General features: G+C 34.8%; 3 protein-coding genes across 18 annotated transcripts; 1 reads left to right on the top strand and 2 right to left on the bottom strand.

Moving 5' to 3' along the window:
- The first annotated feature begins 25,632 nt into the window (after positions 1 to 25,632).
- Positions 25,633 to 34,344, top strand: LOC113719279 (2-dehydro-3-deoxyphosphooctonate aldolase 1). Of its 16 annotated transcripts, none has more exons than XM_027244469.2 (18): positions 25,641 to 25,806; positions 26,211 to 26,250; positions 26,450 to 26,548; positions 26,656 to 26,703; positions 29,166 to 29,208; positions 29,329 to 29,426; positions 29,660 to 29,756; positions 30,041 to 30,106; positions 30,875 to 30,934; positions 31,056 to 31,130; positions 31,274 to 31,358; positions 31,660 to 31,751; positions 31,910 to 31,954; positions 32,325 to 32,423; positions 32,621 to 32,668; positions 32,813 to 32,860; positions 33,267 to 33,346; positions 33,881 to 34,344. In XM_027244469.2, the coding sequence occupies exons 5-17, from the start codon at positions 29,173 to 29,175 to the stop codon at positions 33,321 to 33,323; spliced, it is 906 nt and encodes a 301-aa protein (XP_027100270.1). In that variant the 5' UTR covers positions 25,641 to 25,806; positions 26,211 to 26,250; positions 26,450 to 26,548; positions 26,656 to 26,703; positions 29,166 to 29,172; the 3' UTR covers positions 33,324 to 33,346; positions 33,881 to 34,344. The 16 variants fall into 16 exon arrangements, with proteins under 16 accessions (XP_071928823.1, XP_071928825.1, XP_027100275.1 ...); XM_072072723.1 differs by having other exon boundaries at positions 26,642 to 26,703; XM_027244478.2 differs by lacking the exon at positions 26,211 to 26,250 and having other exon boundaries at positions 26,489 to 26,548; positions 26,659 to 26,703.
- Positions 34,345 to 44,612: 10,268 nt separating this feature from the next.
- LOC113717826 (ATP-dependent Clp protease proteolytic subunit 2, mitochondrial) lies at positions 44,613 to 47,685 on the bottom strand. The gene is made up of 2 exons (XM_027242639.2): positions 47,215 to 47,685; positions 44,613 to 45,272 (listed from the first exon to the last, which is right to left on the bottom strand). The coding sequence occupies exons 1-2, from the start codon at positions 47,546 to 47,548 to the stop codon at positions 44,872 to 44,874; spliced, it is 735 nt and encodes a 244-aa protein (XP_027098440.1). The 5' UTR covers positions 47,549 to 47,685; the 3' UTR covers positions 44,613 to 44,871.
- An 11,465-nt stretch (positions 47,686 to 59,150) lies between these two features.
- Positions 59,151 to 59,552, bottom strand: LOC140021296 (uncharacterized). Its single transcript, XM_072072061.1, has one exon. The coding sequence runs from the start codon at positions 59,550 to 59,552 to the stop codon at positions 59,151 to 59,153; it is 402 nt and encodes a 133-aa protein (XP_071928162.1).
- Positions 59,553 to 72,089: the final 12,537 nt, after the last annotated feature.

Raw genomic sequence — 72,089 nt, 5'->3', positions numbered from 1 at the left:
CCCGCGACTTAACGAATTAGCGAACCAAGGAATTTGGTAGAACGGCGCCACAAACAAGTGCGATTCTTGTTTGATAAGCTAATTGAAATCTCTTAGGAAACTTCTAAGATGTTCAAGGGGTGCTTGCAAGAAGCCAAGAGAAATACTCTCAATATTTTTAAGAAGCAAAAATTGTCTATTGTTGTTGGTTTGAAGCTTATTTATAGCTTCTTACAACTCAAATCCTTATGAAGCTAGAACTTATGGTCGGCCCTACAATGGCCCATTACGGGCGAACTAATTAAGCAAATATGGCCGAAAATAATAACTAAAAAATGAGACAAACTAACGACTAAAATTGGCAAGGACTTCATGACTTAAGTCGCTTGCTTTATTCTACTAGCTTTTAAAACGAAAAACTAATTAACTTAAAACTTACGAGGCTTGATTCATCTAGTGACTCGAAATGCTTTGTGTCACGGGTCGTGATCCTCTAGTTGGAGTAAAGTTATGTACTCCGAGTCTCCTTCAAAACTCAAGTTACCTTCCTTAGCCTCTTGGATTGTGCATACCAAGATATTCAATTGCTCTTTCATCTGTTTGCCACGAGCTCTAGTGATTGGTTCGGATGGTATCATCACGTCCTTAGTAGTAGCTCAGATGACCGCATCATTTTTGAAATACTAGGGGTGAGCAAATAGTGCAAATACGATAATTCGATTAGTTGAATTCGGTTATTTCGGTTAGTAGACTTGTAGATATCTAACCCACTTTGACTTTTGAATTGGGGATACCTGAATTCATTTCACCTCCAAATTTGAATTCGAACAGGGTAATGAATTCGGGTTAACCATTTTCAATTAAAAAAGTGATTAATTTAAGCCAAAATGCAACTCAAGTTATAAACTTATAATTTACAATGATAAGTAATATTAGTTGCAAACTTACAAATTACAATGATTAATGATAAGTGATGTTAGTTGCAAACTTATCATTTATAATGATTAATGATAAGTTACTAAGTTACAAACTTATAACTTAGTTCAAATCAATATGCAACTTACTTATTATTATATAATTGTATACACTTAATTACTTATTCATTTATAATTTACAAATTATGTAATGCATTACATTATAGTTTTAATGTTTAATTTGCAAACAACTTGATTGCTTTCAATGGTAAAAGTCAATACACTAATATAATGACATGTAATTCATATGCATTCGCTTAGACTGCTTAGTTATCTACCCTTAATCAAGATTAGTGATTAGAGAATATAAATTCGCATATTATATATGTAATATAATTTTAGAGTATGCTAATACTTGCAAGTTACAAGTTACACATTCAAATATTCAATAATTCAAACATAAATGATATGCCAAACTGCCAATGTCTAAATTCTAATTACTAATTATGTTTAATATTTAGTACTATACTTGTACTTATTATCTAATTCTAATCATGTATAAAAAGGATAAGTATTATAGTTATGTAATGTTTTATATTTATATTATTATAGTCATATAACAAATACTAAAATAGTATATTGTACATCATTATATTATTATTATTATTATTATTATTATTATTATTATTATCATCATCATCATCATCATCATTATCATCATAAGTTCATAATAATACTATATACTAACTATCATTAATAGCCTTCACCTATATAACATAATAATATATTAATGGTATATTGCCTTTACCTATATAATATATAATTTTATGAACTAATTTGGTATTCGAATACGGTAATTGTGAGAACCCTGAAAATGTATATATAAATATCAGTGCATATTTCATTTTGCATTTGTAATTCCTTAATAAATTTTAGCATTAAATCTAATTGTTTTTAAATAAGTGCGTAGAAATAAATTTTGTGTGCAAAATAAAATAAATGTGCTAAACTATTCAATTTCTTAGTTTTGTTATGCTAAAATTAATACTTCGAAGGTAAAATTATTTCATTGATTTGACAATTAATTTCTTTAAATCCCAATAGCTAAACTTAAATCGTTAATAACGATTAAATGTTAATAGAAACTTTCACGTTAAGACAAAGTCGATAAATTTTAGATAAAAATAATACAAGTATACTAAATACGCGTGGGACGTAGATATACGATAATTGAAGCCTTGCAAGATTAGTGTATTATTAGGAGCTTAATTTATATTCGGGATAAATTTTGGAGTTAAGATAGAATTAAGGAACTCAAGTGGATATTAGGAAGAGGTGTGAAAAGACTAAAATGCCCTCCATACAATCTCAAAATTCCCATGCAATACAAACACATTTTCGGACCGCATGATTAACCACCACCCTATCCGGCCAATGCACTCTCTTCTCCAATTCCACACTCAAACTCTCTCATGCACTCAACCTTCCCCATCCGCAAGCCATTTCCTCTACTTCCTCAAAACCGCAACTCCATTCCACCATTTCACCTCAGACCAACAACGGACCATCTCATTTCCTTACCTCGAGAGTATCGACCAAGAGTGGGAGTGAGAGAGACCAGCTTCATTCGAGAGCAAAGGGGAAACTGCGAGCTGCACACATCCTCCATTTCTGGCCGTGAGCTAAGAGGAAGAGAGGGAGAGATATCGTGGGAGTTCCATCCATTCCTGCACCATCAACCAGCTGCAAGTCAGCTTCAATCTCCACCAGACGCAACCACTGAAAATCCAAACCAACCTCCAGTTACGAGTGAGCCGAGAGCCGAGAGGGAGAACAGAATTTTTTTTCAGAATTCTTGTGCGTAAGCTAAGCCTGCTATTGAGGTAAATTTCGGATCTAGAACACTTGATTAGAGGTTGTTTGAGCTAATTAAGAGCATGCATGTTGACCTTAGACCATCGGATGCTGAATTCAGAAAAACAGAAATCTGATGTGCGCAAGTTGGGTCTGCCGGGACTTGAATCGGAAATGCAGACCTTAATCTGCTATATTGCGATAATCTGAGCACATAAATGTAATTAGCTACGTGAAAATATGATGATTAAGCTAGTTATGACCTTGCATGTGGATTTTGTGCATTCGGATGATGAATTAAGGAGCATAAGAAATTCTGTTTTGATGAAATGGAACTTCCGTGAGCTTAATTTGGAAATGTAGTTCCTAATCTTCTACATTGTGATGATCTGAGTTGATACCCATGTTTATCTAGCTAACAACATGATGATTGAGGCTTGCATGAGGCTAACTAGCTCGGCTAACCAAGAAAATAAAATGAAAACAGAAAAATTGTTTCATGCATGATCATCCGAGACTAGTTGATATAATTTCTGGATTTTAGCGATGTTTGTAGTGTTAAATGAATCCGATGTTGAACTAGAAATGCTAATCAAGTGGTTAAGTAGTTGCCTGTTGAATTCGAGTCCCTAAAATACTGATTTAGCCAAGGAAAAAGCTGGATTAAGAACATACAATTGCTGGAAAGTTTTTGTGAACTGCCGTGAGTTTGAACCTGGAAATTTTGAAGATTATAACAGTTGTTTAAATTTAATTTCGAGCTGGAAATGTTAACTGTCTAGCCATGTAATTGCATGATGAAGTTAAGAGTTTCATAGCATGTCTTAGCCAAGGAAATATTGGATTTATGGACATTGAAGTGCTGGAAATATTAATGACCGAGAGGTTGAGCAGAAATTCTTCATTTGATTTCTGGAATTTTCCCTTGGAATGTAATGGTTTAGAAATGCATGAGAGATGCGTATTTTAAGCAGTGTAAGTTGTTTAGCTATGAAACATTTGATATTTAGGAGGATTTAATCAAAAATGTTGAAATGGAATTCGTGATAGTTTGGAATGACAATTGCTGGAAAACGTTCAAGTTATCCTTGTTTGTGAACAATAAAAGTTTGGTAGAAATGTTGGCTATGTTACTATAAGAAATGATTGTTGGATGCTAAGGGTTAATGCTTGATGAAACTCTTGGCTATTTGAGTAAATTCTACGTGCATTACGGTTTTGATAAAATTATTTGCTGAGATTTTTCTTGACTATCGAAACAAGAAAAGAAAAATATTTTGAACTCTTAGAGTCATTTGGGACTCAAGCTGGATATAGTTCTCTTTTGTCTTGAATGGAGTTGTGATTTAAATTGAGTATTTGATGTCAAGAGCTAATGATTGATGAAGCTCTTGGCCATTTGAATGATTTTATATAAGCGTTAAAGTGTGATGAAATTAACTGCTAGAATTGCTTGGAGGCCTTATATTTATTTTGATTAAGTTGAAATGTGATATGGGCTTGCCAAAACCAAGTGCTAATGATTGACGAAGCCTTGGTCATTCATTTTATTATTGATCAGAAATGAATTTATTGAAACCTAGGGCTAATGATTGACGAAGCCCTAGTGATTTGCTATTGAAAAGTGATTTTTATTTGTTGGCCAATCTAGGTTGTAATGTGACTTCGAAATAGAATCGAACATGTGAAAGTCGATTCGACCCTGTGAACTCGAGCAATTTTGATCAAGCTAATCAAAAATATTTTTACTCTAGTATTAATCGATAAACTTCAGTAATTAGTAGTTTGCCCTAAATTTTTGCCAACCGACAACTTTCCTTTAGCTTAAACTAGCCTTGATAGTTATAGAAAATAACTTTTCTAGCTTTTAAAACCCTAAGTCTTGTTTCATTTCCTTTTCTTTCTTTAAGACCTGTTACTTGCTAGTTTTCTAGAGGAAATTCCCAAAATACGAGATTTTAGCGATTTTAACTAAACGTGCAGAAAACTTGTTCGGCAAGAAACACTATTTCACGTAAATTAGTTCTAGTAACACTTTTACAAGAAAAGTAATATTAAGGAAACTTTACAAAGTATTTTACTAGTTTTAATACTACAAGGTTTATTGACTTATTCCAAGAAAATAAAGTAGCTACACTACGAATAATTTTTCCTACGTAACCCTAGAACTAGTATAACCAACTTATAGTTTTACAAATTGGTATTTTAGGGTTTAGCGAGGACGCAGACTTTGACTCCCAGCTTGATCAGTAACTTCACCCTTGGTGAGTGTCCCTGCCTGTTCTATGTCTACTTGATTAAAGTGCTTTCTTGACTTGAAATGTGATACTTGCAAAACTAGTTTTTCTGATCCATCGAAGTGGGCAGTGTGTACTTTATCGCACTAGTTCTTTCGAGTGGTGACTTGCTTGAAATACTTTCGTGAAATATCTGGCTTGCACTTGCTAAGCATTGAGTAGGGGAATGTACCACACCTGAGGGTGGGAGGGCCTCTTATCCTATCTAAAGTGCTAAAACCTTGGAATACTTGCTAAGTACTGAGTAGGGGAATGTACCACACCTGAGGGTGGGAGGGCCTCTTATCCTATCTCAAGTACTAAATCACCAGGCAGGGGAATGTACCACACCTTAAGGGTGGGAGGGCCTCTTATCCTGACCTGGTAACCATGTGTTGTGACGTCGTTGGGTGAATCTCTCGACCAATTTTCTGAGGGTATACGCAAGTATACTGCTCCCAATTTCCTGAGGGTATACGCAAGTATACTGCTCCAATTTCCTAAGGGTATATCTCGAGTATACTGCTTCCTTAGTTGGCGTTCGGGCCCGGGACATGGGTAAGAACGGTGACGGGTTAGGATTAAAAATAAGAGGATCTACATGGACTATAAGTAGTGAGAGTTGACGGAGGGTCAACTACGATGAATGATGATCAAGCGAGGAAAATGGCTCCTGAGAGCCCCTGTATCCTACCTTGTGCTGTTATTCGCTTTCCTATTTGTTTACGTTAATCGAATTCAATACTTGCTATTTGTTTATTTGATTGCATGTTTTGGGGTACCACTGAGCTTTAGCTCACCCCACGTTTATTTGTTTTCCTTGACAGGTTCTGGAAATTTAAAGCTTTGGAACTTATCCATGTTTCGTTTTGAGATGTATTTGAATACTATGACTACTTGTATGGGCTGTAATGTGTTTAATTTGGATAATGTACTTTTTATTTTGGATTGCCACTTGAAGCTGGAAGATGGGTAAAACTTAAATTGGATGCTTGGCTTGATTATTGTATTTTGTTGTATGAATATTTTAATTAGTCGGGACGGTACGATTCTATTCCGCAGTTCGTAGCGCGTGAGATTTTTAGGAGCCGTCGATTGGCTATTTTAAATTATTGTTATCTCTGAAGTTAATGTGGTTTTAGTGACGGCCTACTTCGGAGGAATTGTTTTGTAATAGATTAGGTTATTTTTCGAAAGGATTTGGGTTAGAATGCTTGCGTGAGTCCTGGCGAGAGTTGGGCAGACGGCCCGCCAACCCTTTGGTTCGCCTTAGGGGGAAGTGGGGTCGCCACAGTAATATAATACCCTATTTCATTTTATCAAATTTGAATTTGAAATCAATTATTACCAAATTGAAAATCTTATGAATTCAGTGAATTTAGTAAATACCACTTTTGTACCAAATATCCAATTTCAAATTATCAAATTGAATTTGAAATCAGGTACGAATTTGGCACGTACCAAATTTACTCACTCCTACCAAATACAATGCTACAATAACACATTGTCAAAAATGTTTTTAAGAACACCTAATTCATACAAATCCCAAATACAACTAATAAAAAATAAAATAAAATAATTTATCACATCTATCTTCTTCCACACATCACACATACAGTCACGTAATTTTTAATCATTCAATTGGAATGGTTTAATTCAAACTATTTTTATCCTTCTAAAGTACTCACTCAAAACTGGTCTAACAATTCTCAAAGAAATCTGATTATGTGTATAAGATGTAAAATATAGCATAGAAGTTTAGTGTATGATGAATCTGATTATATGTATAAGATGTAAAATATAGCATAGAAGTTTTGTGAGGACTCGAAAATTCTATTATTCTTAAAATCCCTAATTTTGGCTAAATTAATTATTTATTTGGATTTTTGCCACGAATAATATTTTCTAGCCTTATTAGACCTAAGTACAGGGTTTTATAGTTTCATTATATCTTTGAAGTGTCTCGTTTCAAAAAATTATTTTCTTATAAGCTTGTTTAGTGAAAAGTGAAAACGTGTCTAAACACTTTAGCCAATTAGGAGTGCAATAAGCTCAAAAATTTAAGACATATACAATGGTCCTAAAATAGGCAATTTTAGGTTTAAAAACTCAAGTGATAGTTGGTAGTACGATTGTTATAAGAATTTCTCGAAAGTTTCATTTTATCGCGCCTAAATTGGAAATACGTGTTTTCACGTGCGCGCTTAATTGAGGGACCTTGGACCATTATTTTGGGACAATTAAGAATGAATAATATTTATATGAATATAACTGCCCTAGAGGTTTAGTGCACTAGTGCAACAAACTTAAGAGAAATCGAACACAAAACGCGCGCGTAGGCGCACTAGTTGCAATTGATTTTTACGTACTTAAAATATTAGACGGCAAGCTTCATTTGTACGCAAAGAAATCAGACCAACATTTCATTTCTTCTAGCTGCCATGGACAGATAGCAGACAACCAAGGGACAACCGAAAGCTCTTCAACATTTCCTCTACAAAAACCATTCAAATCACCACCAAATCTTCTCAAAATTTAGCACCACTTAGCCTAAGCCTTGGAGTTCACATCTAGCTAAAAAGGGGAGGATTTTCACGGCTCACTTAGGAGAAAGGAAGGACCGAATCTCTGACTTAGACATCAACTAAGAGTAAGTCTTAATCTAGCCTTCTAACTTTGATTTTTGGAAGTTCTAGTATATCTTTTAGCTCTTGATTTCTTATGGGTTGTTGTGGATGTTGAAAAATTGGAAAAGTAGGCTCTATGAATTCCCACTCTTGGGTTGCTGCTAATTTTGTTCTTGATGATGTTTATAATGTGGAATTAGTGTTTAAATAAGTGGTTTGTTGATGGAAAATTGATAGAAACTCACGTTAGGCGCAAAGGCCAAATCTGACCATTTTGCCCCTGCTCTGTTCGGCCACTTTAATGCAGAAATTAGGAGATTAAATGGCTTGATTGTGTTGTTTACATGTTGTAGTAGTTGTGTAAAAATTTTCGTTGAAAAATGTTGAGTTTTGGTTGATCAAAAGAATTTATTTCCCAAAGCTAGTAATCTGGAAAACGGTTTCCGTCGTAACCAAACCAGTGTTTGTATTTCGTCCATAACTCCGTACTCCGACGTCGAAATCAAGTTCCGTTAGCGGCATTTGAAACTAGACGTTCCCATATTTCCAACGGTATATAATGCACATTCTGGTTCCATGTGTGTGAACCGCACCACTCTTCTGAATTCAGCTGCCCTGTTTCTCCGTTCTGCCGAAATGATTTGATGATGCTGTAACTTTAGGCTTAATTTCGAGCCAGTTGCATGCTGAAACTTAGAACGATTTCTTCTGTGAAATTTTAGCCCTATGAATGTATTTTCCAACACTATCAACCATTCCCAATTCCGAGCTAAATTGAGTGATTTATGATCAAAATACGGTGACTGCCTTGTTCTTGAAAACCTTAGATTTGGACAGATTAGATGTGAGACTTGTTGTGGCCTTACCAAATGAATTTCTTGGTGCTAAACACCTACCAAATGTACCATGTATACTCCTTAGACTTTTCTTGCACAAATGAACCATGTTTGGAGGTTTTTCCTTAGCCGAATGCTTGGAAACGGAGAGAAAGAGAGCTAAAGGCAGTTTGGCCTTAGTAATTTCAAATTTTGGTTGATTGGTTAACCACCTTCCCGAAGGTATTTTTCCACGAAATTTGATAGAGAGATACCCTTCATATAGGAGTATTATACTACAAAATTTGGTATCAATCCAAGTCCGTTTCGACACTTAACTAAAGGTCCAAAGTCGGAACCAAATCTGGAAATTTGTTAACAGTCTTGAAATTTACCCAACTTTGAGCTACCATATCTTGGTGCTCGAAACTCCGATTCTCGATCCGCTTGTTCTGCCTAAACCTTACTTGCACCTCTAATTGAGCTATAAATTTCAAGGGCTGGTTTGCAACGAGTGAATTCTGCCGAATTTTCAAAATTAGCGAAAAACCAACCCCGGCTCAATCCTGGGTGATTTGGAACAGTACCTTCAAGCTCATTTTTGAGCACTTTCCACTTCGATTCATGGAAAAGTGTCTTCTAGGAACTTGTAGTACTTTTTAAGAGGTTTCCAACGGTATAAAGTTTTCCAATTCTCGACTTATGCCGAGTGAGTTACGATTTTTCAAAGATTCATAACAAAACTGAAATTTTCCAACTTCCAAGGAAATAAGTTTTTCAAGAACTCTTTATTCTTTTGATATTATCTAAACGTTTTATCCCCGATTTCCTAGATAAAGACTTAAATACTTTTGAATGTTATCAAACCTCTCTCGAACCTCGATTTACGAGTAATTGAGATTCATTTTCACGGAATCCCCTAGATTAATACTAGTGAACGAATTATTCCTCGATATTTGGGATTTGGATGATAATTCACTATTATTTGCTCAGGCGCACACGAGGACTTTCAAGAGGATCCCACGGTGGACGCTTGAACTTTCCTTGACCTTACTTACACCTAATACTTGGTGAGTGTCAGGTGTATGTAAACTTGTTACATGTTTAATTGTTATTAATGATTGGAAATCTTGAAAGTGGAGTCGAGTGTGTACTTTACCACACTCGTTCTCATTAGAAATGAAATATTAATGGTTGAAATGTATTGAATGAATGATTGAAATGCATTGAATGAATGATTGAAATGTATTGAATGAATGAATGAAATGTAATGGTATGCTATAGTTGCCTACGTCGTTGGAGTGAATCTCCTCGACACACAAGTGCACATGGGGACGCCCAAATCTCATTGACCGACCTTGGACTCGAGCCGGCATGGGCTTTGTCGGGAATCTTGGCGAGCCATGAGATATATAAGTTTGACCTAGTGAGAGGTCTTGCTTGGCATACTCGAGTAGTATCGCCACAAACAAATGACAGGCGGGCCCGATACAGGGGTATGTAAGGTGAAAGAGGACAGGTTAAGTGGAGTTCTACGGACTAAACCTACCCGATTGACGGAGTGTCAATTCGTGGAGGTTATTGAATGTGCAAGTGGAATATAGCTCCTGAGGGCTCCAGTATCCTTGAATTATTTCTGGTTATATTTCCAGTAAATTGTTAATTACTAAAATATGATTGCTTGACTTATAAATTGAGATTGTTATTTGAGCAATGTGCTTGTATGTGTGTTCTTGGCCTCACGAGCGTTTTTGCTCACCCTGTAGATTTGTTTTCCTTAACAGGATTGAACTTGGCGAGGTATCGAAGAAACCTTGCTGCTACACTTTTATTTAGGGTTTCTATTACTTTTGACTTTGTCTTGGCTTTTGGGTTGTATTTTGGAATCCGAATGTAACTTTTAGAGTATGATGGTTGTTGAACACCCGATGTGCGGGTTGGATATCGGATGACTTTTATTAAACTTGAACGCTTCCGCATTTATTGTATCTAAGTTATTGACTCGTGTGGTGTGGTCCGGCAATAAGTTTAAATGGATTTGCTTGAGTCCTGGCGAGAGTTAGGCAGGCGTCCCGCGGATACCCTTTGGTTCGCCTTAGGGAGAAGTGGGGGCGTCACAGTTGGTATCAGAGCGCTAGGTTAGCGCTAGGTTAGAGATCTATATGGGAGACATATTGGATACTCTACCCTTAAAACCTGAGACCGGATAATTTAGTTATACCTAAATAGGTATTTGGGGCATACTAGAGCTTAGGGTAGGCATGCATAAACGACATCCGAATTAGATAGTGATTTAAATTTCTAACCCGAAAGGTGCTATTATTTTGCAGGGATGAAAAACGGAAATGGAGTTCCGGCAGCTAATGGGAATGGCCATGCGAATGGTCATGTAGTGCCTCTTAGGCCTATCTACTACCGAGTTTTAAGTGGGGGAGCTCGTGCACGCTACTCGCCTGCTACTCGATACCCCCGATGTGCTTGTAGCGTCACCTTTGCTTACCCGAACTACCTCGTGCTTGCTCTAGACGACGAGCGTCGTCAACTAGTGGATCTTAATAGGGATCTTCAAGCAGAGGTGGACGAGATTAGACAGATGGTTAGCGCTCAGGGTGAGCGGATTGCTGAGCTCGAGGAGGTGATCGAGGGTGAAGTGGCCATGTCTACTGTGGTCCGTGATGAGCTTCAGGGTACTAGGGCTCAGCTTACTAGGTTGAGGGAGGAGATCCGTAGTAGGGCTTCCGATATCGTAGCTGATGCCACTAGGTTAGTGGAGGATGCGATGGAGGTAGCTCCTAATCCTGAGGAGGAGGATCCTGAGGAGGAGATTCCTCCTGATAGTCCTACTGTGGACTAGGTCAAGGCATTTTGACCACTCTCTGACTCTTTTGACTAGTATAGCTAGTTTTAGCAGGGGTGATGCTAAGTGCTGAGTCCATTGTATTTTGCATGACTGTGTGGCCTATTTTTGGAAGCACTTGCTTTACTTTAGTCTTTTGTGACTAAAAGTACTCTTGTGGCACCTGTGTGCTATATTTTAGTGACTACCCCATGACTTGCTAATTGTATGAACTTGATATGTTAATGAATGTAAATTATTTTTAATTCCAATGTTTTCTTGATTTGTTCCTACTCTTTACTTTGCATCGCATAATTTATTTATTTCTTGCACTAGGCACGTCTAGGTTATGGAATGACTAAGAGGTGGTCGAGGCCGTGGTCGAGGTCGTGGGCGAGGGACTAGACAGGCCCAACCTCAAAGGGGTGACCAGGGATCGGCAACTGCACCGATCCAAGGTCAGGAAAATATTAATGGATACAATGTAATCTTAGGGATGGAGTGGTTAGCCCGTTATAATGCTCAGCTAAACTGTAGGACGAAGGTTGTGGAGTTGTGTATTCAAGGAGAAGCAACCCTGAAATTGGATGTAAGGGGTAAATTAGCTGCGTCTGCACTTATTTCAGGAATTCGGGCTAGAAAGTTGTTAAGTAAAGGAGCTCAAGGATATTTGGCTTTTCTTATTAACACCCCTAGTGATAAGGTGAATTTGGAGGACATGCCTGTAGTGAAAGATTTTTCTGATATTTTTCCTGAAGAATTGGAGTCCCTACCCCCGGATCGGGAAAATAGCCTTTAAGATCGATGTAACTCCGGGAGTAGCCCCTATTTCTAGGACGCCATATCGAATGGCCCCAGCCGAATTGAAGGAGTTGAAATTGCAATTACAAGATTTGCTAGAAAGGGGTTTTATGAAAGAGAGTGATTCTCCGTGGGGAGCCCCAATTTTGTTTGTTAAGAAAAAAGACGGGAGTTTGAGGCTATGTATAGACTATAGAGGATTGAATAATGTTACAACTAAGAATAAATATCCGCTGCCCCACATTGATGAGTTGTTTGACCAATTACAAGGGGCTGTAGTATTCTCTAAATTGGATTTGAGACAGGGTTATTATCAGTTGAGGATTTTGGAGAAGGACATACCCAAGACTGCTTTTAACTCGAGATATGGGCATTTGAATTTGCCGTGATGCCATTTGGGTTAACGAATGCTCCTGTTGCTTTTATGGATTTAATGCATAGGGTCTTTAAACCTTATCTAGACCAATCTGTGGTGGTCTTTATTGATGACATATTGGTGTATTCTAAGAATGTGAAAGACCATGAGAAACACTTGAGGGTTGTTTTGCAGACCTTAAGGGAGCACCAATTGTATGCTAAGTTTAGCAAGTGTGAGTTTTGGTTAAAAGAAGTGACTTTCTTGGGACACATAATTTCTAAGGATGGGATTAAAGTGGATCCAGGTAAAGTTGAAGCCGTTTCGAAATGGAAACGATCGGAAAATCCTACCGATGTTCGGAGTTTTATTGGTTTAGCAGGGTATTACTGGAGATTCATTCAGGATTTTTCGAAAATCGCTGGACCATGACTGAATTGACCAAGAAAAATGGGAGGTTTATATGGAGTCCTAAGTGTGAGGAAAGTTTTCAGGAATTGAAAAGAAGGTTAACAAGGGCACCTATGTTAGCTTTGCCAAACGGAAAGGATAGTTTTGTGGTTTACACGGACGCCTCTAAGGAAGGTTTGGGATGTGTTTTGATGCAAAATGATAAAGTGATAGCATATGCCTCTAGGAAATTGAAACCGCATGAAGGGAATTACCCAACTCATGATTTGGAGTTAGCGGCCGTGGTCTTTGCTTTGAAGAAATGGAGACATTATTTGTATGGAGTAACATTTGAGGTTTTTACAGACCACAAAAGTCTTAAGTACTTATTTTCACAGAAGGAACTGAATTTGAGGCAACGTAGATGGATGGAATTTCTGGAAGACTATAACTGTACGATTAAGTACCATCCAGGGAAAGCTAATGTAGTGGCCGATGCTTTGAGCCGTCAAGTGCAAATGGTTGGATTGATGATTAAGGAGTTTCAATTATTGGAAGAAGTGAGCTACTGGAATCCTCGATTGGAACCAAGGAAGGTAATTTTGGGGAATATTATAGTAACTTCCACTTTATTGGAACGTATTAGGGAATTTCAAGAAAAGGACACGGAAGTGCAAAAATGGACGGAAAAGGTTAAAATGAGAGAAAAGACTGATTTTAATCTGGGGTCAGATGCAATATTGAGATTTCGGAATCGGGTAGTTGTGCCAAAGAATGAAGGGCTTAGAAAGGAAATCTTAGAAGAGGCACACCGATCAAAGTTTACGGTACATCCAGGAGGAAATAAAATGTACCAAAACTTAAAGAGTCTGTATTGGTGGGAGAACATGAAGAGGGAAATTGCCCAATTTGTCCAAATATGTTTAATTTGTCAACAGGTTAAAGCCGAACATCAGAAACCATCAGGACTTTTGCAACCTCTAGAAATATCTGAGTGGAAATGGGAGAATATCACTATGAATTTTGTATCGGAATTACCAAGGACACAGAGAGGCCATGATGCGATTTGGGTAATAGTGGATAGATTGACTAAGTCGGCCCATTTTCTGCCGATTAACATGAAGTACCCGTTGGAGAAGTTGGCCAGGTTGTATTTGGATGAGATCATTAGGTTGCATGGCATACCTGTGAGTATCGTGTCCGACAGGGATCCGAGATTTGTTTCGAAATTCTGGCAAAAGATGCAAGAGGTATTGGGGACTAAGTTGAACTTTAGTACCACTTATCATCCCCAGACTGATGGACAGTCGGAGAGGACAATTCAAACACTTGAGGACATGTTAAGGACTCGTGTTCTGGACTTTGGAGAAAATTGGAGTAAGTTTTTGACTTTAGTGGAATTTGCCTACAACAATAGTTTCCACTCTTCTATTCAGATGGCCCCGTATGAGGCACTTTATGGTCGGAAATGTAGGTCTCCAATTTGTTGGTACGAAATAGGTGAACGGAAAATCCTAGATCCGACCACAGTATCTTGGATTGAGGAAGCTAATGAAAAGGTAAAGTTGGTACGCCAGAGAATTCAGGCTGCCCAGAGCCGCCAAAAGAATTATGCCGATAATCGAAGAAAGGATTTGGAGTTTACTGTTGGAGATTTGGTATTTCTCAAGATTACACCTTTGAAAGCAAACTTGATGTCCGGGAAAGGAAAGAAATTACAGCAAAGATTTGTAGGGCCTTACAAGATTATCCAACGTGTGGGGAGTGTAGCCTATAAATTGGAATTACCGCTGAGTTTATCTCGAATCCATAATGTATTTCATGTATCTATGCTTAAGAAGTATCATCCGGACCCATCACATGTCTTACAACCAGAGAATATTGAGATGGATGAGACCTTAACTTATGAAGAGAAACCGGTTAAGCTTCTGGATAGGAAGGTGAAGGAATTGAGAAATAAACAGATACCATTAGTAAAGGTCCTCTGGAAGAACCATGGGTTGGAGGAAGCAACTTGGGAGGTCGAAAAAGCAATTCGAGAAAAGTATCCAGACCTATTCGTCAATCAAGGTAAATTTCGAGGACGAAATTTCTTAAGGGGGAGAGGATGTGAGGACTCGAAAATTCTATTATTCTTAAAATCCCTAATTTTGGCTAAATTAATTATTTATTTGGATTTTTGCCACGAATAATATTTTCTAGACTTATTAGACCTAAGTACAGGGTTTTATAGTTTCGTTATATCTTTGAAGTGTCTCGTTTCAAAAAATTATTTTCTTATAAGCTTGTTCAGTGAAAAGTGAAAACGTGTCTAAACACTTTAGCCAATTGGGAGAGCAATAAGCTCAAAAATTTAAGACATATACAATGGTCCTAAAATAGGCAATTTTAGGTTTAAAAACTCAAGTGATAGTTGGTAGTACGATTGTTATAAGAATTTCTCGAAAGTTTCATTTTATCGCGCCTAAATTGGAAATACGTGTTTTCACGTGCGCGCTTAATTGAGGGACCTTAGACCATTATTTTGGGACAATTAAGAAAGAATAATATTTATATGAATATAAGTGCCCTAGAGATTTAGTGCACTAGTGCAACAAACTTAAGAGAAATCGAACACAAAACGCGCGCGTAGACGCACTAGTTGCAATTGATTTTTACGTACTTAAAATATTAGACGGCAAGCTTCATTTGTACGCAAAGGAATCAGACCAACATTTCATTTCTTCTAGCTGCCATAGACGGATAGCAGACAGCCAAGGGACAACCGAAAGCTCTTCAACATTTCCTCTACAAAAACCATTCAAATCACCACCAAATCTTCTCAAAATTTAGCACCACTTAGCCTAAGCCTTGGAGTTCACATCTAGCTAAAAAGGGGAGGATTTTCACGGCTCACTTAGGAGCAAGGAAGGACCGAATCTCTGACTTAGACATCAACTAAGAGTAAGTCTTAATCTAGCCTTCTAACTTTGATTTTTGGAAGTTCTAGTATATCTTTTAGCTCTTGATTTCTTATGGGTTGTTGTGGATGTTGGAAAATTGGAAAAGTGGGCTCTATGAATTCCCACTCTTGGGTTGCTGCTGATTTTGTTCTTGATGATGTTTATAATGTGGAATTAGTGTTTAAATCAGTGGTTTGTTGATGGAAAATTGATAGAAACTCACGTTAGGCGCAAAGGCCAAATCTGACCATTTTGCCCCTGCTCTGTTCGGCCATTTTAATGCAGAAATTAGGAGATTTAATGGCTTGATTGTGTTGTTTACATGTTGTAGTAGTTGTGTAAAAATTTTCGTTGAAAAATGTTGAGTTTTGGTTGATCAAAAGAATTTATTTCCCAAAGCTAGTAATCTGGAAAACGGTTTCCGTCGTAACCAGACCAGTGTTCGTATTTCGTCCATAACTCCGTACTCCGACGTCGAAATCAAGTTCCGTTAGCGGCATTTGAAACTAGACGTTCCCATCTTTCCAACGGTATATAATGCACATTCTGGTTCCATGTGTGTGAACCGCACCACTCTTCTGAATTCAGCTGCCCTGTTTCTCCGTTCTGCCGAAATGATTTGATGATGCTGTAATTGTAGGCTTAATTTCGAGCCAGTTGCATGCTGAAATTTAAAACGTTTCTTCTGTGAAATTTTAGCCCTATGAATGTATTTTCCAACACTATCAACCATTCCCAATTCCGAGCTAAATTGAGTGATTTATGATCAAAATACGGTGACTGCCTTGTTCTTGAAAACCTTAGATTTGGACAGATTAGATGTGAGACTTGTTGTGGCCTTACCAAATGAATTTCTTGGTGCTAAACACCTATCAAATGTACCATGTATACTCCTTAGACTTTTCTTGCACAAATGAACCATGTTTGGAGGTTTTTCCTTAGCCGAATGCTTGGAAACGGAGAGAAAGAGAGCTAAAGGCAGTTTGGCCTTAGTAATTTCAAACTTTGGTTGATTGGTTAACCACCTTCCCGAAGGTATTTTTCCACGAAATTTGATAGAGAGATACCCTTCATATAGGAGTATTATACTACAAAATTTGGTATCAATCCAAGTCCGTTTCGACACTTAACTAAAGGTCCAAAGTCGGAACCAAATTTGGAAATTTGTTAACAGTCTTGAAATTTACCCAACTTTGAGCTACCATATCTTGGTGCTCGAAACTCCGATTCTCGATCCGCTTGTTCTGCCTAAACCTTACTTGCACCTCTAATTGAGCTATAAATTTCAAGGGCTGGTTTGCAACGAGTGAATTCTGCCAAATTTTCAAAATTAGCGAAAAACCAACCCCGGCTCAATCCTGGGTGATTTGGAACAGTACCTTCAAGCTCATTTTTGAGCACTTTCCACTTCGATTCATGGAAAAGTGTCTTCTAGGAACTTGTAGTACTTTTTAAGAGGTTTCCAATGGTATAAAGTTTTCCAATTCTCGACTTATGCCGAGTGAGTTACGATTTTTCAAAGATTCATAACAAAACTGAAAATTTTCAACTTTCAAGGAAATAAGTTTTTCAAGAACTCTTTATTCTTTTGATATTATCTAAACGTTTTATCCCCGATTTCCTAGATAAAGACTTAAATACTTTTGAATGTTATCAAACCCCTCTCGAACCTCGATTTACTAGTAATTGAGGTTCATTTTCACGGAATCCCCTAAACTAATACTAGTGAACGAATTATTCCTCGATATTTGGGATTTGGATGATAATTCACTATTATTTGCTCAGGCGCACACGAGGACCTTCAAGAGGATCCCACGGTGGACGCTTGAACTTTCCTTGACCTTACTTACACCTAATATTTGGTGAGTGTCAGGTGTATGTAAACTTGTTACATGTTTAATTGTTATTAATGATTGGAAATCTTGAAAGTGGAGTCGAGTGTGTACTTTACCACACTCGTTCTCATTAGAAATGAAATATTAATGGTTGAAATGTATTGAATGAATGATTGAAATGCATTGAATGAATGAATGAAATGTATTGAATGAATGAATGAAATGTAATGGTATGCTATAGTTGCCTACGTCGTTGGAGTGAATCTCCTCGACACATAAGTGCACATGGGAACGCCCAAATCTCATTGACCGACCTTGGACTCGAGCCGGCATGGGCTTGGTCGGGAATCTTGGCGAGCCATGAGATATATAAGCTTGACCTAGTGAGAGGTCTTGCTTGGCATACTCGAGTAGTATCGCCACAAACAAATGACAGGCGGGCCCGATACAGGGGTATGTAAGGTGAAAGGGGACAGGTTAAGTGGAGTTCTACGGACTAAACCTACCCGATTGACGGAGTGTCAATTCGTGGAGGTTATTGAATGTGCAAGTGGAATATAGCTCCTGAGGGCTCCAGTATCCTTGAATTGTTTCTGGTTATATTTCCAGTAAATTGTTAATTACTAAAATATGATTGCTTGACTTATAAATTGAGATTGTTATTTGAGCAATGTGCTTGTATGTGTGTTCTTGGCCTCACGAGCGTTTTTGCTCACCCTGTAGATTTGTTTTCCTTAACAGGATTGAACTTGGCGAGGTATCGAAGAAACCTTCCTGCTACACTTTTGTTTAGGGTTTCTATTACTTTTGACTTTGTCTTGGCTTTTGGGTTGTATTTTGGAATCCGAATGTAACTTTTGGAGTATGATGGTTGTTGAACACCCGATGTGCGGGTTGGATATCGAATGATTTTTATTAAACTTGAACGCTTCCGCATTTATTGTATCTAAGTTATTGACTCGTATGGTGTGGTCCGGCAATAAGTTTAAATGGATTTGCTTGAGTCCTGGCGAGAGTTAGGCAGGCGTCCCGCGGATACCCTTTGGTTCGCCTTAGGGAGAAGTGGGGGCGTCACAAGTTTAGTGTATGAAGAATTGTTAGAGGAATTGTTATACCGGCTTCGGTTGAGTACTTTAGAAGGATAAAAATAGTTTGAATTAGACCAATCCAATTTGAATGATTAAAAATCACGTGACTGTAAAGAAGATAGATGTGATAAATTATTTTATTTATTTTTTATTAGTTGTATTTGAGATTTGTATGAATTAGGTGTTTTTGAAAATATTTTTGACAATATGTTATTGTAGCATTATATTTGGTAGGGGTGAGTAAATTTGGTATGTGCCAAATTCGTACCCGATTTCAATTTCAATTTGATAATTTGAAATTGGATATTTGGTACAAAAGTGGTATTTACCAAATTCACTGAATTCATAAGATTTTCAATTTGGAAAGCATGAATAGTGTGATAAAAAGGTATGTGAGCTACAAAAATAAATTTTACGAATTTTTTAATCATTTTGAGAGATTACTTGATGATTGTATATATAAAAAACTTAAAGTTGATTTTAGAGCATATACAAGTACTCCGGTAGTACCATTTGATGTTGATATTTTGAAACAAGCAACTAGTGCTTACACTTCTGAAATATTCAAGTGGTTTAAAATTGAGAGGGCTAAATTCCATGATTGTGATATAACCCATGGTGAGGTTGGAACAATAACAGAGTATAAGATCACTCATAAAGGTCGAAAGTATCACTATATAGTTAGATTTGATTCAGCAGGAGATCAGATATCATGTAGATGCAAAAAATATGAATTCTCTGGGATTCTGTGCTCTCATTCTTTGAAAGTTCTTTATGTAAGAAATATCATGAAAATCCCTAATCAATACATACTGAAAAGTGGACTAATACAATAAAAGCAAGGTATGTTAGAGAGACGATGATTCTTATAACACCAATAATGATTCAGATCCAAAAGTTCTTTTTACTAGGCAGTATAGAGATTTGTGTTGACTGTATACTCAATTGGTTACTAAAGCTGCATAGACAAAAGAAACCTATAACATTGCTAAAAATAGTCTGTCGAAAATGTTGGACTTGGTTGATGCAAGGTTACATAAAAAAGGAGTCGAATAATGGGATTTCAAATATAAAAGAAGTTTCTAAACCCACACATGCTACGAGTGATTCAAGTGGCATCAAGATTAAGGGTATTAATAGAAAGGTGAAAATTGCTTCAGGTAAGAGGTTAAGGAGTAACTTAGAAAAGGCAACCAACCGAATGAAAACAAATAAAAGATCTCCACATAGTATAACTATGAAGCCACCGGTGTCAACACATGATGAGGTTTTGGTTTTTTATCATTTTATTAATTTCTTAATACAAATTTTTTCATATTATGGTTCTAATATTTATTTTTTGTTTTCATTCGCTTGTCGGAGATGTTGTGCATGTATTATTCACTAAGTATGGTATACAGTATCATGGGCTACAAGATGTAATAGTTTGACATGTATTTGTATCGACTAACAGTTGAATACTTGGACTAAATAATCTGTTCTTCTAATAATTTTGTTTTGATTGAATAGTAAAAGCAACAAAATTATAGTATACATAAAGGATGTTGATGTTGTTAACCGGCAACTTTTTGGAGTTGTATAATCTTCAAAGTTTTTTTCATTTTTTTTTGCATTATCAAGTGGGATTATGTATTTATTTTTATATACAAAATATGTCAATTTTGAGGTATTTATAGTCGTTCCATTTTTTCTTAGACAAATGCAAGTAAAATGATCATGACTAACTATTTGCAATCTCAACAAAACTATGAAACAATGTCATTCTATCCCAGTAAGCAGGACAAAGGCTTTGTAATCTCAACAAATGACTTTGGTACAACCATGACATGTTATTTTGGTAATTTTTTGCTGACTTATGCATGTAAAATTAGTTTATAACTTTATGACAAACTTTTTTTTTTGTACTCTAAGTTGGTGTTATGAAGTGTGAAAATTCATTGATACTTTTTATTTTTGTAATTGATAGTTGGTGAATTTGGATTTCAATCAGTAGAATTATGACCAACTATATACACTTTCAGCTCCTTGAATATGGCTAACTCACTCCAGGTAAATTATTGGATTGATCATCATGACTGATATTTCATCTAAAAGAGTTATGTATAGTTAAGTTGTGTTCACTCGATTAATTTTTTGTTTAATTTTTTGTTGATACAATTGTAACCACAGGCACAAGAATTACACCATTTTGGAGGTCTAAAGATAAATCAATTAGACTTTATTAGCAACTCTTGTGATATAGTACAAAAAGTTGGAGTTGATTTCAATAATACATGTGGTTGTCCAATTCCCTGCATTGGTGACATTTCTTACAAGTGTTCAGCAGCATAAAAGACATGAAGATTCGAGATAGAGTTGTTGATGATTCCAAGAATTAATGCATAATCTTGTATCTAGAATACTAAGTTCAACTAAATTTTGTATTAATTCTTATAAAAATTGACATTGAACACCTTTGTTACCATTTGAGAATTGAATAAGCCATTTGATAATTATTGACCTTGTGTATACAAGAATCACATTCAAAGTGGCTAACTGCATAACATTTATATAAAAAAAAAATTAAAATGGAGGCTTAATTTCAAACGAGTTTCCAAGTATTGGAATAGTTTTAGTAGGTTGTATTATGTACAACTTTGAGTGCAATGTGGATTTTAGAAGGGGAGTCACAAATTCTAGCATCAATTAGAGAACATTTCTTTTCTTACATGTGAACACGAAATCAAATTCATGAAAATGGCTATTGGTACAAACTAAGGTCATATTCGAAAATTCAATTGTATATATTACAACAAAATGTCACAAAATGTCATCCTCTCTTTTCAATGGCATCCTCTGGTTCATCCTATTATATTGTTTGGTTATACAATTCACATTTTCAATCACAAATTCAAGGACAAGGTTCAGTTACAGCTCTTCTTTGCCTGTCGTTGAAAAGAAAAAGTGCTTAAGGGGAACAACATTAGGATGGTCAAGCATTTGCACAATTTGCAACTCCTTGTAGCTCTTGTCCGGAAACACCTTCTTGATAGCAACAATTTCTTTCGTTTCTCTACATTTTGCCTGTGAGAAATTAATTACAACCAAGAAAAACATCCAAAAAAATGAGCGAAAAATGTAGCAAATGATGCACTAAGAAAGCAATGTAGTAGCACCTACTTGGAACACAACACCAAAAGAACCAGTACCAGTTACATGTTCTACAATGTAACTCATGACCTGTCAATCATGGTAACATTACATACTGTAAAAGCCAGTCAAGGCACCTCCTTGACTATAATTTTCCTTCTTTTGTTTCCCCCCTTGTTTTTGGATGACGTTAAAGGGGTTGCTACTTCTAGGATAATTGTAACAACTTAACTCTATATTTCATATTTTAATTCTGTTGAATCTTTATTTACTCAAAAAAAAACAAGTAAAAGGAAGTAGTACTCATGATATGAACACTATCATCACCATATATGAACTTCTAGCCTCATTGCAAGCATCTCCCTTCCGAGCCAGTCTAATGAACTAGATGATTCTTTGAAGCCATTAGCACTTTTAGAATTTCCAACTCCCCCGTATCAAAGGCCAGCAGACGCCATATACCGCTACATTAAGTATCAAATAACTTAATATTTGCTACTCCCCACATAGTTCTTCATAATTTGGTACTCAGTCCAATGTAAGAACCTCTCCACCTAGCACTATAAGAAACTCCCTTCAGTGAAATTAGTCAAACACTAAGTCTCATTAAACTCAAAAAGAATGCAAACCAATTAGAGTTTACCAACTGACTAGCTACCAATATAGAAATCCTACTTGCGTGAAATTACAGCAGTTCCAACTGATCTAACAAGACAGAAATGTGGAATAGTAAAATAATGAGAAAAATATCACTGCTGAAATGACTATCTTCCTTTTCACAATAAGCAAGTATATAATACAATTTAAAGTTTTATAACGCCAAAAAATGAGGTGAATATAAACTACTAATATTCAGAAATTCAATAGCAATTTTGTTTGCAAACCCAGCAGCTTTTACCAATCAAAGATACTCTTCTTTTTGGGGGGGGGGGGACAGGGACTCGAATTAAGCAACTTGCACAGCATAAAATTAAAATTGCATACATCTTTCAAAATTTACATTAGGCCTTTGAATTCAAACTGTTTAGTTTAACAATGAACATGCACTTTTCCTAAAATGAAGTATCACAAAGAAAATCATGACCCATAATTTTTTTTCCTCTTTTTGGGTTTCCATGTGATTTGTGCAGTAGGAGAAAATAGAAATGCTTTATAGGAATAGGGTTCATGCTAATAGTAGTTTACACACAAAAAAAAAAACCAAGACTCAAGATTATAACACTACCCAAAAGAAAAAAAAAGTTAAAGAAATTTCTAACTCAGATCCAATTACGCCATATGGTAACAAAATTAGTAACTAAGTATCATTAACGTAACAATCGAGAATAAACAAAAGGAAAATGGACAATTATAAGTATTCTTAACAAAAATTCAACATAACTGTAAAGATAATATAATGGAAGAAATGGCGAAAAAGGAGAACGGATAACAGTAGTAACAACAAAAAAAGCACTTCCAAACCAACTTCACGTCATAACTTAAAAAATTGGATACTTGGCATGATTTTAAGGGTGGCATTGAGTTGTCATTGAAAAAGTGGTACTGAGGATCTCATCTCACCATCACCCCTTCCCCTCTCCCTCCTCCTGTCTCCTCTCTCCTCCATTCTCCCTCTCCCTCCACTCCTCTCCTTCCCCTCTTTCCCTCTCATACCGCAGCCTCTCCTCCCCTTCTCCATTGCTTATTCTTCACCTTTTCCCCAAGTTAATATCAAATCTGATGAGGTGGTTCGCTATCCTAGACCCCTGACACAAAGTTGCATGGAGCTAAAGAATGCAATGCAATGGTCAAGAATTAGATAATTTTTTTTTGGGTCAAGAGCAATTAAGAATCCCATGATTGGGAACAAATTGGGCTACTAAAACAGATTCTAGCAATGATAAGGTGACTAAGGGGTGAATCGAACATGACTGGACCTTGAGATTTGAATCGAGTATTAATATTTTAACATGAGTGTGTTCTTTTCATGCTTTAGAGGAGTTGATTTTGTAGTTAATGTGCTAAATATGTTAGTTCTTGTTCACAGCAGTGGAATCAAGTATGCACCAATTGGTTTCCGTTTTATTTGAAACAATTTGTGTCTAGTTAGATAATAAGAGAGGCTGGATTTGACAACTGAAATTAGAGAAGGGGGGAGGGAGGAAGCGTAGGGGGATGGGTACAGTGGCAGTGGAGAAGGGTGGTGGATGATGGTGGGTGGTGAATTTTTTTTAATTTTAAACAATATCCCATTAAAATTTTAAATTAAAAAATACCTCAAAATACATCCTCAAAAACACCCCTAAGGACACCCTTAAAAACACTCCCAAAAACACCCTAAAAAAACACTCTTAAAAACATCTAACCATCTATAATAAAAATTTTTACATAAGTCTCTACAGTAAAATTTTTGAAAAATACCCCAAAAATATACCTAACCATCTACAATAAAAATTTTCACATATACAGTAAACGTTTTGAAAAATGCCCCAAAAAACATTTAATCTATACAGAGCCACTAAAGAAATATTGAAGGGAAATTTTTGAGAATGTTTTGTTTGGAGCTTTGGAGAATATACCGCTTGACCTACAAGTGGACCTTTTGGAATGGGTCTAATGCATTCAAGTAGGTGTAATGCATCGAAGTGGTATATTTATTTGAATATATTAAGGAAAAATATCTGAGGGGGCAAAAGTCATTGTCAAGTAGAACTTAATACGCATGTTAGATGTATTAAAAAAAAAAGAATTAATCTGAGTGTATACACTTTCATGATATATGACACATAATTCAAATTTGAATTTAAAATCTAAATTTTATATATGTGTCGTGCATCCAACCGTGATAATATCTACACTGTCAGTGTATAAAAGATTTACTTTAAAAAATTTAAATTATAATTGCTCCAAAAGAGAATATAGACGAGGTAGATCCTACACACTTATCGATTTTCTCTTGCCATGCATAAGGGTTTGCGATAATTTTAGAAACCTCCCTTGAGGTTTTTAACAATTTCATTCATCTCTTTCAAGATTTTAAAAATTACACATACCTCCCTTGTTATTTGAAATAATAATACTGTCCTTAAATATTTTAATGAAATTCTTGTTTTGTATGCTTATATTTAGAATGACTTTTAAAATTATTTTTCATTATTTTTCCTTTTTATTCCTTTTTTTTTTTACCGATAAAACTAGAGAACTACCACTATTACCTTTAGTTTCTATTATAGCCAAATCTCGAACTATTCATTTTTTTATGAGTTAACTTTATATGCAATCCAATGTTATTGCAGATCTTTGTTTTCTATTTTTTGCTATTAAAATTGACAATAAATAAAAAATGGTCCAAAACCACTACTAAATTATGATAAACCCACTACTCAAAAAATTCATAAATTCTAAATGAATTATTTTAACATTTTTTTCTATCTTATAAATCTAAATCTATAATAAAATACCATCAAAAGTATCCTATCATAGTAATAAAATTATTATTATAGTTGTTTATCAAATAGTAGATATGGACATAAAAAATTTGATACATTTTTCTTATAATTATACTAGATAATCTTATAATTGTACAAGGAATTAACTTAAAACTCATTACACAAGGGCATTTTGGGTATTCATTTAAAATTTTGATCAAATCAATATTATTTTAAGACTTTGTTACTAAAGCTATCAAATTAAGGAAGGTAGATGTAATTTTTCAAACCTAAGGGTGCTCAATGAAATTGTCACAAACCTCAAGGAAGGTTTCTAAAATTATCCCTAAGGGTTTTCAAGATCGGGTAGCAGAGGCTTGCTTATCGATTTTTTGGGGTTTCCAACTAAAACCCTGCCATAAGTTAACGACGTCGTATACTGAATTATTTCCACTCTCCCAAATTCTCACTCTTCCAATCACTCACTCTTAAATTCACTTTCCTCCAAATCCACGGGCTTTCCTCTCCAAATCCATCAATGTACCTTCCGATTACGAGGTAATTGGTGCAAAATTTTCTTCTTTTGTTTGAATTTGGTTTCCTTCTTATTGGTTTTTTAGGAATTTTTGTTTAATATCAGTGATTGGGAACCTTATTTTCGTTTTGTTTGATTAAGGTTGTTGAATGGAACATTGGTTTTTGGTGCCACATTATTTGTGTGTGTGTGTGTGTGTGTGTGTCTATATATATATATATATAAATATTTTGAAAGAGGCCCAAGAACTGTTCTAGATCACAGATATTCCATGATCTCCCATGATCAAAGTTACAATTATATGGTGATAAATGATAATTGATTTTTTCAGTGTTTGTGTATAATTTGCCTCAATAACTTTAGTCCAGATTAGTTGTTCCATGGTTAAGAGACTGTGTTGTAAAAGCTGCTTTCTGGTCTTTTCTAGCTAGGTGGGTGCAGATCAAGAAATCCTCTCTTAATCAAGAGTAATCTACTTGAAAATGTTCAAGTTATTTTTACTATTTTTCTTATCAAGTTGAATTTCCATGGCTGATTTGAAGTAGGCAAAGCACATGAAAGAGGATCTGATAAATATCAGTGTGCTTACTACAATTCAAGAAAGTAGAAACTAGTTAATCATTTTCTTTTTTTGTAGCTAAGTTAACATATTTAAATGTGATGTAGATCAACTGGATGATTTACATGATATAAATTTCACCTTAGATAATTCAACGGCATCCTCTGCTCCGAGCTCGCTGTTCAAGTCTCATCCAATTCAACAAGGTTGATTTTCATCTCAATTAGTATTTCTTTCGATCAATTGCAGTTGATAGTTTGCGTTTGGATGCTGGTTTTGTTTTTGAACTTTCGTGCTAGTTTTGTGCTGCTAGAAGTCAAAGACTGAAGCTCTTCAAACTCACCCGAAGAACAAATTTTCAGTTAAGTTAAATATAAGATACTAATCATTTTCCTTTTTAGAGTGAATATTTATATGCATTGTGCACTTTTATGGTTATAAGTTCAGTTTTGGGTGAAGTGTTATGGGTTGTCAATGGTTTTGGCTATGATTTTGATATGCTTTCTACTTACAAATTGATTTTCATGGGGAAATTATTTCTTAGACAAAGTGTTTGATATATAGATAGAGGTTTAACTGGTGTCCATATAAATAGAACAAACAGTTAATTATAAAGCATTTATATGTAAGTCTTCTACGCACACTTTGCGACAATTTTTGGCCTAGCTTTAATTTGAATTGAACAAAGAAAGATAGTTCTTTGCATGCATATAAGGTATTTGTGAAAAAGCCTGAAAAGAAAATTTAATACGAAAGCCTGATGGGATGACAACTCCTTCATGTCTATTGATATCACTTAAGAAGTGTCAAAAGTTCTGACAGCCATACATTCCTTTTTTTCCTACAGCCATACATTCCTTTTTTTCCTAAACTTTCTCTTTTAGTTTCCCATTGGTCGTTGTTTGCAATTTTTGTTCTTTGTTTATTGGGTTGATTTCCAAAAATGAAGGAGCAGTGAATTTGTGTACCCTTTCAATTACACCAAACATGTTCGCCTAGCAAGATTTTTGGTTCTCACATATTTTCAAAATTTCCAGCAGGTATTCTATGAATTTTATCCTTTTGATTTTTTGTTGTTGTATACTTTATGTATAGTATGAAATATGTTGAAAAGTTTGTCGACTTAATTTTTAAGTTGTCTGCATCAGTTTCACCAGCCCTTAAGTCATTATTACTTCAAGAAAATGAATATGCTCACTTGAGCATTTTCTGATGTCCAGAATTCCATTAATTATAATTTTGTTTCAAGCACGGATGCATCTTGCATGGTTGAGTTTATACATGTCAGACCATGTCAGACCTCCTCATAAGTTATTAAATAAGAGGATCTTTATGGCTTTAAATTTGTCCCTCATTTTTTTCAGCATTGCTTCTGTTTCGCCTAAACCTTGTGGAATCTGTTATACAGTAAATTCCATAATTTTGTATCTGTTAGTGCTTCCTTATTGTCTTTTGCAAATTTATTACTTGATGTCCATAAATTTTGCTTGGCATCCGTACAATGGCTGTTGGTTAGTTCTGCTTGAATGACGTAAAGTTTTCCCATCGGTCTTCTTGATAGTGGAGTTTTGATGGTTTCCTTTGATTCTGTTGATGTCATTTGTTCATTTGACTAGATTTTTGGTGGGTTCTTTTCAAAATTGTGAACTATCATTTCATTAGTTGCTAGAGTTGAATTTTATGCTCGGCATGATTCACCAATTCCTCATCTTACTTGACAACAACCAAAAAAATAAAATAAAGGGACTTTTATTGATCAAATCCTTGCTGATGTTAGGAATTCATGATAATGGAGGATTAATATATATTACGAGATCGATATTGTAGAATTTTGTTCTTTTGTTTTATCAAGAAACTGAATTGCATTCTGTTCCAGCTTTTCAGTGCATGCTTGAGTTTGCTCTTTTTGCACTGTATGTAAGTAACCTTATGCATGATACTGATGAATCCATCAATATATTGTTCCCATTGCTGAGTTATTTTTTGTTAATTGCAAGTTTGGTGTTTGTCTAGTTGTTTAAATATTATAATTTATGATCTGGGGATAGATATAGATTGAACAATGAAGGGATAGAAACTTGCTGTTTGGTGGATTTTTTTAAGCTTCCTGTCTGTTTTGTGGGTGGTATGAATAGTATGAGCAACATGAACACGTTGTTAAGGAGATTACCAAATGGGAGTGAAATAATTTTTGAAGTGAGGAATATTGTGGAAGTACTTGGTATGTTAAACATATACCACTGGTGATTCTATTTTGAAGTTATCTATTATCTGTGTAAGTTAAAAGCCATTTCGTGTGTTCTGGTATTTCTATGAAGGATTGATCATATGTATGAAAATAGCAAAAACTGTTGAAGATAATTACTACTGATTTTACAGTGTGATGTTATGGCCTTAAATTTTTCTTCAACAGTAGGCAATGGTAATGAGCTGATACTTGAAATTTGAAGCACCACTGCAACTGTTGTAACTTTTGTTGTAAGCATACTGATATACCAAATATGTTGCATAATGGAAAAATATTACACCTTGGTAGTCTTTAGATGTAAATTTTCAAGTTTGTATATGTTCTTTCATGGATGTACTTTCATGATTGCGAAATATCTTGAATAATTAAAGATTTGAGTATTGATTTTGTTCTCTTATAAAAGAAACAATAGAATGATTTGAATATTTCCCTTCATCAATGCTGCATTAAATTAAACATTAGCTGTCTGTGGTTTTGATTACATTGATGCCATTACAAATACCAATGACACATCTGGGCAATCTCATAGCAATGCGTGAGGCCCCAGTTAACTAGTCTCTTGGTTAATTTTGCAGAGAAGAGATGGGTTCAACAAATGCCCTATTCAACCAGCTCAAGGTCCTAAATTTATGAGTCCCGTCGTCTTGTTTGCCTTTCCTATTTTTCTGTCCTATCCCTTTGTTTTAAATGTAGCACTTATGGATTGGAACTGCTGTCAAATAATTTTATCAAAACCAGACAGCAGAACCCTTCTTTGTTATAGCAGGTCCCAATGTGATTGAATCAGAGCAGCACATTCTCTATATGGCCAAGCACATCAAGGCCATCACTTCGAGGTGCTCTCACAAGTTTTGCTTTCAATGAGAGACACTTGTTCTACTTTTATATGATAATCATGAGATCCGTTGTCTGCTGTCCAGTGTGCACTCAATAAATGCAACTGCTTTTTGTACTTTTCATTTGCTTGTCACCTGTAGGATTCCAATTTAAGAAATATTCTTTACTTTGCTGTCCACTCTATATATCTGCTGCTGTTTCTTTGTGTTCTTAATTTACTTGTCATCTGTAGACTTGGGTTGCCATTGGTGTTCAAGTCTAGCTTCGACAAAGCTAACCGGACTTCCTCTAAATCATTTCGTGGCCCTGGCTTGACTGAAGGCTTGAAGGTATTCATATCTAGGCCTCTTTTTGGTGCTTTATGGTATTCAACATCTATTTGACTAATTTCTGAAGACTATACTCAGATAAACAGGAAGAGAGGAATTTGAAGAAAGAAGTTTTTTTTTTTCATCATTCTTTAGTTAACTATTACGTCACAAATTTTCACAGTTTTCCTTTAGTACCCCTTTTCTGTGATTGACTTTTGCTTCACATATGTGCGAGTTGAATTTTTGACAATGAGGTTTCATTCTAGCTAATTCCTGAAGCTCTCATTTTCATTTTCTGATAGATACTTGAAAAAGTCAAAGTTGAATATGACATTCCCGTAATCACTGATGTTCACGAAACAATACAGGTAAGTTTATTATTTTTCCTCACCAGAATTCTACTGCATTCTGTGCATTTCCTGAATCCTTCTCCTGTTTTTATTTTGAATTATGCTGTGGCAGACTTCTAAGGTGTAGCGTCTCTTGTATGCAGATACCCTGCTGCACATGCTATGTTATTTGCCATGAACTTTAACCTCACCTAATTTGATAGTTAATCATCTAAAAATTCTCACATGTACATTTATGTGGTTTACATCTAAGTTAATCGTGTTAATTACCCAGCCAAGAAGACATATTTAAACCATGACACCTAATTTTTTGAGGCAAATATGGGTCCTTTGCACTCAATTATATTTAGTTACTGATGTTGACTTCTAAGTTCCAAGTCTTCTTTTTACGCTTTCTTGGATAAATGAACATGGATGAGTAGGTAGCTTGAACTTTGCATTCCACAGGTATCATTTGCTTTCTGTTGGAGAAATCATGTGATTACCACTTAAATGTCTTTTCCCTTCCATGCCATGTAAAGGTTTAGGCCTTGTTTGTACAGCAATTTTCTAAAGAAAAATTGCTACGTTTTCCGTGAACATATTTTCCAATCACCTTTTTACCTCACATATATCAAGTCACTACAGTAATTTTTCTACCAAAAATTCAGAAAATTGCAATCCAAACAAGGCCTTAGTTTTCCTGTTTGTCTTTTTACTGAATCATCAAATGCCAATCAACATATCTAGTGTACAAAGTTGTGGTGAAATGAAAACACTGACAGTCTGTAATACTTGTTTTGCCAGTGTGAAGCAGTTGGAAGGGTTGCCGACATAATTCAGATACCTGCTTTCCTCTGTCGACAGGTAAGATTGATCCCATAGCTAATTTTGCACGATGATGATTTTACATCTCATGGTAAAAGAGATAGTAACATGCAACTTAAAAGGTAAAATTGATAATTTCAATTGGCTCTTTGACTGACAGACAGATCTGCTAGTTGCAGCTGCTCAGACTGGGAAGATAATTAATATTAAGAAGGGCCAATTTTGTGCACCTTCTGTAAGTGGCAAGTTTTTTTGTCTTTCTGCTCTTCTTTTATGTCCTTCAACCATGCATACATGCATACATACCCAGATATTTTAAGTCCACGTGTACATGCATACATTCCCAGATAAGAAACTGACAATCAAGCATCTGGCCAGGTCATGGTGAATTCTGCTGAAAAGGTTAGGCTGGCAGGAAATCCAAATGTTATGGTCTGTGAGAGAGGAACGATGTTTGGCTATAGTAAGTCGTTTTCAGTTTCTTGCCCAATTGTTTGTCCATAACCTGGCATTTCCCTGTTACTGACTGCTACTGAAATATTACCTTGATATATCCAAGTAAAGAAAGCTTAGCTTATTAGACCATCTAACTCTATTTAATTTGGATACCATTGTTTGAAGGATAGGTGCGAACTATGTTATATTGGACAATCAGAGAGATTTTTTGAGTTTCTGAAAGTTTTACTTGTGTACTTTTTAAAGTTGATTTGATTCTGGAATTTCATGAATAAAAGTTGTTTCTATGTTTCCTGAAATTCAAACAGTGTATTGTGTTGTATTTGTCTGCTGTACTTCAGATGATTTGGTTGTTGATCCACGCAACCTGGAATGGATGAGGGAAGCCAATTGTCCAGTGGTAAGATATGCATTCCTTCTCATGCATACAAGCTGTTACTTAACATGTTCTAGCAAATAGAGCATTTGCTTTACCAACTTTGGGTCATATAATGCTGCTTTCAGTATTATATCATTTTCTGAAGGCTACTTTTGTTGTCAATTGGTTACCATCTACAGGTGGCTGACATAACACATTCATTACAACAACCTGCAGGAAAAAAGGTTTGGATTACTTTATGACGTATAGATTGATGCTAGAGTAACATTTATGTTTGATTCAAATAAACTCTGTGGCTTGTTCAGCCGAAAGAAAGATATACCTAGTTGTTAACTTCAGAATTTGGAGGAAAAGGGGTATTCTATTGGCCGGCAGATTAGAAAATGATAAACAACAAACTATTTGTTTAAAAGAATGATACTCCATGACGGATAGAGATAGCTGAAACTGATAAATGATACTTTAATTATCAAAATAGTTGTAAGCAAGGTAATGTACAAACAAAGATCTGAAGATAATGCTAATGTTTTGAATTTTGTTTACAAATAATTGACTTATTACCATAATAAAATACATTTATTCATTTTTAAACAGCTGGAAGGAGGTGGCGTTGCCAGTGGTGGTCTCCGTGAATTAATACCTTGCATTGCCAGGACAGCAGTTGCTGTTGGCGTGGATGGCATCTTTATGGAGGTATAAAAAGGAATTGGTGATTGACAAAGAGTATTTCTCGTTGATGTCTAGAATTCTTTGGATTAAATAGATTTGCTTGGAAAATTTTGAATTGGTGATGCTTTTGACCTTGGTTAATATGACTATTTCTCAGTCAGCTTGTTGACTTTTGAACTCTATTGTTTACTCTTAACTAGCTTGGTTTTCTCGGTTATTAGGTGCATAATGACCCCTTAAGTGCTCCAGTTGATGGCCCAACGCAATGGGTAAGTTTTCTGCCCACTGCCCAAATTTCTCGGTCTCTGAGAACGTGTCCTATTTTGTAGTGCTTCCCTATAAAAGTGTTACAAGTTCACTAAGCTAATCAAATTTACCTTTATTTCGACTTGTTCCCCCTGTCTTGTGGATAGCCTCTTCGCCATTTTGAGGAACTGTTAGAAGAGCTTGTGTCAATTGCTGTAAGTTACCTGTCCCTGAACCACTGCATAGTGATGAAAGATGCATATCATTTTCTGATTTCCAGCCCTTCGGTTATTTTTATTGGATAGTTGGACATTGAGTGAATGCAATGTCTTGCCATTGAACCTATAGCTCCAGGATGCTGTGAATGATTAACCTATTTATTTATGACTATCCATTTGTTGGCTTTGAGACTATTGTCTTAGATATGCGCTCTTGCATATTTAAAGATACTCCAAATATGCCTGTGTTTAGACTGGTGGCTCAGCATTTTGGGCTATTGGCCCTTTTGACTCAGCATCACATTTTGTTCAGTTGCTTGCAATGTTACAACTCCATAGTTATAATGGTCCTTTTTCCCTTTTTTGTTTTTCTTTCAACTGATTTAAAATTATGGTTTTGCAGAAGGTTAGCAAGGGGAAGCAACAGTTTAGAATTGATCTCTCTCCATTTCAAGATTAGAGAGGTTTCTGAAATTTCTCTATGTAAGTATGCAATCTAGTACCACCAACGCATTTCCTCTTCTCTTTCAACATTTTAACATCAAGGTAACTATAGGTGAACTTGCACATCTTTTTACCTAAAACCAGTTGACAAGAACAAACAACTTCTGACTTTCGAGATTTCAGTGATGAAATGATTAAAGTAGTAACTGAATGGACACCAAAGTTGTACATCTCTTTGATTTCAATATTACGCTTAGACTAAGCGATAATCATTTTTGCCGAAAAAGCTGTTGGACTTGAATGAGTAAGACACTTGTGCTAAAATCTGATCATACACTGATACCATACATTTGCATCTCTTTTTGCTGGTCACGCTTTAGATGAATCAAAATAGTGAAATGTGGTTATCTAATTGGTTTAAATGTGTTTGCCTTCCTTGAACAGAGTTATTGAAGCCCATACTTATTAAGTCGGATTGCATTATAACTTGACTGTCCTATGCTTCACTAGATTAACCTTTCACCATAATTTGAAGTTGTTTAGCCTTTCCTTTTTCGGTATTTTATCAAACAGGCAAAAGCCTCTGGAGTCCTAAGCATGCTTCAGTTGCTAGAGTAGCAGCATATGGATGAGAGGTGCTGGGAGAATCATTCCTGAGGGGACAGGAATGGCCCTTACTATGATTCAAGTGTACGCTTGGCAATATGTTGAAGAATTATAAGAATGTGTCTTTAGATAATTTGTGGAAGCATATATTTGTGGTAGAAGATTAGAACAGTGGGAAGCAAAATCTCTGCACACAGAGAGTCACCTAAACTATGGGGGAGTAGTTATTTAGAGGGCCTCTTTTTTCTTTTTTTTTCTAATTTTTTTCATTTTTGCCCTCTTGCTTTCATGTGGAAATGGATGATTCAAAACACCGGGGCCGGGTAGGGGAAAAAAGAGAAAGACGCCGTGAAATTCTTTTTTCTCTCTTTAGCAAGCCACCATTCTTTGCAGAAATCCAGAATTACCATGGGTTTTGGACTTTCAAGTCATGCCACTGTACAGAGTTTGCTATTCGTACCAATTATCCTCAAATAATCTGGACAAGAATGGGAGTTTATTGCTAAAATAACTCTCCTTCTAAAAAATATACCCAAAGTAACGTAATTTTAAAATTTATTACCTTTATAATCTTTTTTTTGCCATATAGGTTGCACATGTGTCAGGACAGAGATAGATGCACACTTTATTTCTTTTTTCCATTTAATATCTTTTTCGATTCTCTCTCTCGTGTATTTTTTCCTTTCATTGTCTTTTCCTTGTCAAACGTAATTTTGAGAAGTCAATATTTATATTAACAGTATATAAAAATTCATTATCATCCTTGATAATATCAAGGTAAACAAAGATTATTCTTTTATCTTTTCTATTGTGCAATTTTTGAAACATTGCTATGGCGTTCAAAAAAATTTTAATAGTAATTGTATAACAAATGATTTCTCACACCGTGTGTTTGATAAAATGTCTAGGAGAAAATAATATAGCAGTTTTTAGTTTGCAATTGAAAACTTGAAAATTTCAGTTTTATTACATCTTGTAAAAGCTTTTTTCAAAGAGTAAGAATGATAATATAAACAAATATAATAACCTTGAAGTTTTTGTAACTTTTTCTTGTTATTGCTTACAATTTTTGTTGCAATTTTTGAATTTTTCAAATTTAATTCTTGAAAAAATATATGCAATAGGTTTGATTCATTTCAAGAAAAATATAGAGACCAATCATAGTAAGGTCAATAATGGTAGAATTTATTTTAAATAATTATAAGAAAATTATCAAAGTTATGCAATCTTATTGTGTCTCTATGATTAAAAAAAAATTAAAAATTTTAACTCATGTTGGAAACTATAAACTAGATCAAAACTTTCCTTTCTTGTTATCCTACATGGCAATCAAGATAATAAGGTGGCAATAATAACATCATTATGGGAATAAAGTTTGAAAGTGAATCATATTGAGACTATTTTTTAGAAAAAGTGTTATTTTAGCAAAAAAACTCCAAGAATGGCTACATCTGACAGTGAACGAGTAACTAGGAAAATAAGGAAAATAATTACCTTATCAGACGCACAACAAAAAGAATAAAATTCTTTAGTTAGTCAGATATTAGTGATCATGGCATTTGTTTAAAATAACAAAAAAAGATTAAATTGTAACTGATGTAGCACTAAAAGGCAGTATACGTTCAAGACGCCATAACACGAGGACAGAGCAAAAATTCACGCAAATGCATGACTATTAAAACTCAATTTGACACCCACTAAACTGCCTATTTTCATTGTTCCCTTGAAGTAACTTTATGTTTGCATTATACACTGTTTCATGCTAAAACTTTCGAACCAAAGTTCATTTCTATTTGGATGCCTAGTGCTTTACATAGTGGCAAACGGTGTCCAGCCATTTCTCCGTTAATGTTCATCTCATGCTACACTCATTTCTTTAATAACCCTTCAAAAGCTTCATTTTATTTGTTCACAAAATCCGAAAATTCATAAAAATTTTTCCACATTCCTGCATCATTCAATTCAAATCATCTAATTTTTGCTTTTTCTTTCCAAATAGCATACGTTTGTTTTTAAATCTTTGTCGGTTTATATCATCTCTTTCTTAATCTGTTTTTCTTTGTCAGATATTTCAGGATCAGCCCACTGAAAAAAAAATCGCATATATCTTTGAATTTAAGTTACAGTGGCTAAGTTTCAGGTTAGCTTTTGTCTGCCAAAAATGCACAGTGTTTTGCTGATTTCTTATCGTATAATTGAACATCCAAGAAACTTCTTCCACAAACTGTTCTGGTTCCACATTGGCACCTTGTATTAGGATCAAAAGTCTACTCAATGATGATTGGGGTGAAATTGAGCAAAATGAGCTATGCAGGGTAGATGCTGATTGTACAAAGATGTGTATGCATGGAAGAGGTTTTATTGGTTTGTTTAACATCTCAAAAGCAATTGGTTTGTCAAATCAATGTGCAAGTTGTATTTGTTACTATGGTGCATTTTATGTGGATGGAACACAACCAGGGGCGTTTTAAAATGTAGGCCAGATTTATTTACGCTCTTCTACAAAAATATGTTTTAAATCGAAGTGGGAATTTAACACAAGATGGGAATTCAATTGCAGTATTTTTTTAGCAGGTCCTAGCATATTTGGTGATTGGAAATAGTTTTCGCATTAGCGTGTAAAATGATGTATAGGGTAGTGTGCAGTTTTATTTCTGTTTTTTGTGTTCATAGGTGCAAGAAACTGAACGTATCTATTCTTTTTTGTATAAATACAATTATAAGTAGTTAAACTACTGAGGAAGCCTTGATCTAATAGTTAAAATAGTTAAACTGTCGGGAAAAGTCTTGATCTAGTAGCTAAAATTAAAATATTAGAAATTAGAGGTTTTGAGTTATAATTTCCCTACCACCCTCCCTTATTGTAAATTTTTTTTTTTAAAAAAAAATTAGTTAAAAATAGCAGGGATTCCAATTTGGCCGATCATTGTGTAGCGGCTGATAATTTTGGCCTTGTGACTAATTTTCTCCTACGTATATTTTTTTTTTAGTCAAAAACAGATGAACAAGCAAATTCCTTTTCATTTCAAAAAAAGATTCTATACCTCGTGATGGAAGAAGGGGGGAAAAAGATTCGCGAGCTCGTGAAGAGTTTTTAAAAGGACTCAAAAGTCCATTAAAAGAATATTCCTATTTCATCCCCTCGCGTAAAAAGCAGTCTCCTAGAGGAGCATCTATATCTATATAAATTTAAAAAGGGATTTTTAGCAACAAACATCCACGTATCTTCCCACTATCAATTCCATTTTTCTAGCATTTCACATTTAATTTAATTTATAAAATATATTTCTCTCAACTTCCACATCTACTTTTCACATTTGAAATTGTTGGTTACTTTTTAAAATCAGTTCAATTCAAATTGTTGGTTAACGTGCATGTTATCCTATTTGAATTTCAACCCATCATGTTTCCGATTGCCTTGCGTTATTTATGATTCTACAACAATTAAAACTACTATAAGACCATAAGAAGAGATAACAAATATAACATCCTTTCATGCTTTCTTATTAATTTAAATAAGTAAGATTATTTACACTCCATTTTTGTTATTCACACTTCAATAATCATTTTGATCATATAATTTTCATTAATTAGACTATATGATTAAAAATATGGTGGAATTGCAAATAATAAAAAATGGAGTGCAAATAACATTTTCTTAAGTAAGAAGTGGCTTCCATGCTTTTCTAATTTTAAAAAGTAGTGACTCCGCTTATATAGGAAATTGATTTGAAGTTTATTAGTGGGAGAGTAAATAAAAAGAAAGCATTGCCAAACTTAGTAAAAGTAAAAAAGTAAATGATAATATTTTATCTTTTAACTTAGTAATCCTAAGTAAAAGGGCAACATTAAATAGAAAACAAAAAGGAAATAATGTCGTGGATTTAAAAAATCAAGAATGGTACCATTCATGAAATCCAAATTATGAAATCACTAAATAAAAAACAAAGTACTACTAGCCTTTTAACGTGAAATTTTTTTTTTTGAAATATTCATTTTTGATAAAAAAAAAATAATGATAATAACAACACCAATTCTACCAAATTTTTTTTAAAAAGTAACATTATAGTTTAAGAGAAAGATATAGAACATTCAACCCTAAAATACTACTTAATTTGTATATATCTTGCCCAAATTTGACATTAGATTTGAATAAGAGTGCAAAACCCAAACACTAAGGATGACTTTTGGTATCATTAATTATTTATGTATTTGTTATTGCTGTCTTCATATGTAAATATGTATTTGCTATGTTAAATATATATATATATATATATATATATATATATATATATATATATATATTGATGGTAGTACTTGAGGATATTATAGATATTATCAGTTTTTCATTTCCATTTTTAGATACTAATAATTGCAACCATTGTAATTACTTTTTAATTTTATATTTTCCTTATGATAGGTAAAGTTCAATATATTGAGTCGCAGAAATATGAATTTAGAGGTTAGGTATAGGGGGAGGAGGGAGTGAAGAAAATGGTGAGGAGTTGAAAAGTAACAGGAAATGTTGAAGAAAAAATATGGGTTACAAGGATTGGCGGAGAAGGGAGAGAAGAAAAAAAGAGGATTGCAGAGATATGATAGAGATGACAAAAAAAAAAAAATTAATAGAGAGAGTGGTACCATGATAGAAGATATGAAAATTGTAGGAGACATATAATGACTAGCTGGCGTGTAAGATAAAAAGGAAATGATGATGATTTTTAATAATTTTAAGAATTCTAAAAGCACATATTGCGGAGTTTTTTTTTTTTAAATATACGTTAAAGTTTATGAAAAATGCTAATCTAAATGCAGTCAACAATTTTAGAAGCACAAGATAGGAGAAAGATTTTTTTTCTAAAAATGGAAAAAAATAAATTGGTTATAATTTTTTTTTTTATATTATAAGTTTTGATATATGGATATAACATAATATGTTTTGTCAAATATTGATAAATTGACTTTTTTTAAGAAAACTCTTCTCACCTTACCATCCAACCTAACCCTCTCCTTAAGCGCGTTAACAATTCTTTTATCATGTAAATCATTATAGATTAATTTTTTTAAAAAAATTATTAAGCATACACTTCTTTAAAATTTTTAGTCTACATATATATATATATATATTATTTTGTACCACAATATATAAATATATACATTATTATTTTGATTTGAAATATAACCCCGTGGATAGCACGGATCAAAATACTAGTTAAATGAAATAGGCGACTGATACATAGCGGCAGTTATAATAAAATTTTTATATAGGTAGCATATTAAGGGGCCTATTTCAAAAGATTGGCTCATAAAAAATTATACCTGAACTTGTGATCAATATTTATCACATTACCACGGCTCAAAACCCTTCATAGTTGATACTGAACACCCACCCCCCTCCCCCAACAAAAACAAAGAAAAAAAAGCACTACAAAATATCATACATTATCTTTCCCACAAGATTAAAATATCCAACATTGGTGAAAAATCCTACAAGGTGGAAGGAAAAAAGTGTGTTACATGCATCAAGATCGTAGTAAAGTGAACTATTTGTTCTCCTCTTCTAGAAGTTGAGACCTTTTTTGCCAAGTCAACAAAAAAATAATCAGCCACATGACTAAAAGTAAACTACCATTTTATGCAACAGAGGCACAATCAACAAATTATTCTTCTTCTTCCCAACGGCCTGTTTTATAGCCAGCAGATGCATGCTTGATTCTCAAAGGTTGATCACTTCATACACGAAAAAGATATACCTACGTTTAGTTCTCATAAAATGCCCGTCCTGATATGAAGTTTCCTGCATCAAGATTAAAGGAAATGTGATCAGGTTCCAAAGCAAGAAGTTCCACAAAACTCCTACAACACCAATTGCTCCTTCAAACCTCAACAAAAAGACTTTCAAGAAGATTCTAAAGAAGGCAAGCTAGTAGAGTGACCTTTTGTGTGCTGATACAACTCATTCTACAAAAATGAAAAGAACAGAATTTTTCTTTCTTGCCAAACATTAATTGCAATCAAAACGATCAAATATCACATAAGCTCTGTTCGTTTCACCAAAATAGATGTTCTAAGGCAAGCTAAGAGGATCCCAAGCAGAGGATGTAAACGCCTAGCCCCTAGCAAGTTGCAATAAGTTATTTTAAAGCCCAGTGCTAATGATACAAGTCTTACCATGTCGCAGGATATCATCCTATTATGGACAATTTCAAAACTTTAATGATTTTTAGCTTCTACACTTAAATGGGATTTTGTAACTATATCTAGGGACTACATTCAAGCAAGCACCCTTGGGTGTAGATTAAGGCCTTGTTTGGGGTTGTGGTGCTTTTACCAAAAAAGCACTTTTAGGTGCTAAAAGTACTTCTGAGGCATTTGGTAAACATCATCCCATAAAATTAGGAGTGGAACTTTTGGTGCTAGAAGCACTTTTAGCAAAAGCTCAAATTTGGTGCTTTTAGAGTAGCTTTTGTGATTCATAAAATAAAACATTATATTTAATCACTTTACCCATATTATCAACTAAATAAAGAGATAAATACATTTAAAAATTTTCAATTGCACATTATCCAATATAATAAGTACTTCTTGAATTATGTCTCCAAACAGTATATTTAAAAGCACTTAAGCACATAATAAGCGCTTTTATTAAAAGCTCTATTGGAAAAGTGTTTTTTCAATAAGCTACCATGACTCCAAACGGGCCATAAGTCCGAAAAGATGCACCATGAAAGACCTAGGTACAGCAGAATTTAAGATGTACAAGAGCCAAATGTCAGACACCCTCTAATCTCGTGAGTCCAAGCAGGTTTTGGCTGTAACCTTCGGAAGAGTTCATGAAATATGCCCCAAAAGCATGAATAGAAAGATGTTTTCTATTGCTCAGAACTACTTATCCTTAGATTAACTCAACAAGTCGGAAACAAATAAATAAACATTTACAAAACAGTTTCTATAAACAAACATCACAAAGCAATTTTTCTTAGGACACATAACATACAGATAGGCTATATATTCCATTCGAGATCAACCATAGATGGAAATGAAAATAAAAAAATAAAAATCGGCCAAAAAAAAGCGAAATTCAGCAACTACTTCACACTGATAGGACAAAAGGAGTTCATTCTGAGCAGGACCATCAAGGCTGTGTTCACCAGTGAATATAAGCTTAAGATCCATCATCTAATTACAGTATACCTAGAAAAAAAAAATTACAGTTAAGAGGATATTGCATCCTTCTACACCTTCGATGTTCACTCCAGTATCTTAGTCTTGCATTCTATTTTGAGCAAAATGCATAGTGAACTATTTGAGATATGAGAGTCTGGACTATGGAAGGAAATGTGTTCAATAGTAATCTCTAATATTTCATGCAGATTGAGTAGTTGGAAAACAGTCTATCCAGCTACTACAAGTGATGGACTACTTCTATACTGGTAGTCGATAATATCATGTATAGCCTCTTTACTATAGACTTTAAAATTGGCATGAATATTCTTCAACTTAGACCCCACAAAAAAAAAAAAAACTCACTTAAGCATTAACTCAATATTTGCATTTTACAAAAAACATCTTATTGACTTAATATCAACAATGTTTCACTAGGAAAACAGCAACAGAGAATGATCGGTTCCTCTTCTTATCTATTAGTTTCAAAATCAAGCAACCACAGTAAGCTGACCAACAACTATAGACACTCATTATTTAAGAGGTCATTCAGGCCTAGTTGGCCTAAATTGCTCAAGTCTTTGGGAACTTGTCCAGAAATGTTGTGTATGTGTACTGCAATCTAATGTAAGTTTTGATTTAGATGAATAGCAAGTTGTGGATGACAGGGCAGTATGTTGCACATCCAAATGCATGGCAATGAATAGAAGGTCTATGGTCTCAAGGCTAGCCATCTGGCTTTCAACACAAGTTATGACGTACTTTCAGAAGGTTCCAGCAAAATTGCTATGGCTTCTAAAGCCCAGACATTCAGAGCTAAATATAGAAAACAGAAACATGTTAAGGCTTTCACCATTGAACGCTGGAACTACCACAATCTATTCTGTATCCATGGATGGATATTTCATCCTTTTCAAAAATTTTGAAACTGAAGTCAACCACTTGTGTTATCAACAGCAAAAAGAAACAAAAGCCATACTCATGCCTTTAACACAAAACTAATCTTTCACATCAAATACATTCAATCAGACTTGTAAGCCCAAAGGTTGGATAATAGATAAGCAGAATGCAAAAATATCCAGGTCTCATTTCACGTTTGTTGCTCTTAGTTAAAAGTCCTTTTGCTTTTAGTCAAAGTATCTTGATAATGATAAAACAAGCATCAATGCAGAATGCCTAGAGTTGCACCAAGATGTTTGGACAATCCGTGAAAATCGTGCAATTCTGGATATTCTCAGTTGTTCATAGAAATGTGTTTTAGGTTTATGTAAATGTACTAGTTATAGTATTTTCTACCATCAGAAATTAGAGTTTTCAGGAGTCAAGGGTTGAATGTAAAAAGTCAAATCTAGATTGACTTTTAACATAATTTAGCTTTAAGCTTTCTTAGTTGCTACATTTTCTTACCTTAAGAGTTCCATAAATTCTAAAGAAGTTTTGGCACACAAATATAGCTCTTACTATATACATGTTGCTTGCAAAAGCTTAGAAAGGGAGGGATTGAAGGAAATAATGTTCTCTTGAGTTCATGTTTCGTGCTTTCTTTAAGAAATGAAGGAAACTTGATTTTAGGTGGTGTAAAAGCTCTAGTTGGAATTTCTGGAGCTTCTTATTCCTCTTTCTCTCTTGCTTCCTTCTGAACTCATTCAACAGTCTTAAGCTCAAAATTTCAGAGCTAAAAGTTCTGAAACATCTCTGATTCTTAAATATTCTATGACTTGAGTTCTGTGATCCGATCATATCCACAATCACTTTCCAGTGCTGAATTAACCATGAGTTTTGAAGTATAAAACTTCAGATACTTTCATCAGAAGCTCAAATGGTATACCTTTTCACAAAAATGAACATTAGCAGAGGCCTCTATCACTATAGATATCCATGGAAGTATTATGTATTTTATGAAGAGTGAACAGGGAGGCATTCAGATTGTCTTGTCTGTCAATTAGAAAAAATCTGGATTTGTTGAAGGGATTAAAATCAAAACTTTCATGGTGCATTCCACTACAAGTAATTATAAATAATCATTTCAAAATTCACTGTAAGTCATGCTGGTATTACTAATAATCCTAGTTTCCAAATGCAAAGCCCTAGTTTACACATAATCCATTTGAGCTCCATGAGGAAACATCCAAATGCAGGTATTACTAATAATCATTTCAAAATTCACTGTAAGACGTTCAATAGCCGAACTCCATAAGGAAACATGTTCAATAATCCTAGTTTACAAAGTATGCCTTCAGAAGTATGCTCAAGCAGTTTTATATCTTCTCCCTAGCTTCTTCTCTCTTCATGCTCTAGTATAGGCTGACTGACACATGTATTCTCAGATTTCTTGAGATTATCAGTCCTAAAATGAGAAAGCAATAGCACTGATCTTTTAATTGTAGAGTGAATCAAAATTATCCATGCAAATTATTGATGCAAAGTGATAGATCTAACTGCAAAGGCATCAAAAAAGCTGGAGTAGATAATCTTTTATTATTGTATCACGTCGCGCTTTCTGGCGTAGGAAGAAGTCATAAACTCAAATTTCTGGAGTATGTTAAGTAACTCCTCCAAAAAAATCAGCAATCCAGCAGCATCACAAACAAAAAGTTAATAGTCACCTATTTCACAACATTCTGTCTGATAACACGAGCTAGCTATACTAACAAAATGATTTACGAACAACGGAAAATATCACAATGGAGATGGGATTACACAGTAAACTGCAAAAGGTTGTTCATTGACGCACCAAAAGATCAAGAGCAGACCCATGTAGTAAACTGGATTATGTAGTTTTGAGCTCTCATTTTGCTCCTTAGTTTCTTATTCCTTGGTTTCTCTTGCACTAAAGATGAGTGAAACACAAAAAATTCTAACCACAATTATCCATTACATTCTAAAGATTGGCATTGCAATTACATTCACATCAAAGATGACTCAAGCTCCAAAGAAATGATATTTAATGCAAATCAAGGAAAAATAAACATGAAATTATACTTAAAATTGTGAGTCATTTTTCCTTCATCTTTAGATATAATCTTAAAAATATCCAATGTAGACTTTACATATGAAAAATATTATAAATTTTTGTTTTTATTTTTTGCTCTTTCTCCCTCTTTCGATGTTATTCATATGTCTCAGAAGGAAACTAAAACCACAGAAACAAGACTCAAACTCAGGCTTCAAGCAGATGAAAAGGCTGCTCTATGATGCGCATAATCCATTGGAGTCAGCATGCAAAGATTGAGTAAAATCCTCAAGATTATTAAGAAAAGTTGAACCATGAAAAGAATCACTGATTCTTGTGTTGCACTCTAAACAAAATGGAATACAGAAACAAATAAATAAACCACAAATTTTCTCTATGGAGCAATATATCCGCCTAAGAGAAAAATGAAACAAAATCACCAAGAAAAATTTACCCATGTGTTTTAGGACTTTAATAATTTATCCTGAGTTGTTCAAATTATGTACAGTTATTATATTTTCCTCTTAACTCATTTCTTCATTTATCTACAACTCCAAATTAGCTGGCAAACTGCACACACTCTTCAGCAAAATTACACATCACTCAACTGCTTTCATCAGGTAAACTGGATATCCAGACTTCAGATTCAAAAAATAATTACTCAAAAACACCCAAATCATCACCAAGATAGCGCTACCGCCCATCCTCCAAAACCACTCCAAAATAAATACATCAAATTGTTTTTCATGTGCATAGGTGAAACTTCAGTCTCAGGCAAACGATGAAATTTGATAAGTAGAAACATGAAGACAAGGAATTTCTGTATTATCTCAAAGTAATATTATTTCTCTGTCCCAACAGCATCAGTCACCAAGGCCACTGGTCTCTGATCTATAACCTCATCAATTATTCCAAATTCCTTTGCCTCTTCTGGGGTCATAAAATGGTCCCTGTCCATAAGTGTTTTAATTGTTTCTAAAGGTTGCCCAGTATGCTTTGCATATAAAGCATTCAGAGAATCCCAAACTCGAACTATCTGCTTTGTGTGAATGGTCATATCTTTAGCCTGTCCACTATAGCCACCAGAAGGCTGATGGACCATAATGGTAGCATTAGGGAGTGATTTCCTTTCACCCTTTGCACCAGCAGCCAAAAGAAGAGAACCCATTGAAGCAGCTTGACCCATACATATAGTGTTGATGGGAGAGCGGATGTACTGCATTGTATCATAGATTGCAAGACCTACATATTGTTAGTGGGAAGCATTATTAGAAATCCATGCAGCAACTTCGTTATATAACTTCAATTACGACTCCCAGATAACGCTCTCAAAAGTGAATTGAAAAAAAAAAAATCTCCAACTCTTTAATCTTAAAAAATTAAATGCACACAGAAAAGGTATCTAAAATACTTGAAGAATATTATCATATTAGATTGGTAATTGTTGGAGCTAGCAAGGACAAAGACCTACAGAGGTAAGCCGCTATTAATTGTCCAGAGCAGATTTTCCTATTTAATGCAACACGAAACATTTCCTCCACATTCTTACTATGCAGACAAATAGCCGCCACAAGCAAGAAATTGGGGAAAAAGAAGAACAAAAAAAAAATCGCTTTTCACTAAGTTTGCAGTTCCACAGCTTTTCTTGTTTTTCTACACAACATATTCAACAAATTTTAATTATTCTTGTTTTCCACTGGATAGGTATTTCAAACATCTATCCTTATCTAGGTTCTGACTACCAGACCTAATCTTGACTTCCTTCAACACAGTGACAACTAAAAAGGAAAAAAAATTTCAACTTCATTTAAGACAAGAAACATAAAACATGAAAATGGTTTCCCTATCATTCCCATTCTTTTCTTCTACGCTTCTATTTCTGGCTTGGAAAAATATAACCATCACTATCTTTTTAAAAAGTGAAGTCTTATAATTCTTGACCAAAAAAATTCATTGATCACAAACTACATGAAAACCCATTAAAAAGAGGTTATGGTGATAATTAAGCAATGGAAAAAGAGGCACAAGTGAAGAAAAGCAAAAAGGAAAAACCTCACTCCTACAAGTCCTCATAATTTCTTTATTCTTAAATTACTGCTTCATCAGACACACGAATACACCCAACAAAACCAAAAGAAAGAACATATTTAAATCACAGGTCATGAAATTTTAGTTTGAACTTACAAATTCACAGGAGTGAAAGCAATTCAAAGTTGTTATAATTTTATAATGAATGCTTCAAAATGAATATTTCCAAGCTCCGGTCATTTAACCCACATAGTCAAAAAATCGACTAAAATGCTTCAAACTTGGTATGGTGAAATATCATGAACAAAAATAATGTTCTGATCTAACAAACCATATTGAAGTATATAAACTGGAAACATAAGCACCAGAAAGCACGTTACCATTTTAGACATTGAAATCTTAATCTCTAGACTAAGTAAGAGCCTTGACAAGAATTTTGAATTTATAGCTCAGAGGTTGGATACAAGTTCAATGTTTTGAATTAACATATCCACAGAGCTGAGGCCACTTAGCAACCTTTACAAGTTTTTAAAACATTAGAATTTCAGTTTAGTTAATCTATTTGCTCTCCCTCCCCCAAAAGTCGAGCCTGTTCACAACCAAAGTACCCTACTTCAAGATTTTTTTTCTTTCTTCACCTGGCGATCTCTTTTTCCTTTTTTTTTTTTTAATGGTACATTAGCAAAATAGATCCACAAGCTTCTGGGATTGCAATTCACTAATTATTTTTTTGTATTTTGCGCAATAAACACATATAGCAGAACAAGAACAATAAACAAACTGTCACGCAAACAATTTACCTAAATCAACAATAAGCACAATTTGCAAACGAAACAATAGTTATGACAGGGAAAAGATGAATTCTTGACATCATACGACATCATACAACGAAAAGATGGCAAGAAAAAAGCCCACTTCCCACACATTTTTTCTTAAATTTCGACATTTTTTAAATTAAACATATAAAAAAAGATGTTAGCATTATATTCTCAAACTAAAGCAGCTAGGTACTACACTCAACGAACAAAACCCCAAAATTAACAAAGAAACAGAAATGCCGCAATGAAATGGAAATGCTAGCTGTTTATGAAATACTTTCACTTGTTTATTAAAAAAATGAAATAAAAATAAAAAAGGAAAAGAGGTGGTAACCGACCGGCAGTGACGGCGCCACCGGGAGAGTTGAGGTACATATGGATGGGTTTAGAAGGGTTTTCGGATTCAAGGAAGAGGAGCTGCGCAACCACGACGTGGGCGGTGTCGTCGGAAATGGGTCCGTTTATGCAAACGATTCGCTCCTTCAATAGGCGTGAGAAAATATCATAAGCTCTTTCCCCTCTTGAGGAATGCTCTATCACCATCGGAATCAAACTGTACCCTCGCCGATGATCCTTAATTGTAGACCTCCCAATAGCAGTAGTAGTAGAAGAAGAACCCAAATGGGTCGAGAAATTTTTCCACAGTTTGCCTCTCGAAATTAGGCTCCGCATGGCTGGTGTGGTGGCGGCGGCAGCGGCGGTAGAGATGGTGGCGGCGGCCTGGGTTTTGCACTGTTTTAGCCAAGTCCCTGCACTTTTTTCTGTTTCTCTGTAGTGGATTTTTGTCTAGGAGAGTTTTGGGTTTTAACTGGAACTGTGAAAAAGTTAGCTAGGTCAAGTGGGATAGGTGGTAAATTTACGAGGGTCTGGAATGCAAAAGAAACAATTGCAGTTTTTTCCCCGAATGTAAGGCTAAATCAATTCTATCCCTGAAGTTTCACTCCACATACATTTCGTCCTATTTATTTCAATTTTTGATCAATTTGGAAAATTGACTAACGGCTAAGAAAACTAATTTGGATGGAGTCTGTGATGGTATCGAACAGAAACCAGACAATGGAGTTGCTCACAATTGGATTGGATATGATAACTTGCTCAGAACTTAATAATAATAACAAGAAATATCAATAATGAACTGATAAGAATTCAATCTTAATGGTGTTTATATTGATTGGAATAAGAAGATTACAGAATTTGCAGGAAAAAGGAAAGGGGGATGAACAAGAATGAAGGAAATCAGAAGGAACAATGCTCAGGGAATGATCCCTAACAATGACTAACAAATTCCAACTTTTCCTCTCTCTGATCATGACTATATATAGCTAGCTAGTAACGAATTTCCTCAGCTCTCTTGGTCCAACTTGCCCACGTGACTTGGCTAACAGAATCTGTTGTAGGTCCACTTACTCTCTGAGCTCACGTTTCTTGAGCATTTTCCCAGTAAAGGCGTGATTATGGTTTCGCGCCTTGTCTTGCTTCATTTGGTAACTTCCACGCCTTCTTTGCTGAGTGCACGCCTTCTCATCTTGATAAGGGCGTGATTCTTGCTTCCACGCTTTTAGCTTTATTTAGTTAAATCTGTTTCATGACAGAGTCGCATCATATTATTAGTGCATTCAATTAGTACAAAAAAAAATTGGGGGTGAGAAAACTCATCATTTAGTAAATCGACTTCTCTCTTTTTCTAATTATCCCAAAAAAAATGAGAAGCAAAAATTATACTATAATAATATCGTTGCAAAGCAAAGAGACTATAATTTAACACCATGTTTGTGTGATAATAATTATAGGAGAAGGTTTCTTGGTCGTCTTCTATGGTTAGTGAAAATTTTGTTATTTGCCTTTGATTCAACATACAAAAATCTTAACTTTATTTAACTAATTGGGGAAAATCTCGTGCTTTTCTAGAAGATTGGACAGATGATGAACCAATATGTGCAAGCACAATTGTTATTGTACATGGTTTTATTTAGAAGGCTGAATATGATGCAAGAAAATGTTTAAAAGTAAAAAAATATTCTACTTGTATCATAAACACATTTTCTAATCCATCTTGTTATATTCCTATCATATTTTTATCTCACATATATCATATATAAAAGGCGCTACAGTATTTATTTCAAATAATACTCTATCCAAACACTCCAATTGATTACCATTATCATGGTGTTGGCTATGTTACTAGTTTTGACTTGATTGGAAAAAGGGAATGGACATGCATTGGAGGACAAGTGGTGCTAAACTTGGACAAACGTTGTCAATTGAGAAATTGTTGAATTTTCATGAGAAGGTTGATGATAGTCTTGTATTTTGTATTTTGTGGGAAATAAATCCTTTTTGTCAAAATGGAATTTAATTGCAAAGTATGTAGACTCTTTCTTTTGTAAGAAGATGGTTTGGATTTTCTCAGATAATATAATGTCGGATTCTAGATTAGGATTGGAAATGTATCAAGTGGATGTTAGTAATCCAATTGCAACCATTGTTTTGCTTATATAGTGTAGGTTTGTATAATTTAGTAATGCAAATGCCTCAATTATGACATTTTAATTCTTCTTTGTATATTAACACCAAATGGGACAGATTGATGTCTTTAAATTCATTCAATTATACGCATCAAACATAAAGAAATTTACAATTACCCTCAAGACAAAGAGAACCTAGTTTTTGGAAAGAACAACCCAAAAGCATAATTTAGGTACAAATCAAAAGTTGTATTTGTAAGGATCGAATACAACCTAAGAGGGGGGTGAATTAGGTAGTTTTAAAAAACTGGCCAAGTTATGAGTAACTTTTTGAATACTTGCCCTCTTTTTCTAAAAGACCACACAATGAAGCAATTAATGAGAAAGCACAAATGCTTGTGAGTAGAAGAGATGAGCAATTTATATAGCAAGACAGTAAGTAAAAAGAGAAAGAATATCAAACCAAATGCCAAACTCCTCTTGAATTTGAATATCACTTTAGTGAGCAAGTTTCTTCAAGTTGATCAACTTACAACTAATCTTTGTGTACAAAGGAAGGATCACTTCCTCCTTGCTCCAAGCCACACTTGGTCAAGTAAGAAAGTTTTACTATCACTCGAATAACTCTCACAAAACTACACTATTGAAGTAATTGAATCACACTAGAAAAGCTTCACGAAATTTTCACAACTAAGATTACAAATATCCTTTGAAAAGTATTTTCCTACTAAAATCACTCTTGATCTAATGTAGTTTCAATGTGCAAAAGTTATTTGAAGTAGTTGACTTTGTTCTATTTATATGAGATCAAAAAGTTCTTCAATTAATGCTCCCAACAGATAGAAGGTAGTTAAAGAGTCAACTAGCCGTTGTCAGTGTCGGACGTCCGGTAGACTAATTTCTTGCATTCGAGCGTGGGCAGTGAGCTCAAGAAATCTTCTTGAGTTGTTTTGGATGTCCGGTGCCTTCAGTGTATGCATCCGAAAGTATGAAGTGAAACTGAGAATTTTTCTTCAATTCTTTCGGACGTCCTATGTCTCCAAAGCTTTGTGTCCGAAGTGTCGCAATGTTTGTCGGACGTCCGGTGCTCTGATGATATGTGTCCGATCGAAGTCAGTGAGCTTAGAAGGAATGACTTAATATCTTCGGACGTCCGAGGGTGGAGTTCTTTATGCGTCCGAAGTTGCGCAATGGTTGTCGGACGTCCGATCCAGTCTTCTTGTGCGTCCGACAGCAGCTTCAGCATCCTTTGTGCTTAATCTTTGAACCTGTTTTGCTCCATTTCTGAAAAGGTCTATTGAGAGATCATTAGTAACATCCATTTGTTTTGTAATCATCAAAAGGTACAAACTGAGATTAACAATCTCTCCCTTTTTGATGATGACAAAATAATGGATGTAGGAAAGTAATTGAGACATAACTCCCCCTTACTTAATGCATCAAGGAGTGAATACTCCCCCTCAGAATGATATCCCTTTATCACACTTATCACCAGATTGACATCATTAGAAATCAGTATCCATTTCTCCCCCTTTTTGTCATCATTAGATCAACCAGAAACTAGTATTCAAAAAACAATACTATCAACAATAATCAATCATTATCAGCAAAACCAGAAACCAAAACACAGCATCATCAATATTGGCAACAACCAGCAATTGTCAATAGCACCATGAACAACATCTATTATTGGCAGTCAATATCAGAAATCAGAGGCCAAACTAAATTAAGCAACATTCATCCAAAACGAAGGAATAATCCACTAAAGCAACATTCATTCAAAACATAAAAGATAACCAAATAGTTTTACAGACCAGCAAAGGAAGGGAAATAGAATCCTTAATAAAGAACATACGAAATGTTTAAAATGCAAAAGATGTTAAAAGCCTATTATGAACTATCATCCTAATCATGAAGTGTTTTAGCCTAAAAGTGCCTAAATGGTGATCTTGGACGATCCGGGTTTTCTCCTTGCTAGGCAGTCCTGAGTGGATCCACTTCTTCCTCTTCAGTTTTCTCATCATCCTCTTCAGTTATTGGAGCTTTTCCTTTTGTTTTGTGGCTGAGAACTGGAAGCACAAGCCTCTGGAGTAGTTTCAGTACGAGGAGTTTGCTCAGTTGGCTCAATTCTTGGCTCTTTCTGAATGTTTCTTTTGGACCGAACTTTTCCCTTTTCCACCATGTTTCTTTGTTCCTCTCTTTGGAGATTTAGTGGTAGATGGCTCAACAATTTCAATGTCTTCATCCCTTAACTTGAACCTTGTGATGCGTCCGGCATTGACAGACCCTCCTCTAGTTTTCACCATGATGCAATGCAAGATGATTTTGTTGTAGAGTATGATGCGAGTGTGTAATAAAATGAACTACGAATATAGATGAACTGCAATGACTGCTTGAATCGACCACAGATAGTGAAAATTGAGTGGTTAGGATTTCGGGTGAGAATTGGGATTTATGGGGTAGTTGGCAGTTAGAGGAAGTTATGAGGGGTAATGAATGGGCAATAGGAGTGTAATGGTGTTTGACAACTCAATTTCTTGGAACTTGATCACAGATGAGATGAATTTTGAATTTTGAATGTAGGAGAATATGAAGAGTTGCGTCCGATATAGTGGTTGAGAGTGAAATAAATGAGGAAGAAAACTGCTTTATAATATTTTTCTTTCCAGTGTCGGATGGCCGAACGAAGTGGGGCGTCCAGCACAATCGTCCGAACCAGAACTTTTTGGAACAATGATGAAGAACACTATCGGACTTCCGTTCTAACACATCGGACGTCCGATAAAGAGTGACTAGAGAATTTTTAGAATATTTTTTCTGAAACGCCAAATTTTGTTCTCAAAGACACAAATTGATATGGTGGTAAGGCTTTTTAGAGAATATCAGTAATTTGATCTTTTGAACAGACATATTGAGCACAAATTTCACCCTTATGAACAAGATCGCGAATGAAATGATACTTTATGTTTATGTGTTTTGTCCTAGAATATTGAATGAAATTTTTTGTCAAATTTATGGTACTAGTGTTATCACAATACATAGGCACACAATCATACATTAATCCAAAATCATTCAATGTGTTTTTCATCCACAATAATTGAGCACAACAAGCCCAAACGGCTACATATGCCGCTTCGGTTGTAGACAAGGTAATAGCATTTTGTTTCTTGCTAAACCAAGATACTAAGCAATTTTCAAGAAAGTTACATATACCCGTTGCACTCTTTCTATCTATTCTACAACCACAAAAATCAACATCCGAGTATCCAAATAAAGGAAATTGATGACACTTAAGATACCATAAGCCAAAATTCAAAATTCCTTTTAGGTATCTAAGAATTTTTTTTACCGCATTCAAGTGAGATTCCTTTGGACAAGACTAAAAACGAGCACACAAGCACACAGCAAACATGATATGAAGTCTACTAGCAGTTAAGTAAAGCAAACTACCAATCATATCTCTATATTTCTTTTCATCAACTTTTGTACCTTCTTCATCCTTGTCAAGCTTGGTAGATGTACACATAGGTGTTCCAACTTGCTTTGAATCTTCCATTCCAAATCTTTTGAGCAACTCCTTGGTGTATTTTGCTTGATTAATGAACGTTCCTTCTCGGGTTTGAACCATTTGGAGCCCAAGAAAGAAATTTAATTCTCCCATCATGCTTATCTCAAACTCTTTTTGCATAATTGTGAAAAAAATCCTTGCACAAGTTCTCATTAATAGCACCAAATATAATATCATTCACATATATTTGCATAATTAAAAGATCACTTGAACTATGTTTAGTGAAAAGAGTGGTATCAACAAGGCCTCTTTTAAAATCATTTTCAATCAAAAAATCACTTAAACGCTCATACCATGCTCTTGGAGCTTATTTTAATCAATACAGAGCTTTTGAGAGTTTAAACACATGATTTGGATATGTCTCATTTTCAAAGTCAGGAGGTTGATCAATATATACTTCTTGATCAATAAAGCCATTTAAAAAAACACTTTTAACATCCATTTGAAATAGTTTAAAATTTTTGAAACATGCAAAGGGCAAAAACATCCTAATTGATTCTAGTCTAACTACGGGTGCAAATGATTCATCAAAATCTATTCTTTCTTCTTGAACATATCCTTTAACTACAAGTCTGGCTTTGTTTCTTATTACTTCACTTTTGTCATTCAATTTGTTTCTAAACACTCATTTTGTGCCAATGACAGGATGATCTTGTGGTCTATCAACTAATGTCCAGACTTTGTTCCTTTCAAACTGATTTAATTTCTCTTCCATAGGTACAATCCAGTTTTCATCTTCAGGGCATCAATGACATTTTTGGGTTCAAAAAGTGAGATTAAGGCCAAGTTATCCAACAATTGTTTGGTAGAGGAATGAGTTCTGACCTTCTCGGATGGATCACCAATGATGAGCTCCTTAGGATGGTTTTGAACAAATTTTCAAGCTCTTGGAAAATCGTTGGGTGTACTAACATTCCTGTCATTGTCTTCCAGTGCTGGACTAACTTGAGAATCATCTTCCTTTGAATCATTTTCTGGTGAAGTAATGTCTTGGTCATTGATAGTGAGCTTTTTTAGTTCTTCTTGAACACCTACATCATCATTTTCACCACAACTTTTGGAAATATTATCATTAGATTCATCAAAAGTAACATGTATAGGTTCCTCTATAACCAGAGTCTTTCGATTATAGACTCTAAAACCTTTTTTATTTTCACAGTACCCCAAGAAAATTCTTTCATCAGACTTTTTATCAAACTTTTCAAGATGTTCTTTGATGTTTAAAATGAAACATTTGCAACCAAAAATTTTGAAGTAACCAACAATAGGCCTTTTATCAAACATCAACTCATAAGAAGTTTTGTTCAAAATTGGTTTTAAAAGAACTCTATTCATAGTATAACAAGCTGTATTTATGGCTTCTGCCCAAAAATATTTTGGCAAGTTGCATTCACTCAACATGGTTCTAGCAGCTTCTTGAAGTGTTCTGTTCTTTCTTTCAACAACACCATTTTGTTGAGGAACTCTTGCAATAGAAAATTCATGTGTAATTCCATTGTTATCACAAAATTCTGGAAAGCCACAAAAATGAAATTCTGAGCCATTGTCACTTCTGATCTTGATGATTTTCAACCCAATCAGATTTTGAACCTTTGCAAATAATGAAACAAAGTTTTTGAAAGCATCATCTTTGTGTGCAAGAAACATCACCCAAGTGTATCTAGAATAATCATCAACAACAACAAAGCAATATCTTTTGCCACCCAAGCTAGCAGTTTGTGTAGGACCAAATAAATCAAGATGTAAAAGTTTCAAAGGTTTTATAGTAGAAACACATTTCTTGGGTTTAAAAGAAACTTTGACTTGCTTTCTAATTGGCAAGCATTACAGATTTTGTCCTTTTCAAACTTAATTTTTGGCAAACCTCTAACAAGCTCCTTTTTGGAAATTTCTTTTAGCAAATCCATGTTGAAATGACAAAACTTTCTATGCCACAACCAAGGATTTTCATTTGCAACTTTAAGACATTTAAAACTAGAAGAATCAACATTTTCAAGAACGACTATGTAAATATCATTAACTCTTTTTCCTTTGAAAATAGGATTAAATTTTGAGTCAAGAACAAGACATTCATACTTTTTGAATAACACAAACATATTTCTATTACATAATTAACTAACACTTAACAAGTTATAACTCAGATTGTCAACTAAAAGAACATTGTGAACAAAAGTTTGACCTTCCTTACCAACATTTCCTACTCCAATTGTTTTAACTTTGTTGTCATCTCCAAATGTTACTTTTCCACTTGATTTCGGTTTGAACATGATGAATTGTGATGGATCACCAGTCATATGCCTTAAACATCCACTATCTATGAACCATTTTGATTTCTTAATAATATTCACCAGGTTCACCTACATAAAAGTTCACAAGATAATATTTGGTACCCTTTATTTTTTGGGTCCTTGAGAGTTAGCATTATGTCTAACTATCCACATGTATTTCATGCCGTTTTTCATATTTTTCCTTACACAACAATTACTTTTCATGTGACTAATTTGACAACAAAAGCTGCACATAGTCAGTGAATTACTTGCATGGACAGGTTTAACAAATCTGATTTGCCTTCTCTTATAAATGGTAAAATCGTTTGCACTTGAATTCAACCTTTTCTCATGAATGCCAGAATGAGGTTTTGTATCATTCTTTTGAAAATAGTTTTATTTCTTATATTGAAGCAATTGATCAAGATCATCCATTCTTCTTTTCAAACTCTCTTGTTCATTTTTGAGCATGTCACAGAAGTTTGTATTTCTATCAAGTTCAGCATATAAATAATTTTCAATCATTTTCAAGTGTACATTTTCATTTTTCAGACTCTTGTTTTGTCGAAAAATGTTTGCATTGTCTTGAATCAGAAAATTGATCTTTTATTTTAAATCCTTGTTTCTAGCATAGAATTCTTTCAAGTTATTATGTAGTCTTTCCATAAATGAATTAATATCATCATCAGATTCATCATCACTATCAAGTTGAGAGTTACAAGTAGTTACCTCATCATAACCAATGGCCATGAAAGCCATTTGGGCAGATTCCTCTTTTTCTTCGACTTCACCTTCTGAGTTGCAGTCATTCCAAGTGATTTGAAAGTTGTTAAACTTTGGTTTTCGTTCAATTTTTTCTTCCTTTTTTTCTTCATTGGACACTCGTTCACATAGTGTCCAGGTTGGCCACACTCAAAGCATTTGTCAGTTTACTTTTTATTGAACTCTTGCTTCCCTTTGTTTCTTGAGTTGTTGAACTGATTTGGGAATGGATTGTTAGGTCTTCCGTTTCTGAATCTTCTTTTGTTAAGAATTCTTTTGAAGCTTCTTGTGATGAGTGCAATATCACTATCATCAACTTCCATATCTTCTCCATCCAAGGAAGTTGAGTCATCTTCATCTTGCATCAATACTCTTTCTCACCTTTGCATCTTCTTCCTTTTGCACCTTGGACTTGAGTTTCAGCTCATAAGATATTAGAGAATTAATAAGTGATTCAATAGGCATGGAATTTAAATATCTAGTTTCTTCAGTGGCAGTTACTTTACTCTCCCAATCTTTGGATAAAGCATTCAGAATTTTTCTGTTTTTCTCGCTTAGAAAATATTCCTTTTCCAGCACTTCTAAGTCCTTAATGAGATCATTGGATCTACAATACATCTTATCAATGTTTTCCTGAGGTTCCATCTTAAAAGATTCATACTTAGTAACTAGTATTGATTTCTTTTGTTCTCTTACATTTTCACTCCCTTCATGGATTTCTTTAAGCTTATCCCAAATCTCTTTTGCAGATCTACAGCTTTTGACTCTAATAGAATCATTTGAATCTAGAGCACTGTATAACACATTTATGGCCTTAGCATTTAAAGTGAGGTGGGTTCTATCATCACCAGTCAACTCATTTCTTATTTTTGGTCTTGATCTATGAGTGACTTCATCAACTATAGAGGCATCATATGGACCTTCATTGACAATAAACTACAGCTCGATATCAATAGATTGCAAGAAAATAATCATCCTTTCCTTCCAACTCACATAATTTGATCCATTGAACATTGGGGGTCTAGTGATGAATTGCTCTTCCAAAAAATGACATTGTTGGTTCTCATTTTTACTCCAAAACCGATTGAGCTTAATCTCTAGGAGACCAAACTTTGATACCAATTGTAAGAATCGAAAACAACCTAAGAGGGGGGTGAATTAGGTAATTTTAAAAAATTGGCCAAGTTGTGAGTCACTTTTTGAGTATTTGCCCTCTTTTTCTAAAAGACCACACAATGAAGAAATTAATGAGAAAGTACAAGTGCTTGTGAGTAGAAGAGATGAGCAATTTATATAGCAAGATAGTAAGTAAAAAGAGAAAGAATATCAAACCAAATGCCAAACTGCTCTTGAGCTTAAATATCACTTTAGTGAGCAAGTTTCTTCAAGTTGATCAACTTACAACCAATCTTTGTGTACAAAAGAAGGATCACTTCCTTCTTACCCCAAGTCACACTTGGTCAAACAAGGATGTATTACTATCACTCGAATAACTCTCACAAAATTACATTATTAAAGTAATTGAATCACACTAAAAAAGCTTCTCGAAATTTTCACAACTAAGATTACAAATCTCCTTTGAAGAGTATTTTCCTACTAAAATTACTCTTGATCTGATATAGTCTCAATGTGCAAAAGTTATTTGAAATAGTTGACTTTGTTCTATTTATATGAGACCAAAAAGTTCTTCAATTAAGTTCTTCTGATAGAAGGCACCTGAAGAGTCAACTAGCCGTTGTCAGTCTCGGACATCCGGTAGACTAATTTCTTGCGTCTGAACATGGGCAGTGAGCTCAAGAAATCTTCTTGAGTTGTTTCGGACGTCCGGTGCTTTCAGTGTATGCGTCCGAAAGTATGAAGTGAAACTGAGAATTTCTCTTCAATTCTTTCGGACGTCCGATGCCTCTAAAGCTTTGCGTCCGAAGTGTCACAATGTTTGTCGGACGTCCAGTGCTCTGATGATGTGCGTCCGATCGAGGTCAGTGAGCTTAGAAAGAATGACTTAATATCTTCGGACGTCCGATGGTGAAGTTCTTCACGCGTCTGAAGTTGCGCAATGGTTGTCGGACGTCCGATCCAGTCTTCTTGTGCGTCCGACAGCAGCTTCAACATCTTTTGTGCTTAACCTTTGAATATGTTTTGCTCCATTTCTGAAAAGGTCTATTGAGAGATCATTAGTAACACCCATTTGTTTTATAATCATCAAAAGCTACAGACTGAGATTAACAGTATTAATCTATGAAAATGCAGTAACATGTATCCCGCTAACTTGGGGGCCATAATCGAAGTTTATTGAAACAATTTTGGAACAATACTATAACATTTTGTGTGATACGATGTATTTGAGATTAAAAGGATTGGAAAAAATGAAAAAAGTGATTAGAAAATGTCCGATCATATAGATTTTTTTAAAATAATGACTTATCTAAATAAAATCCATATTACCACAAAAACATGCTTGTAATAAAAATGTGCCAATCTCGAGTCTCAACGACACTTTTCATCCTAACTTCATTACAAGAAAAGCAATAGTCCACATTCACAGCATTTTCTCTTCTCCCTTTAGTTTACATGGACCAATAACATCTTGTTTTTCCTTGCTAGTTGCAGCAACACATAGTATATGTTGAATTGATAGATAATACCTTGAACGATAAATTGCTAGTAATTTAGTTGAAGCATTTTGAGCCGTGGTTTCTATAAATTATTGGGCCAACCCAAGAACTGAGATATTTCAATTGGCAGTTGTTAATATGCCCCAGTTAACCCATTTTCTTCTTTTTTTTTTGGCCGGATACGATAGATTCTATTTTATCGTATACCTCCTACTCTATACTAGGGAGAGACGGAGACCCAAAAGGGTCAAGAGGGGAATCCGAGGGGACTAAACCACCACCGGTCTAGATGGGTGCCTACGCACCGGCTAACAAAATTTTTCAGGAAATCCTGAATTTAGAATGCAGGTAAGGGATTTGATCCCTTAACCTACACCCAAGTAGAGATTTAAAACTCTCTTGGTGGCCTTCCTTGTTTGTTGGTAAAAAAAAAAAACTCATTTTCTTCTCAGTCTTCTCCCTTGTTTTTTTTTTTTTTTTTTTTTTTTTTTGACAAAAGGGGGAAACCCCCGATATTTTATTAATAACAACGGATAAACTCAAGAAGGTGGAAAAATTCCCAACCTTCAATACATGCCGGATAACTAAGAGCTATACCTACACAGGAAACCTGCGAATGTATGGAAAACCTATCGCATCCAAATTAATCAGCGACCGAACTCTACTTGGAAGCTGCTGAACAGATTGAAAAGTAACATATGGACCCTCCCGAGATAACGCTGCTAAGCTGTCTGCCACGGCATTCGCCTCACGATGAATATGTGTAATAGACCCCTTCACCTTGCCCAGTAACAAGCGAAGCTGACTTAAGACGCTACACAACGGCCACTTACCAACCGATCGATTCTGGACCAACCTTACCAACACTAAAGAATCCACCTCTACCAAAATATCTGACAACCCTGCCCCCATACACCACTGCAGCCCAGAACACAATGCTAATCCCTCCGCATATACCACTTCATATTCCCCAAATTCCTTATAAAAAGCACCAATCATCTTCCCTTCAAAATCACGTACCACCCCACCACCTTTAGCTAAACCATTGATCACACTTGCATCTCCCTTGTTTGTTGTACTTTTTTTAAAAACTTTTTTCTTTTTAGTGTAAATAAAAGATTTTGAATCCGAATTTCTTGTATTCCTTTCGCCCGTACCACCCAACCTATCCTTACACCACTCCTTTGTTTGTTGTACTTTAACTTCATTTCTCCTAAATTTCTTAGGTCTTGTAGTTGCTCCATAACAATGGTGGCAGTAAGCCATTAATATTAGTTATTGCAATTGCCCATGATTGAACATATTGCTCGTTCGTAGCATTTCAAATATGTCTCCACCACACATTATTTAGATTCATACATCAAGGTATCTTTTCGGCAAGTCGCAACAATAACATGGGAGCAAAGAATATCTTCTATGCAAATAGCTTTGTAGTTTTATATTCATTGCATAATGATCACCATATAGGCAGCCAACCTCATACGATCGAGGTTTCAGTTGACTTAAATCGAAAATGCTTTCTTCACACATGCACAAATATACGCGTTTGCACATAAATTCTCTTTAGAATTTTAAGGCAATAAAGATAATCCTTCCATCTCTTCCATCCTCTTTTGCACATTTTTCATCACATAGAGTCTTAATAATTCGATAATTCCAATTGTTGGGTTCTTTCTATCATCCAAAATTTTACTATTGAATGCATGACTCATGTTGTTAAAAAACATAACACACTTTGTATAAAGTGCTAAAGTGGGCCCTATTTCATTGAGCTAGTGGTTTATCATCAAAATAATTGGTCGTGTCCAAATCAATTTCTAGCATTTCTCCTGTACTAGTTTTATACTTGTGAGGACTTGCAAAATTCTCCATATTTTCTTAAAATTTTCTTTTATTTTGAATAAATTACTTTATAATATCTTTACTACTCATTTACTCCCTTAATAGTTGTAATAAATAATAGAATCGAGAGTTTTACCTTTAGTTTTATAGTTAGGGTAAACTAGGATTTTTGCGTATTTTGGTCGTGTGATTAATTGGTGAGGTGTGTGTACTAAATTTGGTAGATAAGAGTGAGTATTAGGTAAGAGGAAGTGTGTGATTAGAAGTGCTAATAATAAGTTAGTGAATCATAAGTTAAAACACAAGTACGCGAGAGTTAAGGAAAATAGACTTGAACCGACGTGCACCGTTTGCTACCGATCGAATACACCACTTGACAACTACTTTCTTGCCATAATCCTCTTGTTTTTATTTGAGCTAATCAGCCCTAAAATGTCCCCTAAAGCAGCCGAAATTCTTGACTAAAGAAAGGGGAGAAAAGAAAAAAAATAAGAAGCCATCTTGTGGTGCCAAGTGTTGGCAATCTAAAGATGGCTGACCAAGCCAATTTCTTTCCTTCTTATATTCCATTTTGGCTCATCTTCCTCATTATTTCTACTTGGTGGATGAGAGCAAGAGAGGAAAAAGAGGGAAGAAAACTTTCAATTTCCAACCTTGATTTTAACCTTGTTTGAGTTGAATGACAAAAACTAAACCGATTAAACCTTCACCTTGGTGCTTAGGAAGCTTGGTGTGGTGAAAGTTTTGGAAGAAATAGCTTGATTCCTCACTTTCAAGAAGGTTTTGTAAGGTATAAGTCTAAAACTTCCTTTTATCTTGCTAAATATGCTATAGAAGTTTTGAATCTTGGAATATTATGGATGATTTTCTAGTTGTGGGTTGTTTAGTAAAAATTTCAGTTAGGGTTTTATATTTTTCAGCTTTGCTTATGTTGTTTAACTAGCAAAGGTTGGTATTGAGATTGGATATGGAATTTGTGAGGTGATTTATGGCATGATTGTGACTTTTTAGCATTAAAAGATGAATTTTCAGCTTTGATGAGAAAATTCCAGCTTTGGTGGTAGTTGATTATTTACTAGAAATAAGTTATATTTGGATGGTTTTTAGCCTAGATGAAGAGCTTTCTTGATATGCTTACTTGTGGTGTTTGAATTGGGCTGATTTGAGGAAAAACATGAAACCTTAAATGGCTGGAAAATTGGACAAATACAAAGGGTATGCTGCCCAAATTTTCTTCCGAGGGATTAGTGAGTGAACTTGGAACTTGAGTGGTGATTCAGGGTTGAGTTGGACTTCGGTTGTCTAGGGTATTCAAGTTTCCTTTAGTAGAGGTATATAAGCTGAAATTTTGCCAAAACTCGTACACTTATAAGGCGAAAGTAACGACCACTATAAATACGTTTTCCTTGTCTTTTAGATCAAGTTGCGAACTTAAAAGTTTTAATCGCTTTTCTATCAAAACCAAAAAAGCGAGCATGAATTTTCTAGGGTTTGATAAGTAACTTAAACAAGTTTCATTTACTTGATTTTCTTTGATCGAAACCCCTATATTTTGGAACCCTAATTGATTTTAAACCGTTAAATGGAATTTTATTACAGATTCGGACTCCAACAAGGGGGCTGCACCTGAACGTGGTTTTGAAACGCAATAGACTATTGGTGAGTGATTTCAAGTGCATGATTGAACTTGATACTTGATTGAAATGCTTTACCAATGTGATTGGGCAATATTTGATTTGTTTGGTCGGGCAAGGGTGTACTTTATCGAATTTGCCCTAATGTGATATATTATTGTTTATTGGTTGCAATTGACTTGATATATATGTATATGACTTGAGTACTGTCTAGAATTCCAGAAGCCCTGTGGCTAGTTAATCGAGTCGAGACGGCAAGGGCCGGGTCGATTAGATAATGAATCCTGGATCCCTAGTTTTGTCGAGTGGAGTGTTATCTTCTCGACTAATCGGTATACTCAAGTATTACCACCAATGTTTATCTTGGAGTTCGGGCCCGGTAAAGGGTTTGATTGGTGGACGAAGATTGGAGTTAAATAGTGTACTACTGGACTGGTTACTTTACTTGAAAGTTGACGGAGTGTCAACTACTACTTGATCAAGTTATGGCGGAGCTAGTTTGCAAAAGCGACTGTATCCTTTTACTTGACATGTTGAATACTTAATGATTGGCTATACGAAGTGTTATCGCTCATTTTCTTAACTTCTTATGCTCGCTACCTTGATACTTTCACTTTTAAATAGTGGTCAACTTGCTACTTGGGTCTGCATGATGTTTTGGAACCTCATTGAGTTTTGGCTCATTCTATTAGTTTTGTTTTCCTTGCAGGGGGTACGAGCGAGAGCGTGAGGCTGGTACAGGCTAGCATAGTCTTGTTTGGAATTTTGGCGATTGTACTCGCGCTAGTGGTCGATTTGGGTTGAATGTATCTGGAACTCAAATCTTTTAATATATTTGGGATTGTATGAATGTTTGAAATAGAAATGAATGTAATTGTATATTCCAAACTTGGAAACTGTTATTTCATTTACTCTTGAGGTTGTAACTTATTTTTATTGAAATAAGTGAGCGAGTCCTAGCGAGAGTTGGGCAGGTGGTCCGCTAAACCCTGGGGTACGCCCTAGGGGGAGGTGGGGCCGTCACAATACTACTTATTTATTCGTGTATTCTTTTTATTTTCAAGATTTTGTTTTTATATGAACATGGATAGAAAGAACTAAAATAACACATTTGTTACATTTTAAAATGCTACATATAAGACAAACACTGAAAGTAAATGATATGAAAATCGTTATTCTCGCACAATACAATGACTAGTTCTCAACAAATCTTATCTCAATGATGATAAAGTATAGTGTGATAAAAGTAAATATATTAGAGAGCATATCAATATTTGATTACTTTTATTAAAAATGTAAAGAAAAGAAATTAATAAGAAAAATCCTTTAACAGAAAAGAAACAAAAAGATGTCCATCAATTTTACAAATTAGAGATGGACATCCTAGATAGATTATACAAAATAAAAAAAGATACAAATTAATATAGAATCTTTAGATGTAAAAAAAAGGTAATAGAACATAAGTGCACTCAAAATTTGATGCCTTGATGAATAAATTTTTTCCTAAAACAGAACCTAGTAGATAGAGGATAGTTTTGATTTACTTCAATAATAAATTTTGGGAAAAAATTAATTTGGAAGGCAATTATTTTATTTGTTTTAAAAAAACTATGAAAAGAAACCAAGAATTTTTCCCAATCTATTCTTACATCAAATTGAATTTTGGCCTATAATAAGTCGATAAGAAATTGGATCTTAAAGTAGAAATAAATTACAAAAAAATCTTCGAAAGAATAACTACTTATAAACCTCAAATGGATCAATATGAGTCATATGGTAAAAATATGAAATACAAGATGATTAAAAAAAATGAAATCATCATTATCTAGAAGTATTATCAAATAATCAAACCAAATAATAGAAATAGAAAATATGATATAAGAAAATTAAGAAAACAAAAGCTATGGGTTGATTGATAAAAAAATCAAGAAAAGCAAAATCAACAATATAGAAAAACAAGAACTAAATATCATTTGAAACTAGGGGTGTCAACGAATCGAATCGAGCTTGAATACTAGTTTGATTGAGTTCGAATTTGACAAAGTTCTTAAGGTTCGAGATCAAGCTCGAGATCGATGAATATTAGTTTTGCATTTTCGAATTCGATTCATAAGAAAATCATGAGGCTCAAGCTCGTGCTCGAAATTGCTCGAATATGCAATCGAGTTCGAGCTCGAACTCGAGTCATTAAATCCTATGCTCGTTTTATAAAAGCCATATAGCTGAACCAAACAATATGCTATTCTACTGAGCAGAATCTGCTCTTTCAGTCTTTTATCTACCATTTCTATTCAAAAATTCAAGAATTTCCACAAAAATCTATGAAATCAAAATTTCTAAAGTCCAAACTCATCCATATGATTGAGACAAGCCAGCTTTACGTACCAATTTAAAGTCCAAAGTGTCAACACTTTTCAGCTGTTATGCCAACGAAAATCCAAATTCATCCATACATATTTTAACATCAAAACTAACATCCAAATTTAGAGATAAGTTAGACAACCAACGTCCACCAAGTCACACAAACAGAAAAAACAAAGACAATGTGTCAACATTCAAGTTAATGTCTTCGACAGGCAATGTCAATTGTCAAGAAATGATCATACTTAAATATGTGAAACAAATTTCGCAATTAAAGCAGTAAAACAAAAGCATGTTGTCCATTCCACAATTTTCCTTTCCAGCTTTTGCTTATGGATTCCATATTTCAACTCTAGACCCTACATACAATAAATAATTTAAGTAATTAAATAACAGTAGTAAAATCTAAAACAAGATATTTGAAGAGGAATCGAAGTATTAAACACAAGCTATGTACCTTTCCAATTATCACATTCATTTTATGGGAAGTTGAATTTCTTTTGCTGCTTTCACTTTCTGCAAAAAAAAAAAAAAAAAGAATAAGACATAAACTAATTTTGTACCGATAACATGATTTGAAATAAACTTACACTCATATTCTTTTTCACTCCATGAAGGTTTTAGCACCATTCTCCAGCATACATCAATATTTCTACAGTTTTAGGAGCAAGTGAGGCTCTATAAGAGTCAATCACTATTGTTCTGCCACTAAATGTAGCCTCAGAAGCAACTGTAGTAATACGAATAGTAAGGATATCAGCTGCCATCTTTGATAAAATTGGGTATGTCAGCTTGCGATTCTTCCACTAATTCAAACAATCAAATTCATGTCGTGGCATATTTGAATCAATATTGATTGGACCCTTTTCCAAATAGACGAGTAATTCAGATTCTTGAGGTTCTCTAGTTATATTCCCTTACATACTCATCAAAATCATCCCAACCCGAACCAGAAGCACTGCTTTTAGAAACACTACTTGAAGAAATCTGAGAATCCTTTCTATTTCCACCCTCATGAAATTCATTTGCATGCAAATATTCATTGTATAATTCAAAGACTTCATTTCTAATCTTTTCAATGTTTTGTTGAGCTTCATTAGGTGGAAAAAGTTTAGGAAAGCAATATTCTATAGTAGACATTTTCTGTCGGGGATCTAAGACAGCAGCCACAACCATTAATAGATTACATTCTCCCTAATACTTATCAAATTTGAATTTCATCTTTCTCACCATTGCTCTTACGAAATTATCATCATCATTAGCCTTACGATCCAAAACTAGCTTTATTCTCTTAACTTCTTGAAGAAACAAGTTTGAAGTTGGATAGTCCCTATCTGAAATGATGTTCGTGGTTGCCCAAAATGTCTCTAAAATGCTGCATACTTTTTCAACTTTCTCCCAATCTTCTTTGGATGGACAACAATAATATTGTACATCTCATTCTCGATACATTAGGAGAACCTCTTTGAATTTGATTGCATAGTTCAACATCTCGAATGTAGAGTTGCACCATGTCTTACAATCATGAATAAACTTTCTTTCGGGGAGTCAAAGTTGCTACACAATTTCTGAAAATAAAATTGTTCGACTTTCTCTTCAACCCACAAAGTCAACACTTTCACGAACATTTTCTACTATGTCTAGAATCTCCCTGAGACCATCTTGCACCATCAAATTTAGCACATGAGCACAACATCGGGCATGAAAAATTGTCACCACAAGCTAAGGGGTTATACCTCGAAAACGTGTCCTTTAGTAACCGGAGAGCCACATCATTAGTTGAAGCATTGTTGGCTGAAATAGTAAAAATTTTGCTTTCAATGCCCCACTCTTTGACACATTTGAATAGAGCATCCGAAATGTCAATACCTCTTCGAGGTGGAGGAAGATAGATAAAGTTCAAGACCCTTTTTTGTAGCTTCCAAGAGGAATCAATTCAGTGCCCTGTCACCACCATATACTCGATCTTCTGGTTCTTGGACTTCCACAAATCAGTGTTTAAACTTATTTTCTCAACATTCTTCAACTGATTTTTCAATATCTTTTTCTTAGTTTCATAAATCTTCACACAATTAACTCTACAAGTATTACGAGTAAATTTTTTCCACTCCGGCATCCCAAGTTTCTACATGTAGTTGAACCCGTCTTCCTCTACAATGCTAAATGGGTGTTCATGCATCAACACCCATTTAGCAGATGCCTGCCTTATCATCTCCATCTCAAACTTGCCAGAATGTAGTGGAGGAATAGGAAGTATAGGTGCATTAGCAGGTGGGAAATTGAGCATCGATTGTTGAAAAGCTTGAGATAATTGTTTTAAACGAATCTTCCTCTTAACACAACTGTTGCTGTGTCTTATCATGCTAGAAGTGGTTCCCATTGTAGTTCGAGCTAATTTGGTTAGGCAGTGAATACATTCTGCCTTTCTTTTTCCTTTTACTACAACCTCTCAAAAGTCATCCCAAGCTTTAGACTTTCTTGTTCTTTTGCCTTCTTCAGTTTCCTCCGTGCCTTGCTGCCCACTTTCTTTGTCTCCATCTTCTCTATTTTCAGCTTGTTGGTCATCATCACCTTGTTGATTTATTATTTCATTACCTTCCTCACTAATATTGTGTGAGTTTTGAGGATCGACTCCCATTCTTACAAAATCTTTTTCTGCACAATTTGCATTAGAAGAACCTCCCCTTGACATAATTCGATTGGAATAAGGTTCAAACGGGGCTGTGGGTTGACCTAAATATTACAACGAAAAAAATTATCCAACCATATTCACAAATAATCCAACCATTCAAACAGCTGTAATAGTGAAATTTAAAATTTTTAAAGTATTAGTTAAACTTAATTAATTGTATTGAGATTCAATAAACAACTAATCTAATAATGCGAGCACCGACTACTGATATACAAGTTGGCTCTTGTTTCCTTTGAAGAAGACAGGTAAGTATGTAGTTGAACGAAAACCTTTAACTTTTGATAGATGATGCTTTTTTCATATTGTCTTGTTCAACTATTCCCATATGTTTTTAGGACATACATCTTCAAATCTAAAATCAACTACAAGTCTACTACTACAAACCAAATGTTTTGCTAGTTCAATTTGGAGAAAAAAGAAGGAAGAAATGAAAATTCTCCTGTTTGGCAGTTTGATTGAGGTAAACGAAGACATTGGAGAAAAATAATTCAATTGAATTTCAGATATGGGGAGAAATGATGGAAAGTGAAATGAAAGCTTGTTAAACCTTTCTAGTCACACATTTTGCCTAAATTAATTATACTTAATGAATAATACAAGTGAAATCTACGGTAGACTAACAACAATACTCAACATATTGGATATCATTCCATTTCATTCCCAAACTCTCAAACAAAAGGCAAGAAACTTGTCAAGTTTAGAATCTTTTCTTTTTCTCTATTAACTCAAGTTTTCTAAGTCCCCTAATATCCCAAACTAGACCAAACTGTTAGCCAAGTAATTGAGAAAGCACATGAACATCAGGAAGATTTTATGGGCCATAATCAAATTATTCTACTACGAGAAACTAAAACACATAGACTTCGACTATTTAAAATTCAACTGTAAGTGAATGAATTAACTGTAAGTGTAATGTCTCGAGCCATTAAATCCTGCACTCTAAACTGTAAGTGAATGTCTTTAAATGGTAAGTGAATGAATTAACTTCATAAAAATTGAAGAAATCCAAGAAGCAGAATGTAATTGAGCAACAATTAACCAACTATCGAAAAATAAGAGGAATCCACAAAAATCCAAATACTTCCTACAAAATATGACATACAGATATCATTTTAATGTGCACACATAGTGTAAGCCTTCCCACAAGTTATAAATTAATTTGGAAATAGGACATAAGTCACTCATAGGAGTCCAAACCTGTGGATTTATCAAGAGTATAATTAATGTCCGGACATAATGTCCAAATACATAAGTCCGGATTTTACATAATCCAAGTCCAGATTTTACATATTCCAAATACATAATTCAAATACATAAGTCACTCATAGGACATAATGTCTAGATTTTCCATCTGGAAACCAGACATTCAAAAAGGAGCCTTTAATCAAACTAGAAAACAAGAAAATGTAGCAATAGAAGAGGATCATATCTTACCTGTTGCACCTGCTTCCAAGTTCCACGCTTCTAATCCACGCTTCTACTAGCTACACTTGCCACACAATCCACTTCCAATCGGCAGATGATGACAACAGAGAAAGGAAAAGGCTAGAGGCATGAAGTTAGCAACCCAAATTAGGGTTTGAAACTAGGTTTGATTTGGAATAGGGATTAGGGACTGAGGTGAGGAAGCTCATTCACTTTGTTGAGAAGGAGAGAAGACGACGGAGGTTAGTTGGATCTTAAGTTACATATGTATCCTTGAATGCATTTCAATATTAGTATATGAGTTGTTTTGACTAAGATTTGGTATCAACTAAGATGAAAAGTGTTAGTTTTCTCTCAAAAACTTTGAATTACCTTTACTCACTTCAATTGGGATTGGTTATTCTTAGGGTTTGTCAGTGATCAAAGGCATAATTTGGAAGGAAACTTTTGACGTTATTTTGCTTAAATTGGTGTGTTCTTTGTAGGTTATGCTTCAAATGACTATGTGGATTGTTATGAATGCTTGATTAAATGTTAAATGTTTTCAATGATTGCTAAAATGAATTTTTGCTAGACGAGTGTGTACTTTATCGCAGTCGACCTAAATGAAAGTGAAATTTTCAATGATTAAATGATTAAATGCTACTTGTGTATAATGTAAGCCTTTTGGCTGAACTGGCCCTTGCCATTCATTGCCAGTCGACTCGAACCAGAAGCGGCTTCGGTCGGGCGATTGGTGACCCTAGGATAATGTTTGGTATACTCGAGTATGACCACGAAGATTGGTGGAGACTGGCCAGTGAATTGGCTAGTGGCGGGAAATGAAATGAATGAATGAATGTCAAAAATATTGGAGGAGTTTTCAGTTGCAAATGTTTTCTAATGTTGGAGGAATAAGGAAAATGGTTGGCGAACGAATGAATGAATGGTTCCACGTGAGCATGTATCCTTTTAATGAATGGGTTATTATTTGCTATTAAATGATTAATGTCCTGGATTTAATTGCTCGATTATGTGTATGAAATCTCACTGGGCTTTTAACTCATTCCTTTAGTTTTGTTTTTCTTACAGGGGATACAAGCGAGGCGTGAGACTTATACAGGCTAACGTAGTCTAGTTTTTTTGGATTTTGCAATTGTACTCGCGTTAGTGCTCGACTAGGGTTGGTTGCACCTGGATTGTAAACACCTTGATATATTTGGCCGTGTATAAGCCTTGTAATTGGATTTGAACATCAATGTATATGTTAAGCTTGGAATCGTTGTTTTATTTCTTTTTTATGGTTGTAAGTTCTTGTCTCGAGTTAAACGTGAGTGAGTCCTGACGAGAGTTGGGCAGACGACTCGCTAAACCCTAGGGTACGCCCTAGGGAGAGGTGGGGTCATCACACTTATCATTGGTGATCCATCCGAAAAGATTAGAACTCGTTCGTCCGCTAAGCAATTGATGGATAATTTTGTCTTAGTCTCACATTTTGAACCTAAAAATGTTGTTGTTGCCTTGAAAGATGAAAACTGGATTTTAGCGATGAAAGAGGAATTAAATGAATTTGAGAGGAATAAGGCTTGGACACTAGTTGAAAAACCTCAAAATCATTCTATTATTGGCACAAAATGGGTTTTTAGAAACAAAATGAATGACAAAGTTGAAATTGTGAGAAATAAGGCTAGACTTATAGTTAAGGGGTATGCTTGTGAGGACTCATATTTTTATTTCTAAAATAGTTATTTTTATGATTATTTACCCTAGTATTAGTTAGTTATATTATCGTTACAAGAATTTCTTTTAAGTTTCGCCTTATCGCGCGCGAATCGGAAGTTCGCGTTTTTCGCGTCAAATCGACCCAATAGAGATTTAAAAAATTTATCCTAAACTACTCAAAGTGAATAATTATAGTGTTAAAGGAATTACATTTGGAGATTTAGTGCACAAGTGAAGCAAACAAGAGAGAAAACGGTGGCACGATACCCGCGCACGACACTATTCCTAGTTGACTTTTGAACACCTTTTAGCCACAAAACCCTTAAGCTTCCAAGAGAAGCTTCATTCATCAAACCACACTCTCTCTCCTCTCATCTTGGTCGGCCGAAACCCTCAAGGGAAGAAGGAAGAAAGCTCACCAATTTTCACTCCAATTCTTGCTACCATTTCACCTCAAATTTTTTATACAACTCACATATCACTTGGAGAGCAACTCTAGTTTGGTGAAAGGCTTCATCTTGCGGTTTTCTTGGAGCTTTCGTGGTGATAAATTTCTGGTTTTTCAAGAGTTCAAGAGGTATCTATTATCTCTTCTAATCTTTCCATTTTTCTTCAAAGTTGGAGCTTCAATTGCAAGGGTTTGAACCCTACACAAGGATTAGGCTAGCAGACTTGAGGTGTTTAATTTCTTATTTTAAATGTTAGTGTAGCGGTCTTGTGGTAACCTCTAGGTAGCGGGCTTGAGGTGTAATTGCTTGAATATGATTGTTTTGTGTGTAGATGAAAATATTATGGTGAGAAACGACGGAAAAATCGAAGGAAGATTGCGCAGGAATGCTGGCTGAAACTGTCCTGTTATTGCCTTGCTTATATTTCGATTTTTTTTTTGCTCAAATGACTGTGAAACTGATTTATATATGTTGTATATGGTGTGTAGAAAGTATCTACCAAAAATTATTTGAATTGGTTGAGCAAAATTTGACATTTTGAAAATTGAAGAAACCTGGAAAATGTGTTCAGGCAATCTGAACAGTACCAGTTTGATTGAACATAACTCTTTGTAAAGTCGAAATTGAGTGCCGTTTGTGTGAGGACCCGAAATTTTACTTATTTTAATCTTATTTTAATGGCTTAATTAATTATTTATCCACCCGTTTTCTCCAAATAATTTATTTCAACCATTTTAAATCCATTCATATAGAACAATGTCTTCCTTATGTTTTTAAAACGTCCCGTTAGCATATTTAATTTTCGGAGGTTCATTTAAGTGGGAATAGTGAATATGCGTTTGGAGACAATAATTGATTCGAGGATACAATAAGATTGGAAAATTTGGGGACTTGTATATTAGTCTTACAATAGGTATTTTTATGTTTAAGTGTTCAAGTGTTAGATAGTTATACTATCGTTATAAGAATTTCTTGAAAATTCCACTTTATCGAGCACAAATCGGAAGTACGCGTCTTTACGCGCGGGATTAATTGAGGGATTTTAGACCTTTATTTTTAGACCATTAAGAGTGAATAATAATAATATGATTCGAAGTGCATTAGAGGTTTAGTGCACAAGTGAAACAAACCCGAGAGGAATCTAGCACGAAACGCGCGCGTACGCGCGGGAGAGAGAGTTGACTTTTGAAACGATTTAGAGCCACACATTTTAGCTTCTCTTGGAAGCTTCATTGCAGGCCAAAACACTCTCCTTTCTTTCTCATTCCAGCCGTGCACCCTCAAGGAGGAAGAAGACCAAATTTTTCTTCATTTCTTGCTTTAATCCTTCATCAAATCACCTCAAATTTTACGTACAACTTGCAAAACACTTGGTGAACAACATTAGCTAGGAAGAAAGCTTACTTTCCACGGTTTTGTTGAGCTTCAAGAG

Source organism: Coffea arabica, chromosome 11e, assembly GCF_036785885.1.
Source record: "Coffea arabica cultivar ET-39 chromosome 11e, Coffea Arabica ET-39 HiFi, whole genome shotgun sequence".
Taxonomy (NCBI): domain Eukaryota; kingdom Viridiplantae; phylum Streptophyta; class Magnoliopsida; order Gentianales; family Rubiaceae; genus Coffea; species Coffea arabica.
Note: the sequence above shows the minus strand (reverse complement) of the source record. Positions and strands in the feature narration are given on the sequence as shown.

What these genes read in the sequence shown, in the direction of transcription:
- LOC113717826 (XM_027242639.2), bottom strand. Translation starts at nt 47,548, where the DNA reads ATGCGGAGCCTAATTTCGAGAGGCAAACTGTGGAAAAATTTCTCGACC. An exon ending in CGGTGGCGCCGTCACTGCCG is followed by an intron (nt 45,273 to 47,214) that starts GTCGGTTACCAC and finishes AACAATATGTAG; the next exon opens with GTCTTGCAATCTATGATACA.
- LOC113719279 (XM_072072722.1), top strand. Translation starts at nt 25,787, where the DNA reads ATGTACCTTCCGATTACGAG. An exon ending in ATCAAGGCCATCACTTCGAG is followed by an intron (nt 29,427 to 29,659) that starts GTGCTCTCACAA and finishes TGTCATCTGTAG; the next exon opens with ACTTGGGTTGCCATTGGTGT. An exon ending in GCTTGACTGAAGGCTTGAAG is followed by an intron (nt 29,757 to 30,040) that starts GTATTCATATCT and finishes ATTTTCTGATAG; the next exon opens with ATACTTGAAAAAGTCAAAGT.
- LOC140021296 (XM_072072061.1), bottom strand. Translation starts at nt 59,552, where the DNA reads ATGATTGGTGCTTTTTATAAGGAATTTGGGGAATATGAAGTGGTATAT.